General features: G+C 32.8%; 3 protein-coding genes, 1 long non-coding RNA gene, 3 other non-coding genes and 1 pseudogene across 7 annotated transcripts in view; 6 read left to right on the top strand and 2 right to left on the bottom strand.

Moving 5' to 3' along the window:
• Positions 1-4,882: 4,882 nt before the first annotated feature.
• LOC107867012 lies at positions 4,883-8,819 on the bottom strand. Its single transcript, XR_001673083.2, has 4 exons — positions 8,257-8,819; positions 7,951-8,160; positions 5,563-7,847; positions 4,883-5,400 (listed from the first exon to the last, which is right to left on the bottom strand). It is a non-coding gene; the product is annotated as an uncharacterized LOC107867012 (long non-coding RNA).
• Positions 8,820-32,536: 23,717 nt separating this feature from the next.
• On the top strand, positions 32,537-38,217 carry LOC107867013. The gene is made up of 6 exons (XM_016713094.2): positions 32,537-32,980; positions 34,116-34,177; positions 34,262-36,535; positions 36,661-36,757; positions 37,034-37,111; positions 37,405-38,217. Exons 1-6 carry the CDS (start codon positions 32,821-32,823, stop codon positions 38,031-38,033), a joined length of 3,300 nt encoding a protein of 1,099 aa, XP_016568580.1. The 5' UTR covers positions 32,537-32,820; the 3' UTR covers positions 38,034-38,217.
• A 1,076-nt stretch (positions 38,218-39,293) lies between these two features.
• Positions 39,294-39,367, top strand: TRNAK-UUU. Its single transcript has one exon. It is a non-coding gene; the product is annotated as a tRNA-Lys (tRNA).
• Positions 39,368-42,680: 3,313 nt separating this feature from the next.
• On the top strand, positions 42,681-43,225 carry LOC107868554 (annotated as a pseudogene).
• A 6,611-nt stretch (positions 43,226-49,836) lies between these two features.
• Positions 49,837-54,970, top strand: LOC107867015 (glucan endo-1,3-beta-glucosidase 7). The gene is made up of 4 exons (XM_016713095.2): positions 49,837-50,202; positions 51,862-52,526; positions 53,440-53,766; positions 54,273-54,970. Exons 1-4 carry the CDS (start codon positions 50,133-50,135, stop codon positions 54,567-54,569), a joined length of 1,359 nt encoding a protein of 452 aa, XP_016568581.2. The 5' UTR covers positions 49,837-50,132; the 3' UTR covers positions 54,570-54,970.
• Positions 54,971-55,469: 499 nt separating this feature from the next.
• On the top strand, positions 55,470-55,665 carry LOC124898353. The gene has a single exon (XR_007055323.1). It is a non-coding gene; the product is annotated as a U2 spliceosomal RNA (small nuclear RNA).
• Positions 55,666-60,417: 4,752 nt separating this feature from the next.
• TRNAE-UUC lies at positions 60,418-60,489 on the top strand. The gene has a single exon. It is a non-coding gene; the product is annotated as a tRNA-Glu (tRNA).
• Positions 60,490-63,713: 3,224 nt separating this feature from the next.
• Positions 63,714-66,075, bottom strand: part of LOC107867016 (deoxyuridine 5'-triphosphate nucleotidohydrolase) — a 6,682-nt gene continuing 4,320 nt past the window's right edge. The window contains exons 2-3 of the mRNA XM_016713096.2: positions 64,202-64,293; positions 63,714-64,111 (exon numbers count right to left, since the gene is read on the bottom strand). Of these exons, the coding sequence (XP_016568582.1) occupies positions 63,918-64,111; positions 64,202-64,293 (286 nt within the window). The 3' untranslated portion in view covers positions 63,714-63,917. The remainder of the gene's footprint in view (positions 64,112-64,201; positions 64,294-66,075) is intronic.

The following is a 66,075-nucleotide window of genomic DNA, read 5'->3' on the forward strand; positions in this document are numbered from 1 at the left end:
CGTTGGATTGGCCTAATTCGATCTGAGCTTTTTAGTTCGATTCGAATAAGTTCGTGATTTATGGGGTTTGAGTAATGTGGGTTGAGCTAATTCGTAGATCAATCAATAAGTCAAATATATGTAACTATTTAGATTGTTTAACAGTATTTTTATTTGATTTAAAGAATATTGTGTCAAAAGTTATTTAATTTTACTATTCTGAGTATTTTTTTAGAGTGTTAGAGACTTCATTAACAAGTATTAACACTATGTAATATTATCTGGTAATATTTATGTTTACTAGTTTAGTATACGTGTTTTGCACGTGTATTTAGTGGTTATTATTAAATTTAAATTTAAAAATAATAAATTAAAATTTAAAAGAACTCCACAAAGTGAGATATATTGCATACAAAAAGAATGAAGTATATAATATTGTATAAAAATATTTTTAGAAAAAAATATTATTGAGAATTAATTAGTGTCCGACGAAACTTTTAAAATCAACTTATTTTGAAAAGGGTTCTTTCAATAGTATTTTTTTTTTTTCAAAAATAAAAAAAGTAGTTCTTTTTGTGCGAAAAACTTTTGTTTGACCAATGATTTTTTAAAAAAATAAATTAATAAGTAATTAATTTTTTATCAAATTTTTCAAAATGCTTTTAATGTGTTTGGCTCAAAAGTGGGTCTTCAAAAATAATGCTTTTATGAAAATCTATTTTTAAACTTTTGAAAAAGAACTTTTTATACTTTCTTTCTCCAAAAAATTTAGTTAAACATCTCACTTTTTAAAATAAGCACTTTCGACCTTTCAAAACTTATCAAACATTATAAAAAAAGTTGAAAGTGTTCGAAAATTTGATCTAATATAAAAGACACCATGAGAACTCACACCCCCTTTTCTTTTTTTTTCTTTTAAAAATTTTGAATTACTATATGTTTTAGGACCCCTTAACTTTTGAAAATAATTTTTTTCTTTACTATATATTTTGCGACTCCCAAAATAAAAAATTATCTATTATTCACGGGCCATCTACATCTATTTGTGGATAAAAGAATTATTTAAATTGATTAAAAAAGTTAAATACCTCTTAAAAATTGTTGAATATATTTTATTGCATTTGAAATGCACATAAAAAAAAAACTAAACGTAATTGTTGTCATGCTCATGCCTTGTAAAGCTGCTTCACGATATCTATAAGCAATATCTAAATCCTTAATATCCCAAATTCTTCTAACTTTTCTTGTATCCTACAATCTCCAATAAGTTGCCAATTTTAATTTTGATCTATATTCTCCTCCATGACTTTTTGATACTCCTCAAATAACCCTCCACAGTAATATCAAATACTACATCTTAATTGCCATATATTCCTTCACTGAATTTAGCACACACTATCTTTTATATATTTTCTATCATTTTTTTTCTTTCATTGACTTCCCTATGCTAGGTTGAAGCTTAAATTTCAAAAACTATTTTAATGGGAGTCGTTTTTCACCTATGTCGATTTATAAAGACCTTTTTCTCATATATTTATTTTATATTATAAAGCTTTTTTCATATATTTTAGGACTTTTTTTTTTTTACGTTCCACCAGGAAAAAAAATATCATATTTATTCTCCAATAATATTTCTTATCATATATTTTAGGAGTCATATTTTAGTACTCTTGTCACGTACGCTAAGAAAAATAACATAAAGCGAGAGTCTAATGCTCGATTATATCCTTCGTTTGTATGGTGAGTTTCCTATCTATAGGCACTTGATCTTGTCAAGGCCAAGCTTGGGATCTCTATTTAGAAAAAGCCGGTGTTATATGACCATTGTCATGTCGGAAAACATGTATAGTGTAGTCCCATACAGTGGGTTTAGGAAGGATAGAATGTATGCAGATCTTATCCCTACCTCAAAGATAGAGGAGTTGTTTTCGATAGACCCTTGGATCAATATGCTAAATCATGCCTTGAAAAGGTACCTCAAGAACAATCAACATGTGTAGAGAACTACATGGCGGAACTATCCACTTAGAGGGACCAACGTAACGCTTATTTGCATCAGCTTAACACAACCATATGATTTGAAATTACATCAATAGATATATTTTTGAAATTTCCATCATAAAGTCATGGAAAACTGACAAAGATGTATTTAGAAGAAGGTTAGTCCTAAAGACTTTTTGTAAAAGAGGTTAGTAAAGAAACACAAGTTTAGACTCTTAACACTTGTGATTTATGAAACTTTCCACACTGCAGACTTGTAAAATGTTTTAAGGCCTAGAAAGAAATGTAAAAAGGTCCAAACATTTGAAGATATATGGAGATTTCAAGTTGAAATACCATAACAGAAGTAACATACCCGGTATAACCTCGACAAATTTGATCTGGGAATCAGGTCTAGTGTATGCAGCCCTTACCGTACCCTATTTTATCGGATAGAGAGGCTATTTTTGATATATCCTCGACTCAAAAAGAGATTCACATTTAAGGAAGCTAATCATCAAACTTGTTTCCAGAAAGTGAATAAAAAATATTTTCAAGCCACATGAGCTATACAGGTCAGAAAATTAATGATTCATCGAACTCTTATAGAGGATTATACACCAAATATTTGTTTAATGGGGAGATCCAAAGAAAATTTGATTTTTTGTATTAGCAATCAAAACCAAAAAAATCGGAATAAAAATGAGCAATGCATATATATTATTCCCAAAGTTGCCAAGCAATCAAACAAAACCAAGCTTTTTCTTTTGACGCAAACTCAACTTCATTTGAGTCGAGATTTTTCAGAAACAACCTCCTTATCTCCGTGAACTGGGTAACATGCGTATGCACTTTAATTTGCCCCCTACTTGCCCTCCGATAACTTGAATAATATGAAATTTTAAACAATATTATCGCAACCTCATACAAAAAATTATTAAAAAAGAAATAATGAAAGATACATATTCTAATTTTTAATAACTAAATACTACAAACAAAGATAATTGCTTTGCTGATGAGACTACATATGTAACGTATTTGTTCAACAAGAGATAAAACACACAGCCAGCTACAACATATCACACAACCATCTAAAGGGGCACCAAAGTCTATACCCGAACCACACCAATCTCTTCCTTGCCGTCTTCTGTACACATCCTTTTGAGGAACTACTTCAGTTCCTTGACTCAAACCTCCTCTTCTAATATCACCGACGTCTGAACATGAACGACTTTTATGTAATCATAAATAATAAATAATAAATCTAATCTTTTGAAGATGAAGAGAAGAGAATAAAAGAGAGAGCTTAGCTAAAAAAAATTCCAAAGAAAAAAAAGAAAGAGATAAATCTTGAATTTTTCCGCCACTTCATTTAGCGGCAACACACTTATTTCGTTCAATTTTTCTTCAAAATTTTTCAATTGAAAGAGAAACACGACAAACAAATGCTAACGCATGATAAGCAAATCCTGACGCATGATACACTCTAAAATTAAATATGTTCAAAACTCTAATGTGCATGTAACTTCTTGTTTCTACAAGGAAATAAGATTCGAAAAGGACAACTACTCCTTTAAATATGGGAGAATTTATATTAGTTAAACTTTAACGAAATAGGACACGAATTTGATTGGAAATTTGTCTCATAAATCAAACAGGACATGAATTTTAAAAGTTAATTTTTCAACGGAAATAATTTATTTTTGAGAAGTTTTATGGTGGAAAAAGGGTAAAAAAACGATTTTGTCTATAACAAAATATTTTAATAAAAAACAAAAAATTCAAATCACTTTTCTAAGATCGTCACACATAAATTATAGATTATAGATATAAATTAACATTCTAAAGTTAAATTATAAAAATATTATTTTTTAAAAAGTGAGTTGGCCCATAAGGCCTTCAACCTACAGAATAGTGTGGGTTAAGTATTTTTTGACCAAACATTTAGATGAGTCAGTCCGGCCTGGCCCATCAAACTCAAAGCCCGTGTCAGTCTGGCCTGTCCCATCAAACTCAAAGCCCGTGTAGACTAGTTTGGACTAAACCAATCCGTATTGGCAGCTCCATAGAGAGTTCAAATTTTCAAAAACATATAGTATCTACACATAATTAAAATTATTTTTTTATACAAATATAATAAATATCAAATTCCTTCGACTAGTTCTTGTATACTTTTAAACTTCCAGAAAATAATTTTTATAATATATAAGGAGTCTAACGTAACAAGTACAAATTTCATGTTAACTATATTTTATATTGGACTAAAAAGTAAATATGTCCCTACAGTTAACCAAAAATTAAATTGAGCGCAATCAGCGCATTAAGGGCATTGTAAGAAGTTCACATTAGTGGGAACTATAATGTTCTCCATCTCTATGTACAGTTCCAACATAAAATCTTACAACCTTTAATACCATCTCTGTACAGTCCCAAAGAATTCCTATTGTTCACGAAAATGTCAGAATGCTGCCGTCTTCATCGCATTAAGACGGCATAGACCCATAAGTGGTTGCAGTAACCTATCAACTCTCTAAAGTTGGGCATGTAATTTATGAAAATAGCAAACTGCAAGAATAAACATGTTTTGACAAAACAAATATGACCTTAAACTTAACTAAGCATAAGAAACACTAAGATAATCAAATCTTATATCATAAAAAACCGTTTGGAGTGAAGTTTCTCAAATCAAATAACATTTAGCTATCAGAAAAACACACCATCTAAATAAGGATCCAGGTGGATTCGAACCACCGACCTCTCGACTGCTTATAAACATCGAGCGCTCCTCCATAAACCGAGCTCTTGGACCCATTCAGCAGCGAATTGAGAAAAACAATACTGTACAGTAACTCGTTCGTTGTTATTAAAGGGCATCACATTTGTGTAAAAAGAGCTCTTTTGTAACACAGTAATTTCTGAAATCTCAGGTAAAAATACGAATTCATTTGTAAAGGAAGTTTCAAAATATTAGTAAAGCTATCATGACATCTTCACACCGAAGACACAAAAAAATTATTTACCTAAAATAACCACTAGATAAGTAAATTAATACAGTACGACATTAATCAACACAACCATAACATCCAAACGCTAATGTTTGATATGAACGCTCAACTGCAACAACATTCCCACTTGGCAGTACTTAATAATTAGTATTAAGTACACACGGCCATTTGAGATGAATGCATCCCAATATAATTTCACCACTTGCCAATACTACTTGAGAGTAGCAAGTACACGACCAATTTAAAATATTACCAGGCAGGGGAATTAACAGTGTAATGTATTTTCCATAGGCTAGTAAATAAAACTGAAAATATCTGTCCAATAAACAAGGCCGAGAGCGGAACTGATGCAGTAGAAAATTAAACGCACCATCAGCCTTCGTAAAACTGTTATTAATTGTAATGTACAATCCACTCAGTTGATAAACAGCAAGTCCTGGCAAAGCATAGGAAAAGATGATTTCACCAATGACCAAAGAAGATGAATAATAGAAACAAAACAAGACACGATAAGTTGACATTTTTACTGTGAAAAATGTTCGAATTAACTTAAAAACTCATTAAAACAAAAACTGAGGCAGTTAAGTCAGATGATTACCAAGAGGGGATACCATAAACCATAACAAAGCCTCGGTCAGGAGATCCAACTATCCACGGCAATTTTTATCGATGAGAGTAACAAATACAAGACCTCATCCATTAAAAGGAGCTGGCGCACAATGAAATACTGGAAAATCCTCAAACAACATGACGGTAACGGATCATCGGAAAGTAATCGCATGTATAACCCAATCACTGTAGAGATGTTGGTTAACATTGAGGAGGCTATCAATTCTCCTCTGTGTGAGGAGATATACTCAAAGCAGTGAAAAATGAGTGCGCGTCCATTTCGCACACAAACAAGGCAGCACCTGTTAAGGCTATCCAACCCTCATTTACAACAGATGAGAGGGAAACCATGAGCCTACTAAATCTTTAACTTGAATGACAGCAGGAACCTTATAGAACCACTCCAACAGCAGCAGCAAACAACAGAAGCTAAACCATGTCCATAGCAGCAGCAGTTAACCATGAGGCTATCAAATCTTCAACTCCAGCAGCAGCAAACCACGAGGTTACAGATATTCAACCTCAACAGCAGCAGCAAAGCATATGGTAATGAAATCCATATCGCTATCAAGTCTCCAGCAGCAGCAGCAGCAGCAGCAGCAGCAGAAGAGCTACAAAAGCTTCAACATCGGCAAGGACTTAAACTAACCATTTGCAAAAATGCTCCTCCGAGGTTTTGTAAAGCAGAACCCTTCATCATCAGCTACATGACAGATCTAGCTGGTACATTGAATGGTTTTCTAGACCAAATCCAACCTGACTAAAACAAGTACCCTCCCAAAAGGGCTACAAAATAAGGGGGCTATAACAATTCCAACTTGGTGGAAGAATTACATTTAACTGAATAGAGAGCAAGGCTCTTCAGCACACTTAAACATCCTTACCACAAGTCCGATTAAAACATCATACCCATGTACAACTAAGAACTGTACTAATTGCAAAATATATCAACGCGAATTTATATATATATACACACACACACACACACACCCCAAGAGGAGAAACTGCATGTCCAAACTAATAGAAAACATATATATATATAAAACAGAAGCCGCATCGTCTATTCATTCATATTATAAAGCTAAGTGACGATGTTCTGGAAAGAGCCGAAGTTGTGAGAAGAGTCTTAGAATTAGAACCAATTTTACAAAAGCCACAGCTCACAATTACCCTACTTACTAGATTAATTAAACAATTTTTTCACAATTAGTCTCACCACAAATTTTAATATTCTGGATAAACAGGTTAAAATTCATGACAAATCTCGTAAGAGGCTTAATTTTCCAGCAAATATATATGCCAAATTATTTTTCCAATAGTTTGGAGCATCTTCCATTGGATGGTGTAGGCTCTTTGAGATGAAGAAAAAATATATCTTTTAGCAATTCATAGTTGAGACGATCATAAAATTTTTATCAATTAGTCTGATTCAAATTTGAGATGAGAAAAAAATGTAAAGTACCTTTTAGCAATTCATAGTTGAGAAAGAATAATAAAATTTCGTTACAAGAATTTTGTATCAGTGAAGGTATAACTGAAAAGTTAAGGTCTAAATAGTGCCTAATTGAAATTAAATTTAGTCAGAAGAATTTTGTATCAGTTAAGGTCAATTAGTGCCTAATTGAAATTTAGAGCAAGTAATTCATATATGGTAGCTGTTTATGAAAATTGAGTAAATTTTGTCAACTAAATTAAATTAGTACCTTTAGTGGAGTGCTGCAGACGATACGTTGCATTGTCCATCGCCGTGTTAAGCAAATTAACGTGGGTTAATTGCCTTGACCAATTCATAACAAGTAACCCCCGTATCGATGCAGTTTTTTGGATGCAGGAACAATGAAAAAGCAGGAAAATAAAAAGGACAGAGACCCCACACAGAGAGAGGAGAGCCGGGTAAAAAATAAACCCCCGTGCCTCTCCCCTCCAAACACCAAAAAATCATATTTTTATTAGGTACTTTTGACCTGCCATGCGAGCGCACCCAACATGGCAAAGGCCTGCTAACATGAACAATAAATCTCAATTTTTCCCCTCATACCCCTCACATCGCTCAAATCTTTTATCCTCTCGTACATATGCATGCATAAATAAAATTTAACGCAATTGAGACATTCAATTAATTATAGACATCAAATAAAAACTAATATAACCTTAGATACACCATAAGATGGCTGATCTCGATCATCAAACGACTTGAATAAATACCGGTTCAAACTGTTCCATCATAAAACGAGACGGTACAATTGAGAATAGCCCTTCAATTTGCGTCAAAACCTGCAGCACGTAAAAATTATTAGCACTTCCTCAACAAAATTAAAATTGGTTCAATTCTATCTTTTTTCTAGCAAACAAAACACAACAAACAAATTTAGCTCACCGTTCTACGCAAACATCAGCTGAATCTTCACAAAGACAACACCTTGATTGCTGAAGATATAGCTCCAACCTCCATGAATCTAATCTCAGAAAACTACACAGATCTAACGCCAACCTCCATGAATCTAATCTCTGAAGACTTCACAGATCTGACGCTCAATGACAACGAGACATCAATTGAACAATCCGTGCAACTCGGCTCCATTCAGATCTGCAAAGGGATTAGCATGTTTTCAGCATACACAAGCTTGCTCAATTCAGCTTTTCCAGCTGAATTCAACAGACAAAAAAAGATAATTCAACTCACAAGTAAAGCGCTCCTGCAAACAAACAGCCGAATCCTCACGAATTCAACACCTTCGGTTAGCCTCATCTCCATCAAACCAGGCCCAGAATCACCAGATCTACCATCTCTTAATCAACCAGCACCTCTTTCAACGGACATCGAACCGCTGCACCGTTCAGCTGGCCAACCACCAAGCCTTCACAGAAGCACAGCAAATCCATACTCAAAACGTAGATCGTGCTCCGATCTACAGAGATCTGAACACGAAAATTGAAGAAGAAAAACCAGCTAGACGAGATCTGGAGAAAGATTGAGGCTAACCTCGGAAGGAATTGGTATGCATAAAGAAAAAGCGGAGGTCATTATTTATTGATAATTTTGAAGGATCGGACGGTTGAGATTGATTTAAGATAAGATATTTAACGGTAAGATGAGTTATAACCGAATGAGGCGGCAAAGAAGTTGACGGGGAATAGGGTACGCAAAATAACAGCTGTTATGGAAATTTATTTTTTTTAATCAAAAAGGGGAAGGTTCTGGATGTACATTTTGACTAGGACATCTCAACTTTTGTAACGTGTTATAATATGCTTCTCACGTCTAACACTATAATTTCAAAATTTTCGCCTCTTCTTCAATTAATTAAATAATACTAATAAATAAAATCTATGTTTTGCCAAAAAGAAAAAATATCTCTAATTTTCGTCACATAAGCTTGCTATTGACATAAATTATGCAGGCCCTTGGCCTTGTTTTGAGCCAGTATTAAAAAAAAAAAATATTTAAATGTAGGGTTCCAAAAATTTTTACTAAATTTAAATTTTATTTTATCAAATTTAAGTGTCATTTTTCTTAAAAATCAAAAAAAAAAATAACATAATTACTTTACTTTTTCTAAAAGAAAAAAATATAAAAAAAAAATCATATTTGGCTAACCTCTTTCCTCTTAGAAAGAGGTTAGTGGGGAACATATATGTTAAATAGAAGTGGTTTAGTGGTTCAATGGTTGAGACCGAAACATGTATAAATCAAAGTTGAAACCAATTTGATAATAATGAAGATATACGATAAAAACTGCATCTGGGGAACAAATTTTAATTATATTTTCAACATTATTGTTGTTGCACCTTTAAAAATAAAAATAAAATATTAATTTTTAGCCCATTTTTAATCATAATATTTTAAACTTTATTTTTAACCATGACAAGCAGTAGTTATGAAGATTATATCAAGAACAAAGTTTATGCATGTGATTTGAAGAGGGCGGATCAAGTGAAGAAAATCTTGTTTTAACTATCTATACAGCCAAAAAGTTGTTTTAACCAATTTTCGTGAAGAAGGCGGATCAAGTGAAGAAAATTAAGTCAAAAATGAGAGATTTGTTAGGATTTTTATCCTGATTTTCTTACCAAATTGAAGTTTTATTTTTATTAGATGAGAAATAAAAGTAATATCAGAATTGCTTTTACTTTTCCTAAAAAAAAATATACAACTTTTTCATATTTGGCTAACTTCTTTCTAAGAGAAAAGATTTTGAAATTTATAAATAGAAGTGCTTTGATGGTTCGATGGTTCAGACTGAAGACATATATAAATCAAATTTGAAACCAATTTGATGATAATGAAGATATATGTTAAAAATTACACGTGAAGAACAAATTTCAATCATATTTTCAATATTCTTGTTGCACCTTTAAAAATAAAAATAAAATATTAATTTTTAGCCCATTTTTAATCATAATATTTTAAACTTTATTTTTAATCATGGCAAACGGCAGTTATGAAGATTATATCAAGAATAAAGTTTATGCATGTGATTTGAAGAAGGCGGATCAAGTGAAGAAAATCTTGTTTTAACCATCTATGCAACCGAAAAGTTGTTTTAACTAACTTTCGTGAAGAAGGCGGATCAAGTGAAGAAAATCAAGCCAAAAATAAGAGATTTGTTAGGATTTTTATCCTGATTTTCTTACCAAATTGAAGTTTTATTTTTCTTAGAAGAGAAATAAAAGTAATATCAGAATTGTTTTTACTTTTCCTGAAAGAAAATATGCAACTTTTTCATATTTGGCTAACCTCTTTCAGGGAAAAGGATTGACACTTTATAAATAGAACGCTCTCTCTTTTCATATCATAACACAATAGAATACACAATATAGTCGTTAAAAGAGTCTTGTTTAGGGAAAGATTTTCTTTCAATAGGTTTTTAAGTTTTTCAATATTATTTTAATATGTAGGTCGTTTGACCATACCATATTAATAACATGTTTTAAGTATTTAGTTTTCGTTGTCGTCTGAATTATCACCGTCTTGCTTTGCAAACTTTAAGCTTCCGCGTGACACCACGAAGAAGAAACTTCAGACACAAATAAAGAACGCTCCCTTGCAATTACCGACACACTCCCACCCCCCTAATGATACAAGATCGACAAGGAAGACACTAACACATACCAAAACAGTCCATGATTTGAAGAGCCGAGGACCCTTTTAGTGACCCATCTCGGATTCACTACACAATAACAATACAAGCACGATAACAACAAGATTCTAAGGTGTTCAACATCTATAATCAGCGATCCACAAACTAAGATTACAACATAATAACAAGAACAAAAATGACACAACAAGGTCTCGGATTTGGACACCCAAAATCGAGATGAACACAACAACAATAATAAGATAGAATGATAGATAACTTGACACACCATGCACAAACACTATGAACCAAAGTGTACATTAAACACTAAAACCCAAGAATTCATACAAATAACATAAAGGTCTTACGATGACCTCAAGGGAACAGAATCCCCAAGCAACCAATGTTTCAAAACAAGCAACCAACACAAGTGATTCCACACTTGTCACAAGTGATATCCACACTTGTATGAACACTCTCAAAGAGCTCTCAAAATATCATCTAAGTTATGACAAAATGACCTAACATGTTCTATTTATAGCCTAGGTTTCAACTTAATATAAAATGACTAGAATGCCCTTAATGAGCCAAGACAAAAGGGAGGCCTTGGAGTGTGAATATTGGATGGCTTTGGAGTGTTGGGACTTGTTCTCTACACTTCAAAGCTTGTTTCATTGGTTGGGCAGCCACTCGAGCTCGAGTCTTTACGTATTGATCCACAATCATGATCGTACTTGCATCACCTAACCCTCTACCTTAATCCATGTCCTTCACATCTTCCTATGGGTCATGTCCTCCGTAAACTGTAATTGCTCCATATCATGTCTAATTACCTTCCTTCAATATTTTTTCGGCCTATCTCTATCCCGCCTAAAATCATTCATAATCAGTGTCTCACACCTCCGTAGTGGAGCATTAGAGTCCTTGCTCATCAGGTGCCCGAACCAATGTAATCTCACTTCTCTCATCTTGTTCTCCACCGAAGTCACTCTCACCTTCTCCCGAATAATCTCATTCTTCACCCTATCTTTTTTAGTATGGCCAGACATCCATCGCAACATCCCTAAATTCACCGCCTTCAACTTATATGACACTGTTTAATCATAAGAACTTCGTTCGCTTGATGGTTTGACGCGTCGCTTGTGTGGTCGAGCTCGTATGTTCGAGCCTTTGTTTGGGTATGTTTTGTTCTTGATTTTTGGCCTTTTTCTAACTTTTGCTTTGTGTGATAAAAGATCTGTTAAGGAGTTTTGAATCGGTTTTGAACCTCCCACTTCCATTTTTTAATCAAATTAAAATATGATAAACCAATTGAACTAGAATTCAATTTAATTAGTGCTACAAGAATTAAGTTACTTGTTCAAAAGATGTTGAGCATAATAATTAAACTTAAAGCTAGACCTAAATTGAAAAGTAATTATTTTAATTTACAATTTCTATGTGTTTGTATCGATAAAGTCTGTTTTTTGGCTTGTTAAATTTGCTTTACTTATATCAGTTGCTACTTCTACGTACAACACTTTCCCGATGATGAAGTTGATTAAGATTAATTTACGAAATTAAATGGATGATGAGCTTTTTAAATAGTTGTTGGTGCCTTAAATGGAGAAAGAAGTATTTGGTATTATCTCCTATGAGGCTATTAGGAATACATTTCGAAATATGAAAACTCGTTAAGGAGTTGTTCTAGTTTAATTGATCTATATTTTAATTTATTAATGCGCTTTAAATAGTTTTTATTAATATAATGTTATTTTATCAATTCTTCATTTATTTTTTTAGCGGCCGCCCTACCTAAACCAATCATCATATCGGGTAACTGGACATATTGCTTCTTTGCTAGTTCCCTTGAGTAGGTATAAAACTTCCTTATTCTAGGTTATTTGGTACTGCCTTCTTTTGTGGACTCCTAGGAATTCCGTATAGAGAAAAAGAGAGTCTTCAAGTTGAACTAGCTCTAGGGTTGCTGAAAACTTCTTTGCCTTCGACAGAGTACATGTTTTTGAAGTGGGCAAAACCTCTTCCTTAAGGAAAAGTGTATAACCCAAGGCTACGAACCCAGTGCCGTAGTCAGCCAGGTGAGTAACGAACAGGCCGTAGGCAGAGGAGGCCCCTTTCCCAATCAAAGTCTTTCCCCCTTAATCTGCAATGGAATCTGCTCTGACCCACAACCCCTTGCCAGATTGACAGTGAATGAATCCTTGTCAGACAAGTGCGATTTCCGGGTGGGAAGAAAGTGATTGCCAGCTCTTTGAAAAGACATACTGACCTGACGAGGTAAGAGAGGACTAGTTGTCCCTTATGTTCCTCTTGTTAACAGCGAGGATCTTTCCCTTGAATTGGGAAATGTTAATATGCCTCAAGATGAAGAGAGTGAAACTAACCCGATTTTAACTGACTCGGAATCCGCCACAAAGGATTGCCTAATTGCAGTTTGTCGGAAAAGAGTGCTTCGCTAGGTCGAGGTAAGTAAGGTATACGAAGGAAAAACCTATTTGATAATGAAAGTGACCAAAGATATTCGTTTTTCAAAAAACTTTAGCTTGTACACAAATACAGCAGTCCCTTCCTAAATGCTGGGAATTCCGGATCGAAGAAGAGGCAGATCAAAATATGGCTTTAGTCGATATGAAGTTCATTTCACTACGTATAAAGTTGTGAAAAAGCAAAGAAAGAATGGCTATAAACATCATCGACCTTTCATTGATCTTTTGCGCCTCGGGCGTTTGCCAGTCGATCAACCAAGAAATGAGTTGGTCGAAAGCAAGCCTACACTGGCCACCGTCACCATCCTTTCTTTATTAGTTAGTGCCAGCTCTAGCTCTCCCGACGAAGAAATCTCGCTTTCGAACTAACCAACCATGGAGCTACCTGCCAACAAGCAAAACGAGTTCTCATTCACGGATAACTAAGCTTTGACAAGGGAGAGGGGGACCCTTCTCTCATACCCGCCCTGACTCTACTCTTTCTATACTCTCTTTGTCTGCTCCTCCCGGTCCCCGTCGCGGCCTTAGATTCATTGGTGATTCCGCGGTACATCTACGGTATAGATGCCTTGCCAGCAGAAAGAAATCCAGAGTCCCTATCGCCCTCCCAATGCAACCTCTCGAGTCCTAGCGAGGGAATAATTAAGTCATAATTCATTTGTTGATTGTATCATTAACCATTTCTTTTTTTTGGTACGAGGAACGTCATCATGAATCCACTGATTTCTGCCGCTTCCCTTATTGCTGCTGGATTGGCCGTAGGGCTTGCTTCTATTGGACCTGGAGTTGGTCATCTCTATTTGTGTTTTCATCTAGGTCGGCTGACCCTGCCTGCAATGTCCGATAACGGCGCTGAAGTAGTGAATCTATCGGCACCATAGCATTGGTATACAACGAAAGAGGAGGAAAGAGCGTAAACTCGACTCTAAAAGTTTCAGTTGCCTCCCTCTCTCCGCCCTATAACTGAAAAAAAGGAGCACGGCGAAAAGCCAACCTTTTTTTTTTTTATTCGTTTGACGAGGGATTAAGTACGAATCTCTTTCTTCCCGAAAAGGGAATACCTTCTTTCTCTATTTCAATCTGACAAGTTCAAACTTCTTAGGCAGTCTAGGAGTCTGAGTTCGCGGTTCATGGGAACCATCTCAGTCTTTTGTGGACGTAGTTCAGAAGTCGCTCCTTGTCCGGTAAGCAAAAGCAAGCAAGGGAGCCTCTGGCTTCGTCCCTTCGTCTCGCCACAACACAAGCTGTGGTATAATCTGTCTATACCTCACTCGGTTCAGTAAGATAAAGAAGTTCTCTTAAAGAAGACCGCCAACTCCTATCCCGAAGATACAAAGCGCCCGGTCCTCTTCTCTTGTGTCGAAGTGCAGTGTAGTGTGGTGAGGTTTTGCCTCACAGAACTCACGCTTTTTCCATCACGATTTTCTCTTCGAGAACACTCGCCTCGTCGATTCTTCCCCTCGTTCCTTTTATCTTGGACATTGAGATGTTCATGCAAAGCATAGGCGTCACAAGCGGTACACTGAACACCAACCCAGCGCGAGATGTACCTTGTGGGGGGGGGGGGGCGTATCGATATTGCTTTAAAAAAAAAAAAATTGCGTACACCACTCTAATCGAGCCAAGCTATGAGATGATAGCTAAGTCATGGTTAAACAACTAAGTGGGTGAGAATGTGATGCATAATATCTTAAATATATTTAATATATCGTCACACCTAATATTTCCCCTCATGACATAAATAACGTGGATTTACGATGAGGTAGTATGTCACTACGAGCCGATTTTGCCTTGTTTTGGGCCAATGTACTAGTTAGAGTCAAGCTATTAGAACATGACTTAGAACAAATGGATAAGAATGTGACGCATAAGTTTTAACATTAAACATTGAGTGAAGGTACAAACAATCTAAAGGCATATTCCCCTTCCCGAATTTGTCGTCAAAATTTACTTTAACACTTTAATTTTATTGATAATTATTTATTTTTCTAAATAAATTTTGCATAAATTATATACCATTCCAAATATATAACTTAACTCTCACAATGGAGAGTGTAATACACTCGTCTCCAAGTCAGCGTGACGTTGCCACGCAAATAGGCAAAAAAAAAATATATGTAAATTAAAAAAAAAAAATCTTTTTCACCCCCTTCCCCAAGCTTTATTCTTCATCCTGCACCCCATTTTCTCTCTTGTTCAGCCCCCCCCCCTCCCCAGCCCCCCATAACCCCTTCATACAATCTGCAAACACTCATTCTGTCGCCCCTCACCTCTCTCCGTTTGGCTGAATCTACAACCCCTAACCCCACCCCGCCTCATCCCCCGGTCCCCCCCTCCACACACCATCTCAATATTATTATTTTTTGTATTTGAGGGTCATTTTTTAAAACAAAGCATGGATATACAATAACAAGAACAAAACATTCAATCCCACATCCACCTCATTCTTTTCTTGTTATGTAAATTCAAATTGTTGGAATTTGATTTTTGTTTTAATTTGTTCAATCAAAATAAGAATGCGACAGCTATGAAGTTAATTTAGATATTGAGGAAAACTAATTTTGATGAAATAAATTATATTTTTTTTGAAGATTTCTGTGTAAGAAGATGATGTTATTATAAAAATTCAGATGAAAATATTTTGATATGTATTGAAAATGGTTGATAGAAGTGGGAAAAAAAATAGAGGAATTAGAAGAGAGGGGGTGGTGGGGTTTGAGGAATAAGAAGATAGGGGGTGGTGCGTGTGAGGAAGAAGAAATATAGTGGGCCCAATTTATTTTTTTTACTTTTTTTTTTAATTCAAAACGTGCTTTAATTTCTTCCACATCAGCCCTTAAGGGGTAATATAATTCAAGCAAAAAATATTTAGGGGATAAATAGTTATCGATAAAGTTAAAGTGTTAAAGTAAATTTTGACGACAAGTTCAAGGGAGTATTTATGCCTTTCCCATATGCAATTCATAATTTTTTAACTAAAAATTACACAAATACACAACTTATGTTTCTAATATTAATTACAAAAAAATCCAACTTTCTAAACATATTACAAAAATCCCAACACATACACAAAATGCTATGTATATGTCGGCTATGTTATGTATATTAATAGGGAGAGAGAATAAAGTAATTTAAAAAGTGGGAGAGAGAGTAATTCTTCCAAATGGTTGGTATTTATATTATTTATACTTTTTTTATCCCATGAGTTATTTTGTAGTTTAAGTGAAAGCTTGATAAAAAAAGGGCAAAATATATGAAGTAACATATCTATGTATTCAATTATAAAAAATAACACTAGTTTTATGAAATTACATTTCATAGCATTTATGGCATATTTTTGTTGTGTTCCGCTTTTTTTTACCTTATTGGAAAAGTAACCTTCAGTTACCCCTCTTTTCACGCCACTATTCCTTCTCTCTTCATTTTTGAAAGCTATTTTTCCGTTTTTTCCGCCATTAACAAAAACTTTCAGCTTCACTTTTACTTTCTTTTGCAAGATTTTAGCTATATCAAATCTTCATATATTTCAGGTAACACTTAATTTAGCTATTGCATGTTTTTTTGTTTTTTTGGAGATTTTTCGACTCTAACACATCTCAAAATCAGATTTTTTTGTTTTTTTTTTTGTTTTAATGAATGAACAAACACTAGAATCACAAAATAAAACTACTGGCATACGAAATTTAAATTTGGTTTCAGATTGTGGACCGTCTTTTAGTATCGGCTTAACTCAAGAAGAAGTTGTTAAAGTTGTTTCATCTTCTTTACAGTTTAAGAAATTTCACAGATCGAAGGAGATTAGATTAAAATTTTGCAACGATCCGGTTAAGATGACAGAAATTATGGGAAAAAAAAGGTTGCAGAAAAAGCATTCTCCAAAGAAAATAAAAATTTAAAAAGGGACAGAGAAGAAAAGAAAAGCTCAAGAAATTGAAGTTTTGAGTAATAAGGTTAATGAGGAAGTGCAGAATTCTTTTGCTGACGATTCTCAAGAAAATAGTGATGAAGAGGCATTTTTTTTGTGTGTAAATGTATTTTTTTAAGTAAATGTATTTTGCTATAAGTTTAGATGTTACTAAAGTTGTAAGTTATATGTATTTTTCGAAATACTGAATATGTATTTTATGTTTTTGATGATATGTGGAGGGCAAATTTAGTAGAAAACATATTTGTAAAGATGATAGGATAATTGTGAAAATATACTGTTAATAAATAGGTTAATACTTATGAACAAGTTTTTTTTGCTATATGTATTTTTATATATTTAATATGTATTTTTTTAAGAATTTATTATATTTTGCACTGATAAAATACATATGTATGTTACTTTTAGTTTAACTACCATATCAGTATATTCGCTATAGGGTATGCCATTGGATATATGTATTTTTGGCTTATTTGATATATTTTTTTCAGTCTTGGTTGTATTTTTACAATAATTGATTTATATTTTTCAGTGTTGGTTGTATTTTTAGCATACTTGATGTGTATTTTTTAGTGTTGCTTATAATTTTGATTATATTTGATATATTTTTTTCAGTGTTGGTTGCATGTTATATTTTTTTTTTTTTGTATGCTTGAATTTTGTTTACAGATTAAGAAGTGGTAGTTTTACTTTGTATAGGTTATGCGGGATGAAATATTCATAGTCAGAAAACTTTCAAGATTTGCACCACACATGTACTCGTACAGTGACAAAGATATTTATGAAAGCATACGCACAATTTTAAACAAGGAACAGTTTAAAAACTTTTGCTACAATAATATTTTTGGTTATTTTATGAAGAAGCAGCAATGTGTAGTGCAAACACAGTTGTGCAGATGCGTTATGACACTTGAGGTGAAGGGTAGTTCTTCTTCTGGGATTCTGATTTGTGCTAATGACACCTTTCTTAATTTTACTCCCAGAAAATTTGCTACCATAACTGGATTGAATTGTGTGTTAAATAAATATGACTTTATTTTTTACGAGGGTATACCAAATAGGATGGTTGAGAAGTATTTCAATGGGGTAGAAATTATACAAAAAAGATAACAATTTCTAGCATTCACGGAGATAGTATGGGGGAGAACAATGATGAGGATGCTGAGAAATTTGCAATCCTGTATTTCCTGCATTCATTGGTGTTATCTGATGTTGAAACTGTGGTTATACCTCGTCTTCATTTTGATTTGGTCGATAGTGGAAGATATAAGGATTTTCCATGGGGTTCTTTATCTTTTGAAGATCTGGCCAGAAGTTTGAATAACCAGTTGAAAGCTGGTGGTCAATTTTATTTGATTCAGGGAATGCCACTGGCTATTCAAGTGTGGCTTTACGAGTGTTGTTCTAATGTCCTACCAAAGATTGCATTGAAGGTTGATAATCGGATTTCCTGATTATTAAAATGGAAGACGATTGCACCTCGTCCACGCTTTGAGTTTTTGATGAATGCTATGTTCAATGACAATGGCAAGGTTTATTGTTACTAAATACATATGTATTCATATGTAATTTACAGTATAAATATATACATTTTCATTTACAATTGTTTAACTGATTTTTTAATATGTATTATTTACCTTTTATTCTAGATTGTCTTTAAGAACATACAGCCAATGAAAAAAGAGCTGACAAAATTACAAATACCAAAGAAGGATACAATACAACATGAACGTTCCGTTGATTCTGATGACGACTTCCAGGATCCACCACCAAGAAAGATCAACGAACATTCAAAGAAGAAACAGAAGGTTGATTCATCAACACCAGTAGCGAAGAAACCTTTAATGAGAAAGCAAGTAAACGAGCATACCCAAACGAGGACACCAACTTCCCGTGCTGCAAAGGGTAATGGAATGAAGACACCAGTTTTCAAACCAATTCCAATACGACAGGCATCTTCTTCAAAACCGAAAAAAGGAAAGCAAACAACTGGGGTTATTTTTCCTCAGGCACAGTCAAAGCCAGATATTCATGTAGAGGAAGTAGCCGTCTCAAGCCTGAGAGTCATGTTGAGAAAGAAGCCTTTATTTTTAAGAAAGATTTTGATGCATTCCGTGATGAGGTAATTGTTTTTTGGCAATTATTTATTTTACATAGAAAAAATTTTGTTTATTGATTTTGTATCAAAACAGGTTCGTCGCGGGTTTAAAGGAATCCGTGGACTAATGAGAAAAAAAATCAAAAAGATGAAGAAAGCATTTGCTCAAAGCAAGGTAAATTTTTTCTTTGAAAATCTTAGTTGATTTGAATATGTATACTTATTAGATTGTCTTATACAAATACAACATAATAACTCATTATGTTATTGGACTTTATTTTTTCAGGATCAGGTTGTAGATATAGAAGCTAATAAATCAAATATTGATGAGGGAGGGTTAGAGCAATCTGGACAACATTTCAGTTCTGATGTTGTTCAATCTTCGGATAATATTTCTGACGGTACAAAGATAAATATTAAAGTTCAAATACAGATTTTGTTGTACTTTTAAAGTTTATAGAACTTTCAAATTTGAAATTGAATTGAAGATTGACTTTAGTATGATATGCAAGTTTTATTTTTTATGTGTTGTTTACTTATTAAATACATATGCATTGTTCATTAAATATAATTATTTTTTACATCACATGTAGTGTATATATACATTTTTGATGATGCTCACATAACAATACATATAATTTCATTTATTAAAAATATTATAACATGCAACACAGTGTGTTTTTAGTTTTGTTCAAATATATACATTTTTCAATTTGATGTTATATATCAATATGTATTTTTAATGTGTTTTACACACTACAGATGTATTTTTTAGTTCTACTCATATGTATTTTTTTAACACTACATATATATGTATTTTTAACACTGAGTGTTTTTTTTGTTATGTTAATAAATATGTATTTTTATTGTGTTTTATACACTGCATATATATTTTTATTTTACTCGTATTTATTTTTTAACACTTCATATGTATTTTAACAAAGAGTGATTTTTATTGTTATGTTTTTTAATATGTATTTTTGAGTTTGATGTTATATATCAATATGTATTTAACTGTATTTGTATATACATATATTTATTTTCATAAAAAAAAAATATTTTGTTTGACTCAAATATTAATATGTTATTTGAATTTGTATATGTATTTGTAGCAACAACATGCAGATAAAGATCCTGACCTCCAAAATATGGATTATGTTGGTACCGAAAGATCACCAAAACGATTAAGTTCGGAGGTTGATCAGGAATTGGAGGCAAATTTGTAGCAACAACATGCAGATAAAGATCCTGACCTCCAAAATATGGATTATGTTGGTACCGAAAGATCACCAAAACGATTAAGTTCGGAGGTTGATCAGGAATTGAAGGCAAATTTGTTTGGTAAAAAGGTAAATAATTATGTTTCATATATATATTCATTTGAATTCACATGTATAAACAGATACAAGTACATGTTTGTTTGATGTTTTGATTTTTTTACTTGTTTTCAAGGGGTGCACTGATTTGCATTCCGAAAAAATGAATGTTGAAATTGATTCTCAACAATTAATCCCTGATGAGCTTCTCCAAAGTATAAATTTGGATTACTTACATTCAGAGAAGGTTGTTCAACATGATTGTCGAGTACGTATAGTGATGTTAACTTTGTCTTCATGTCATGTAATAATTCAGAGGACAATTAAATTTTTTCTTTTATTTTTTTGCAGACCAGCGATGAGAAAATTGATGAAACAATTTTGTCTGATTAGCAATTCATAATCCCTGATGAGATGTTATCGATTCTAAATGCCTATCAAATACAAAGCATCATCATACATCCATCGGCAAACCGTCCAGAAGAACATGAAATTTTGGATGCAAAAACTTCTGAGATTGTTACTGAAGATCGTGCTCAAGTATGTATCTTACTATAATATATTTAGAGTTTATTTAGGTTCAATTTGATTGAAAAAAAGTAATATTCTTTTTTCAATTTTTTTGTTAGATGAACAGAGGGATCACCGATTTGAGTTCAAATTCACTGGTGAATTAAGAGGTCGAACTTGCTATAGAGGAGCAAGTTAGGACACCTCCTAATACACAGAAAGTAACCAATGATGAACAGAGGGATGGACGATTGTGGCCTGATTCACAAAACACAATCCTGGATGAGTTTCTACCTAGCTTGAATGTCTATGATAAAAAAGCATCATGAATCATCCATCCGCTAATCGTGAAGTTAACACTCCCAGAACAAAGTTAAGAATTAGACGACCATCAAAATTCAAGGAATCGCCACACACCAAAAAATTTGGTTCAGCAGCTGGTAAGTACAATAAGATATATATAATTTTTTATGTAATATGTCTTGCAAATACGTTTGTATTTATTAAGTTTTTGTATTCTATAATTACTTAGGGAGCTCAGCAAGGCTAATACGCATATTCTCCCAGAAACATCCATTTTATATCACCCGATTGATGGGATAATAGATACGAAGATTGTTAAGAACTTCAACGACTGAATTTCTGCCGACCTATTAAAAGCTACCGCCAAGAGGTAGTTTTTTTGAATTGCTTCAAATTATTTTTTTGTATCAATAGATGTTTTCATGGTTTACCATCTCCTTAAAATACCTAGGAAAGGAAAAGTGGATCATTACAAGAGGGAAAAATCAGAAATTCAAAAGATTCATTTCGGTGTTGAGACTGTTGAAGACAAAAATTGGTTCTATACGATAGGGTTTGCAGATCAGACATGGACAGACTCGATTAGTATATTATTTTTAAAAAATTTCCATTTCATTCGTAATAATGCTTAAAAATACATATTAGGTTACATTGAAAATACATATGGTTTAACATATATGTATTTTTAAGTATTCAAAGTATGATATAGTATACTACATCACATATTGTTGTATATGCTATTAGATAACATTGTCTGCATGTAACTGAACTTTAAGAATGCAATTTTAGATACACAAGTCTTCTACATTAATATAAAAAAATGCATATGTATTTTTTCTTGCATACACTTTAATATTTAGAATATAATTTTTTTGAATGCTCTAAATTTTGTGGTATTCACTAATGCAGCATATTGATGTCTGCTTATACTAATTGAGGAAGAAGTCGAAGTATGGTCCGCACAGTTCATATAAAAATGAGCCAAATAAATCATACAAATACAGTACAGTTGACTGTAACTTTATGAACGTAATTAGATCTTTGAATGATGTATATTCTATGGATCATCAAAACCTTAATGCGGAGGATAGGAGCACCATCTTATTGAATATATCAACGGGTTCCGTATGCATGCTGCAGTGCCATGGCATAAGTGGAAGACATTTTTATTTCGGTCAATATAAAGGAAAAACATCACTAGGTTCTCGCAGTTTTATCATTTTCAGAGAGGTGTATATTCTTGTATGATTCATATGAATCTAGTGGTCATTATGCGGTTGTTCTTGCTGAGATCGAGAAAATAGCAACGATTATTCCATTGTATCTCCAAGCTTATGATTTCTATGTTAAGAAAGGAATTGATCTTCAAAACCATCCAAGATACAAAGACAAAAAATCCTCAGATAGGTTTGATGTTTTATTTGAAGATGATTTGCCTCAACAACCGAGTAGAAGCTTGTAAGTTTTCAATTTACATTTACCAAAATTGTATGTTTGTACAAAATATATTTCACTATTTAATCAGATTTTTTTTTTGTAGGGATTGTGATGTTTTTATGATTATGTATGCAGAGTGCCTTTCTTATGGTCACAAAGTTATTGCGACTGAGTTCGACCCCGACGCACTACGTACAAGATATGCTGCACTTTTGTGGAACTATGGGATCCGAAAACAAGAAGCAAATGTCATTAGTAATATCAAAGCACCATTGAGGCCTGCAAGGCAAAGTAGAATAACTAGTGTCACTGAAGTTGTTGATGTATGATGATTGATGGATTTTTGACTTTTTGTATTTTAAAAACTAGTTTATGGATGTAGGTTTTGATTGTACAGATTAATTTTTATGTTTTGATTTGGTTCTATTTCATGGAGTTCTACCATTTACTGTGAGATATTGTTAAAAAAAGCTTACGGAGTTTTTATATTATGTTTAAAAATACATATCGTATAAATCAATTGTATTTAGCCTAAAAACACATATGCAATGTTAAAATCAAATATTGCAAAAATACATATAGAACATTCATAATATGTGTTTTACTATGTTGTTGTTGTTCTTTAAAGTTTTTCACCACCTTCCTATATTGTTAAATGTAATATGTAGTGTGAGATTTATGGAGTTCTACCTTTTACTGTGAAATTTAGTTAAAAAATACATATGTAGTTTTCATATTATGCAGAAAAATACATACGTTATATAAATCAATTATTTTTCAGCATAAAAATACATATGAAATGTTAGAATCAAACATTACAAAAATACAACTGCAGCATACCTTATATGCATTTTGAGGATGTTTTCACTACCTATAATTATAAATTAGGATTTAAATTAAAGTAAAATTTCAAAAATTATTACAGTTATTTACAAAATAAATATACAGTGTTGATATTTTGCTACAAAATACACATGGATTATACATTAAAAATATTTGTCAAAAAAATACATATGCCGTGTTAATATAAAGCTAATGAAAAATACATATAGATCAAATCTAATATGTAATTTTGATATGTGTTCATTTTAAATCATTATACAAGAGAATTTGAATTACAGATAAATTTGACTTTTTAATGCAGTTATAGATTTGATTTTAGTTACAAAATACATATGCAGTGATGATATTTTTATTAAAAATACATATGGATTATACATCAAATGTATTTTTACAATGTAAATACATATGCAGTAATAACATTATGCAATTCAAACATATATTTGCAGAATATATCACATATATTTAAACATTTGAACAATTAAGAATCATATACTTGTTTGGTTAATTAAAGTTACCACCTTGAACCTAAAATATATTTACTATGTCAAAACTACATATTAACTACTGCTAGAAAATACATGTGTAACGTACAGCTTTTGAAACATATATAACTAAACTGAATTAGTTCATCATTATAAAAAATGAAAAAAAAAATATTTTAAGAAATAATACAGAAGAAGAAATGTATCATTTGTGATATTTCCTACAAGAACGCCTATTGTGATCCTTAGCCCCACAACCATCGCATGAGTTGATATTCTTCTTTCCAAACATATCCCGACCTGATTTTCCACGATCCTTCTTTACAGGTCTTCCTGGAGGTCTTTTGAATTTTAGAGGCAGTACTATTTCATCACATATGCCCTTCGAAATTATTCAATCATCGCTGTGTGGCAACGGGTAGATTGAAACATCATATGTCTTCAAAACAGTTTTTGATTTAAACAAATCTGAACAGTATGGCCCCTTCTTAATTTTTTTTTCATACACCGCACAAGCATGTGCACACGGTATCTCATCTATTTGAAAAGCATTACATGAGCACTTTTTTTCCTTGATACAAACAATGAAGTGCTTTTATTTATCGTGTACCGAATACACATATTCTGTGGCTGGTACAATCTGACATAAAAAAAATTAAATGCACTGATACAAAAATATGAATTCCATATTTCATGATATGTTGTAAGAACACTAGCATTTTAAAAAAAATACTTATGCAAATAAAAATACATATGTAGAGTACTTTTTTACAGAGCAGCCAAACACACATGCAGTTGTTAATAATTTTCAATACAACAAAATTCATCTGTAAAATATATATTATGTTTTTAAATTTTCATATTTTTTATGTTGTATATCTTTTCATTAATTTAAAACTGCATGGAAAGTATTTTCATATTTATGTTTCCATAATTATAATTTTCACAAATCTAAAAGGTCATACCGTCATACGGGTACACAAAGTCTCGTTCTTACTAAGTATGTCATTAAACTTTCCAATGAGTGTTGCGAAGGTATATGAAGTCTCCTGCCTATTTGTACAATTTCATTTTGCAAACAGTATTCGAACTTCCTCAAGAAAGTCATAAATTGACAATTCTCTAGCTGATACAAGCACTCCATTTATTGACTCCGCAATATTTGAAGTTAAAGTTCATCCTCGGTGAACTGTTGCGTACGACCTAGCCTACTTTTCGTAATCCGCCAATTCCAAATATTTCTTCACCCTCATATCAGCTGCCTTAATTTTTTCCATTAACATGTGGAATTCTAACTTTGAATATGATTTGACCATTGTATAAAAGATCTCCGACAATGCATCGTGTGACTTTCTATAAAGTTTTTTCACATTTTTTCATAGATGCCACATACATGCATAATGTGGAACATCTTCGTACACATCACCAACAGCCTTTATGATGCTTGGATTTCTATCAGACACAACACATATGTTTTGTCTTACCCTGTACACTTCTTTTAGATTCTCGAAGAACCACATTCAGGATGCATCATTTTCAGAATCAAGCACAACATATGTCAAAGGAAATATATGACCTGTATACACAATTCATCATTTTCAGAATCAAGCACACCATATGCCAAAGAAAAAATATAAACTGCACAATGCAGGCCGATTTAAATACAGTTAGGAACTGCATATGTATTTATTACAAATATAGGTCAATTAAAATATATATTTTATCTACCAGAAATGATATCAATTACATATAATAAAATATAATTGCACCTAACTATCAAACATAATCAATTTTACATGTTTCATTCAGGAAACTTTGAAAATATATGTAATTACATACAGATATGTATATATGAATTTGATCTATGTATTTTTCAAGTCAACAGCAGAAATACAAAAAAATACAACCAGTTATACAATGTAATTATTATTAAGTGATACTAACCTACTCTGTCCGTTGTACATGCTGTTACAAATACCCCAGTGTACATTCCTCTCAGATGACTAGTATCAATAACTACGACTGGTCTACAATGATCGAATCCTTTAATGAATGCATGTAGAGCGATAAATACATACAAGAATGCATTATCATCTGTCTTCTTCATTCTTATATGTGACTCCGGATAAGTAGTATTAGCACATATAAGTATGATGACAGTTTCCCATAAGATGCTAATGGCTTACCCCTCAACTCTTCTAACGCTCTTTACCCCTCAACTCTTCTAACGCTCTTTCCCTGGCCCTCCAACATAAAGTGTATGTCAAATCCATACCAAAATCTTTCTTCATGTCATTTTTTTTCCGTCGCACTGTATTTTCGTTTGTGGTTTTTGAATTTTTGTTTAACCATACTAGCTATCAACATACTAGTTGTATGCACCTTTGGATAGATCTTGTCTTTCACTGGACAAGTATATTCAGGTATGAATCTTCTAATTCTAAACATTTCAGTGTCTCCTATGCCTGATGCACTCATTAAGAACTCGCAATTTCTTGATTTGCAAAACAATGTATAACTGCATCAAACATGATTAAATATATTCAAAATACATATCCCAAGTAATATTTAACAAAATCAGAGTGATATAGAATGTACGTACGTTTTCTTGCTAGACCTTTTACTGCGCGTTTGAAACTTTTTCCTAATTGCATAGTCCTTCATGACTGACTTTAAAAATTTTTTTGTCAAGTAAACCTGATCATCCTCAACATGCTTGTGATGTGGGTCTGAGATAATCACCTCAATAGTATCCATCTCAAAAAAATCTAATGCTTGTGTATCTTCACAAACCACCAAAGCTCCTTCATTTGTTGTATTTATCAATGTTTGCAAGTTGTTACAGTTGATTCCTCTTTCAGCAACACATATAGATGAACTTGCTAAGTTGTTCCCTACAACTTTATCCAAAATGCTTACATATAAAGAAAGACAATTCATGCCTTGTATCAGCTTTTTCTGTAATATAAACACCTTCAAACCCATATTGTTATGTATTTTTATATGCCCTGCATTAGCAGTGATTTGATATTCCACTAAAATATATTTTCTGGTTAAATCCACACTTAAGAGAGATGCCAAAACATCGTGCAGCTCAACGAATGTTGCTGATGTGCTCAATAGTATAGCATCAGTGACATATTTTTCAAAGTTCTTTTCGTATATCCATCGGCCAGAGTGCTTCACAAGGACTGGTATGCTTCCCATTTCTACTTGATCTAACCAATAAATAAACAAATATACATATTTGTCAGATATCACTTATTTTAACACACCATTTACAACTTTAAGTGCAGACAAAGTTACCCAGCCAACATCTCAATTTATAAAATACATTTAAACAATATTTGTTTAAAGTTACATACAAATACAACAAAAGTTTTCAATCAAATACATAAAATACTCCATCAAACGGATGTAAAACAGGTACGAAATATATTTTCACATATACACTTATATTCTCAAATTTCAAAAAGCAAAACAAAAATGCATATGCAATGTTAACATAAATCATATCAAAAATACATATGCAGTGTTAACATTAAGCATATCAAAAAAATACATCTGCGACATACATAATCTGTAATTTGATATGTTTTATACATATTTGTCAAATGTCAATTGCTATAACACGCACTTTTCAGATTTAAGTGCAAACAAAGTTACACAGCCAACAACTTAATTTAAAAAATACATTTACACTACATTTCCTTAAAGTAAAATATCTTTTCAAATATACATTTATACTATAGAATTCCGACAATAAAGCAAAAATACATATGCAGTGTTAACATTAAGCAAATCAAAAATACATATGCAGCAGATATTTTATACTTTTGTATGAGTTCATAGAATATCATCAAATTCAACAGATACATTCGGTCATTCATTTATCTAGTATTTCAGAAAATGATTGAATCAACTTCAATTCGAAAGTTGTTTACGATTTGTTCTACTGTTAAAACAATCAAAATAACAACAAACGATCCTCAAAACAATATTTGAATACTGACTTTTTTCCCATTAAAACAACTTTAAAGCTGAAATTTTGCAACAGATACTTGAATTTCAATTTTACTGCTGCCTTGAATCTAACTCAAATTTATTTTTAAATTTTTTCACATACAAATTAAAGTCGACAATCAAAACTTGATAGGCACATCAGTAATGGTTAAAAAAAACGAACTGAATAACAATAATGATTATGTACCTTAAACAGCAGTAATGGTTGAATTTTCAACTGACAGTTGAATTCAAACAAATGGAATAGATGAATCAACAATTGAATTCGATTCAATCAAATTACTGCATCGTTTTGCAATTGTTGTTGATTTCGAAGAAGAATCAGTCCAATTTGATTCAGCAACACCAATGCTTGAATTTTCAAAACAGGGTAAGTTTAGAAAAAATTGCTAAGAAAAGATTTAGCTGTTAATGGGGAAAAACTAAAATTTGAATTCTCAAGTTATAATGGATGTCACATTTTTTAAGAGTTTTAAATGGAAAAGGAATCTACATAATTACTTGATTGATAATTATACCATATATAGCTCAACTAATTTCAGTTAATTAAGTGCAATAATTTTCTTGTACATGTATTTTTTCAGCAACATTTTAAAAAAATACAAAATATAAGTTGCTATAAAATGTAATTATCAAACTGTTGCTATAAAACTAATAATTAGGCTCTTAAGTATGATATATCTGAATTTTCCCCTATAAAAAAATGGCTCATAATTGAAAAGGTGGACAACCTTAGCCAGTCGGCCTAATTTAATTTTTCTTTTTAGTCATTTGGCCCAACTGGGCACATGCAGTCTCTATACTCAATTGATACACTTTTATTGCACATTGATACACTTTTATATTATATTGATACACTTTTTAAAAAAGAGAAAGGAAATTCTATGCAAGTACATGCAGTTCCTATACCCAATTGATACTCTTTTATACCATATCGATACACTTTTATACTACATTGATACACTTTGATACCGCATTGATACACTTTTATACTAGATTGATACACATTTATACCACGTTGATACAGTATATATACCACATAAATACACCTTTTACAGAGAAAATTTGTGTAAGCATAAATAGTAATTCGTTATTGGTGAATTTGTTAACTTCATCTAAAATTTTGTGAAAATTTGTGCAAGCATATACAAAATTTATTAAAGTTTGTACCCATACTGTCCAAACATTCCTTAATTTTTTTTTAATTAAAAAGAGAGAGATATCATAATAAAAAAAAAAGTCACAATGTCGCTATAGTGTTAACTCATATGAAAAGAGATAGAACAATTATGGGTGGACTTGTATTTCATGTTTTTATTACCGTGATCACATCTGAACAAATAAATAGGTGGATAGAGTGAATTTTTCTCAAAATAAAAATAAAAATTAACAACATTAAAAGAAAAAAGAGAAAAAAAAAATGTGAAAAACAAACCACAAAAAAAAATAGGAAGAAAGAGAATGTAACCTGTAAAATAATTAGCATTAAAAATTAAATAATAAATAAGGAAAAGACAAAAAAAAAAAAAAAGGGATAGTAGCGACGACAGAAAAGCCTAAATGACTATCTATTGAAATTGCCAAATTAATGACTATATTAATGAAAATATTTTAGGCGAGTGTTATCCTTTGACCTTACTTATTTGAAATGTGCAGTGTTAAATTTAAAAGGGCTCTTATGAAAGTGCATCTAATTTATAATAACATTGTATTCTCGAAAGAGATGATAAAGTGTGTATCCAACACCACGATCTCATTGATATAAGTGAGATATCTAATCTAGGTGGAGGTTACATCGACGACGAATATAAGAAAAAAAAATTACGTTATGGGGTATTTTATATATATATATATATATTTTCATGTATGAGCTATATAAGCTAAGTTTATAGTTGATTCTTCAAGCCTTACTATAGAATTGTGGAGTATTAAACAAGTGCTAAAAGTCGTCGCAAATCTAATGGAGTATGAAGCTGTAGAAATGGAAATCGATAAGTTACTTATTGTCAAAGTTTATTTATCAGACATTTAGCATCACCCACTTCCTATCACAATCTGATTGTTGAATGCAAGTCACTATTGCTACAGACGCAGGCAGCAGCACCAGCCAAGATCTTTCGGAGCAAAACGCGGTGGCGAATATGCTAGCAAAGGAAGGAGCTAGAAGTCCGGTCTTGGCGTCACCGAAACTGTTTTGACAAATGCCTCATTTTGTAACTGCTTGTGTGCAATCGGATTGTAACGGATCACTAACTCGTCGTACAATTAAAAATAACTCGAACCACCTACAGGGCCGTGGCCCCGAACAACATATTTTTGGCTCCTTCACCTGTAAGGAGCACAACGATCCTCCCTTCTTAATTTCCAATGAATGAACTGTTATTGTCCTTCTACGGGTACAAGAATCCGTATACTAGAAACAATCACTTCAACTAGTTCAAGTTTATAAATCAAGAACACAATGAAGTGCAGAAAATACTCTCAACACAAGATCAAAGTGATCTTTTCAAGAGGTGTATTTTATTTTTAGAAATAAAGATGAAACAGATATGGCCAAGTCGTCTGAATTCACGGACTTTCCTTAGGGAAATAATTCCCCTCACTGTACCCGAGGTTGCAGAATTTTTCTCCCAGGATAAAATGGCCAAACAAACCAATTGTAGCGGTACCTCAAACAACTGGAATATCTTCGAACTCACTGAACGTTTTGAGTGATCACACAGAATATTTTTAAGGCAAGAAGAATGTTTTTTATTCTGAAATTTTCGTACCAAAACCTGTGGATGAAAGCAGGTTTATATAGCCACAAGATGCCTCTTCTGAAAAGTGGCAATGGTTCATTTAAAAAGTCAGATTTCGTCAAATAAAGTTTGTCCAAAAAGATAAATCTCATTATCGTTCATTTTCCAAATCCAAAGCCAAGTCAAGCCGAGCGACGACAACAGCGCGAGGCATCTCTTATTTCTTGTTTCACTTACCATGTGGAGTAAGTGTTCTTGATTATAAACACTTCCAAGTTTTTTCCTTCCACCAATGTGGAAGAAAGAGTAAACTTTTTAATTTGGGAGTACATTTTTCATTTTATTGTCTCCTTCCCTCCACCATTTTACTCTCTATTTTTTCATTCACACTTCTTTCACGTACTATGAACCAACATAAACTTCCTTTTAACCAAAAATAAATAAAATGGAGGATAGTGGATAGCGATAGCGAGAAAGTAATTGTTGAAGCCACCGTTTATATTTGACACATTTTTTTTTTCTTTTTGGGAGCTTTGTTAGGTTTGTAAAGTCACGGACTAAAGGATAAGCATTTAGCATAGATAAATGACCAAGGACCAAGTGAGTCTAATTCCAAGACTAATTTGATCATTTTCTCAAAAAAAGTTATTAATGATTTCCTACAGTAATTGTCAGTGATGGCCTAGTGGTGACAACTGACATAAGTTATCGGTAAAAATTATTCATGGTGAACAAAAAAAATAAATCAATTAGGTTCATAACTTTCTAAAGAGGAAAGATAATCTCTTATTTGAATATTTGGATTTAGATCATCTCCCATTCCAGGATAATTAACTGAAGTAGCTTTCGTAAAAGGTAGCCAACCCATATTGAAAGCTATAAATTCTCTAACATTTCAAGTGTCACAAAGCAAAAAAAGAGCCATTGTACCCTTCTAGCCAAGGTATCACGCCACAAACCATGTTACCCCATACAAGAGATCAACTTTAAGAACATATATCATATATATTCTTATATAAAGTTCAAGTTTTATACAGTATAAGTAAATTTTTACATCATTTGAGTCATCCAATGTAGATTTGCAGTGAATCTTCTTAAAAGAGTGAGATCTGAAATCTTGAAAATAAAATATGTTACCTACTACATCAGGCAAAGATGAGTTGATGGTGTAAAAGTTGTTTACACTGATCATGTATTGTACTAAAACTCATTTTTTATAATGTTGGTATTGATGCTAATTTGTGTGCATCTCAATTATTTTAATGAGTACCTTCTATCTCCTACCGTCACACAATCTCAAGTAATGTGTAACTTTGTTCATTAACATTGTGGCAAATTAAAAGAAATCACCTACCTTCTCGTGTCTATAATTCTCATCGCTTTTCATTAACCACTAGGCAACAACAAATACTAAAACACAAGAGGAGATCAACAACAATAATAACAACATACCCAGTGTATTCCACAAAGTGGTGTCTGAGGAGGGCAAAGCGTACGCAATCCATACCACTACCTCAGGTGAAGTAGAGCGGTTGTTTCCGATAGACCCCCGGCTCAGGACAAATAACAAATATAACAAACAAAAAACATAAAAGAAAACAACAAGAAATATCACACCTACTGTCAATAAAGAAAACTTTTTTGTGAAGCTATTTGGTGCCCATACAATACATTGCTTGGATTAGAATGCATGAAAGCCAAGCAACCACTGTGTTTCTGATAGAGAAAAAACACTGAGTGAGAGCTAAGCTAACTTTCAAGTCAATCTTTTCTAAGTGGTGTGTTACAACAATATATTCTTTTTCCAACTTCAAATGTTAATGATTACTTTTTGCCAACTTACCCAACACTGAAAAACCCATCTCACCAAAAGTGACATAACAACTTCACACACATTACATTTCCCATACCTTACCAAATTAACCTACAACACAATCTAAGAATATTTCTTCTTTTTTCACATTTAGTATTTGCTTTTATTGAATTTTTGAGTTCCCTCTTATGGATGTGTAGTCCAAAAAATCTCTGTTCCATAGTAAGACAGAAAAAGCAAAATATGTCAGGCAAGTCGGATTTCGCGCAGAAGTTGCTGTATGATCTTAAGCTTCGTAAGGAACGAGTTGCTGCTGCTCAAAATACAGGCTATTCATACTCCACACCCAGAGGTAAATTAATGAAATGCTAATGCATGATTTTCTAATACTACATCTTTAAGATATCATGGTTAGATTATGCATGAGATTGAACGTCGAACTAGTGATTTTTTCAGATTGAAATGAGCAAAACTCTATGATAATTAGACTGGAACGCAGAATTAGTATGTTCTTAGAGTGTTAAGGATCATGTTGATGATAGTTGCAAGCTATATTGCATGTTGCATATACTCAAAAGAATATCGGTGTGCATGTATCTAATCCTCCAAAAGCAGTACATTTTTGGAGAGTCCGAGCAATATTATAGGCTACAAGTATACATACTTAGAAACAGTCTCTCATATCAGGGAATTGCAAATAGAGAGGCTTTTGTAATGTAAATTACTGATTATTTACACTTCATTGCACTACATGATCTTCTATTATTATAACTCTATGATTTCACAAATCTTTAGTTTCTTATGAGAAGTGAAAAGAGAATCACATGACTTGGTATATGTTTAAAGAAACCATAATTGGAGTGTATGTACAATTCACAAAAATAATATTAATAATCAATAGGAAATCCATTGTTTCCACATAGATGGAGCATTATTTCTTTGGGCCAGAATTTTGAGTTTATGAGTTCTGAATCTATAAAAAAAGTCAGTTTCCTGGATTCTTGATAAATTATCTATGCATATTGAGTGAATCTCTCGACACACATACAAGGTTTTGACCAAAGTTACTGAGTTCTGTCAAATCCGTAACTTTCTCTCTAGATCCGAACCTGACCTCCTCATAGTGTAACATAAGATGTTAAGAGGCAGTAAAATTCTACAAGGAAAAACTCAACAAAAGAAGTGTCAACTATTTTTGATTGCTCAAACTTTTTCTGGTTTTCATGGTTGTAAAGCTTGGAGTAACCGGTAAAGTTACTACCATGTGACCTGGAGGTCACAGGTTCAAGCCTTGGAAACAGCCTCTGGCAGAAATGCAAGGTAAGGCTGCGTACAATACACCCTTGTGGTAGGGCCTTTCCCCGGACCTGCGCATAGCAGGAGCTTTAGTGCACCAGGTTGCCCTTTTTTTATGGTTGTAAAGCTTGTCAAAGCATATGTTACAGATGATAGAGCTAACTAAACTTATGATATGTCTGAACTGACAGATGGTCGTGCTAATCCGGGACAAACTTACAGAGGATCTCGACAGACAAAAACTCTAGAATACGTAAGTTCATTTGACAATATCAGGACATCCTGAAAATTGTTTGTAACAATAAATCTCATTCAGGTTACATGTTATACCTTGCAGGTTAATTTAAAAGTAGGTAGCACCAGCAACAGATCATTTCGCGTTGAAGAATCATCAGGACAGATTGTTACATATGGTACTGGGAGAGTCCGGAACTCTGAGAGAGTGGGAGATCTTTCCATGGCCCTCGCTTTTGCTATTGAAAACGGAGGAAAGTTCACTAAAATGGACTCAGGCTCAAGCAGAAATCCTGTGCTAAAGTTTCTCCAGCAATTCGGTCAGAGATCAATAGACATAAGTAAGGCTGAAAGGAGAACATATCATCTTCCGAATGGCCAGTTCCCTTCGATCTCTCATGTTCACATCAATGAAGTATCGAAAGGGATACAGAAACTGAACCAGATTCTAAGAGCATGTTCCAATGGCCTAAATTTCAATAGGAACTCGATTGAAGTTGGGCAGGAACTGTTGAAAGGAGCTATGGATTTGGAAGAGTCCCTGAGGATGCTCGTAAACCTCCAGGAAGCTTCGGATCATATGATCAAGCCTCAAAACAAAAACCGGATCAAATTACTCGATGAGGATGAGGATGAGGATGAGGATGATGATGTCAAGATAGTTGATCAGAAGCAACTAGACCTGCCAAGATTTTCATTCGATAAGCCCTCTAGAAACTCATATATCACCAAAGGGACAACAAAAAACAACATCAAACAGCAGCTCATGGCCCTGACTTACCCTGACCAAACTCCTAAACTGCACGAAAAGCAACCTCTCAGCACTAACAAGCCGGTGTCCCATAAAAGGTCAGCTAGTTGTGCCCCCGACTTCAAAAATCTGGACCAGAAGAACCAGTCAAGTGGACCAAAATCTGGATCAGAGAAAGGGAGAATTTCGAATGTCATTGCAAAACTAATGGGACTCGATGAAATCCCGCAAAAGGAAGATAAAAAGGCATCTAGGAAAGGGTCAGATCCCAAAAAGAAGCAAGAGCCAGTGCTAAAGAGACGTTCAGATCCTACTGGCACCAGGGACGCTGAGAATATGCCATCTCTTAGTGTTGACAAAAACATGATAAGTAATATGCTATCAGTTCAGGATGCAAAACACGTGCGTAGGGCTGATAATGCCCGCGCTTCTCCAAGGAGGAACAGTGACATGGTTTCTTCTGGTAGACCTCAACAACAGGAGGAGCGGAGCATAGCGGTTAACAAAGATACAGGTCCAGTATCTTCAGGCTTGCAAACGATCAACAACGTGATGGATAAGCAACATAGCAAAGACATCCAACTAAATCAAGTACCAGGACATCAAGTTAACTTCCAGCAGAAACAGACAGAAAAAAATCAGACGAGTGTTAAGGGGAAAATCACAAAAACAATCGAAATCAAGGAGACTATCTCACAGTTGAAAAAACCACAAACATCGAGGGTGCCTCTAATCAATATTGTGTTACAAGAAGATACAATTCAGAAAGAAAAGAAAGAGATTGACAAATTTCCTTTGAGCAATGAACAGAAGGCCTTACATAAGGATGAAGTGCGTCAAGTGCAGAAGCTTAAAAAACCCGAGGGACAAGATGAGAAGCATCAAGCAGGTAAGAAAGAACAGTTACCCTCAAACAAAACTATGCAAGTAAGGACGCACAAAGCAAATCAAGTGGAAACCATAACTTCACCAAAAGCAAGGAATGGTGCAGCAAGTTCAAAGACAAAGCAGTCTTCTCTGAAACAGTCCATACTTGGTACAAAAAATTCTACCAAATCCAAAAATGGTGCACCTTCAAAAGATTCTTTGGATAAAATAAAGCAAGTAGCTCTTGTCAAGCATCGGCACTCTTCTACCTCCGCAGCTATCATGCAAAGCAGCGAGAACAAAAATGCCAATCAAAATATATCGCCTGGAGCAGAGAATCTAAACAGTATCGATCAGTCATCCAAGCGAGAGAAGCCAATCAATCTGCCATCTACGGATAGGAAGGGACATCATACCAAAATTCATATAACTGAGACCTTTCCAAAAATAGAAAAGTTACCGAGAAAAAGGGAAGACATTCTCCAAGAGGAGAGTGCACCACCGAAACATTTGTCCCCAACTCTGCAAGACATGAAGCTGCAAAAGGATGACAAAAGCTGCTCACAGTTAACTAAAAACCAGGCAAGAGAAGCAAAAGCAGACAACATAGGATCTAATGACTCAGAAATGAGCACGGAGAGACTCAATTTGCAAACGGAGCTACATTGCAAAATAGAAAACAGTACCTCCTGCAACACAACTATGGAAAAGGAACGTGAGGTCCTGATAGGTTCAGAAACTATGATTTCAAATGAAAATGTAAGTTCATCTGTTAGGCGAAAGCTTAATCTAATTTGGTTTTTAAAGATTTGGAGTACTTTCATATCTAGAAAACTAAAACTAAATGTGAAATATATCTCCATAACATTGTTGGATTTCTGCAGCATCAAGAGAAAACACTGCAAGAAGTTGATATATCCATGGACCAGAAACTCGGAGAAGATAGGCCAAAAATATCACAAGCAATGGACCAATTTAATGGTATGTCACATCTTCTTACAAATTAAGAAATGTAGTATTGCTGACTTACAAGTATATATAGTGGTCCTATTATCTCTACACTGCAATGGTTAGCGCTTTTCAAACTCCAACCACGATAATCATATATCATTGAATTTATATGAAAAATCATTCTGTATTCAGCCTTCACTATATGTTTAGATGTTTTTGCTTAATGTAACCCTTTTAGATATAGAATCACATTAGATGAAACATAGCTCATATACTGCAAGCTGATTCTTACAATCGATGTTGCAGGTATACATCAAGAAGCCTCACTGAACAGTAAGCTTTTTAATGATGAACAAAATCAATGCTTTCCTGCCAAATTTACAGGTACTGATATAAAATCTTACTTCCATTCATTTACATGTAATTAGATAGATAAACATTGAAGGGGAGCCTTGGAGTAACTAGTAATGTTGCTGCCATGTGACCAGGAGGTCACGGGTTCAAGGCATGGAAATAGCCTCTGGTAGAATTGTAGGGTAAGGTTGCGTATGATACACCCTTGTGGTGGGGTCCTTCCCTGGACACCGCGCAGAGCGGTAGCTTTAGTGACCGGGCTGCCCTTTTTAAGATAGATAAACATTATAGAAGAAGTTCCTCACCCTCCGATCATATTGCAGGAAAAGGAGGCACAAAATTAGCCAATGTTGTTAGACATGATCAAGAAACAACTCTCCCATTAGTGGCACAAGAACCATTGACAGAACCGGAAAAGCACTTCAAGGAATCAGTAATCAAAAATCATCTATTTCTAAACACAGCAGAGGCACTTTTCAAGCTCAATATACCAATCAGCATTCTCCATGCCAGTGATCAAAACAACCAAGGGGAAGACGTTAAACTTATGATAGACTGCGGCTATGAGATAATGAAACGGAAAGCGATAAGACAGGAGCTGGCACTCCATCCTTATGCCACAATATCCATCGGATATACAAAGACAAGGTCTTTGGATGGTCTTATCAAGCAACTCTGCAAAGATTTCGACACTTTAAAGTCCTATGGAGGCAATGGAAATGTGAGTGCTGAATGTGATGAGGCAGACTACTTGCATAAGATGATCGGTAAAGATATGCAAAACGGAAATCCAGATGTGAACTCCATGTGGGATTTTGGCTGGAGTACTGAACAATTAATGTTTGGATTCCTTGAAAAGGATGACATTGTAAAGGATGTGGAAAAGCATTTGCTCAATGGACTCATCGATGAGATCACGATGGATTTATTACGAATAGCCATTTCAGTTTGAGATTGTTTGATAGTGTAAGAAAGTCATTTCAGATAAGATTGTTGACCTTATAATTATTGTGTAGTCTAAGTAGATTGTGGAAATTTTATGAAGAAAGTCTTGTAAGTAGTACATCAAAGAGGCAAAGTTTGTAAGTAACACATTTTTGGATTTCGAGTGATCTATACTAATTCATTTTCAATCATCTTATTTATTTAATCAGCAGCTTTGGCAATACAACTACATTTTTTCATATTTCTCGACAAATATAAGACGATCAATATGATAATATTGTAGTCATAAATTTTGGTAGGCAAGTCTACCTTGAGGTTAGAGACAAATCCAAGATTTGAAATTCATGTGTTCGGCCTCCGACGTTCACAGTACGTTATTGAAAATTTAAAGTTTGCCACATACATATCGACATTTCGTGTCAGAAATACAGTGTTGGATTAACATCGGTTGAAGCCACAAGATGATTCTTAAGATTGGTTGACCAACCGAGCCCACGATCAACTAGTCAGTGACAAACCTACATCCTCAGCACAATCGATCCACTTAGGATCATCTCAGGTTCAACGGTTACAACTCTACATTATCCCTCAACATATTCTGATAATCTAACCACCATTCCTCGCGATTCAAGAGATAAGACATATGAAGTACATATACATATGAAACATACTATACATATGACATTATATTAGACATATCAAGAATACATAAGGGACCCAATACATGTACATTTTCTATTAATTAAAACCATAGATGCGAACTCCAATTATTTCAAATCTTAGCTACACCATGTAATTACGTATGAATATTTTCTATGTCATGTCATTTTTCCTTAATATTTACAATTCTTTTTGTTTGCTTAGATACAATTTCCTGATAGAACGGTACTCACTTAAGAGAAAAGGAACATATGTACATACGTCCATCACATAACCACAAGTCTCAAGTTTGAACTGTGAATTTAACCATTGTTATAGTATTAACTCCAGGTCAATATAAAACTCATAAAATTTAAATCGTGAATCTACTTCAGTTCGAATTTTGAGAATAATATCGTCTTTTAGATAATGAATGTATTATCCCTGTAAAGTGGACCTTCATGTGAAACCAAAAAAGTCAATTATGCTATGAAATTACGTGAATAATGTAAAGTAGATTTGATTTAAGAAGAATTTTTCACATAGATTCATCTGCTATAAAAGTTTTGATATGTTAGTCGTATCTTTCCATTTAATTATTGCTTGAATACACAAACAAATGTGTAATGCCGTCTTAGCTTAGTGGTACAGCGCGTGGCTTTTAACCACGTGGTCGTGGGTTCTCGATCCCCACAGACGGCGATTACACCTCAATTATGGTTCCAATTTTTTTTAAGTCTCAATTTGCCAAGTTTTTAGTATTATTATTTTGTCTAATATTTAAGTTATCTCAATTATGGTTCCAACTTTTATTAGTCTCAATTTGCAAAGTTTTTAGTATTAATATTTTGTCTAATAGTTAAGTTTTTGATTTAAACTACTGAAATTTTCTCATTAGTAATAATGTTTTAAACAATCAAATCCAAGGAAATGTATTGATAATGCATGACCAATATCTTATTAGCTTAAAAAAATCCTTAACAATCTCTAATTTATATGTATATCTAAATCTATAATCTATTATTTTATAGCCTATATCTATCATCTATCATCTATAATATATTAAATGTGTAAAGGGTTTAGAAGCATTGTTTGAAATTCTTATGCTTCATTAAAATTTTCGTAATAGATAAAATTATTTTTTCACTTTTCTTTAATATTAAATATTAAATATAATAAAAAAATTAGCAAACAATCTTTTCTTAGAATTACAAAGATGATGAATATGTCAGGAATGTCTTCAGCGACTTCAGTGTTTTAGGCATATCTCTCAATGACTGCTTCTATTACCATTTTTAAGACAATGCTGAATCAACTTGTTCCTCAGCAACTCCTGATGTATATTGTCACAAAAATTTGAAGTTATTTTTGCCAAAATTTATCAGATGTAATTGTTGTTATCGACGAAAAAGATGGCATGGACATCAACGAGACACGTTGCTGAAATCTATTTGTCTGCCCGAAACAGTCCTGAATTCCAACGTTTCAGAATTAGCAAACGGCCAAGACACAGAAATTATTTTATGTTGTTCTCTTGAGCTTTTAAGTTTTTGAGATTTAGCAACATACGAATTAGTATTTTATTAGATTTATATTGATGCTCTTGATTTTATTTCTCACTGCCGAAGAATTCATAAAATTTTACTACCCACAATAAAGTTGAAGTCGAATTGAATTGAAGTATAACGTCTGTTTTTGTTAATTTTAGGTTGATTTGTGATTAACTAGTACTTCATGATTGTTTTCGTACTTCATGATTGTTTTTTTAAAGATGATAGAATTTTACCAAATAAGTTGCTTTATTTATGCTTCGTTTGAATGTATAACAGAATAAGTTGCTTTATTTTTTTTCAAATTATGAATTTTGTTTTCAGTGCTTACTTATACATAGGAGAATCATGATTTTCTTCGTGGCAGAAGCTTTTTTCTAAATTCAAGTATCCACTAAATATGTTTCTATATTTTTGCAACACCTTTTTTTCTTCGTGATTTTTGTCTTAATACCTGTTACAAAATTAGTGATTGCTTGCAATATTTATTTCACAGGTTGTCATAAGTTTCGTTGATCCATCCACCGACATCATATTTGGTAATGTTCTGATAAAGGCAAAAAAACTACGAAAAATACGTAATTACCTGAGCTCAAAACTCACAAGTATTTTTTTTTTTTTGTTCCTTCTTAATTTATTAAGTTTTTTTTTTTCTTTTAGTATTGTAGTAATTGAATCTTTTATAAGTTTAATTTTAATGGGGAAAAATTGATCTTTTGGTCGCTGATAATGGACAAGGAGTAGTATTGACTGTGATGTATTATGAGTTTCTAAATTTTGCGCTGATAAATTACATGAAAACTTATCATTGCCAATAATTACATGCCCTCCACTCAAGAAGTCTAAGATACATTATTATGCTATGTTGGCAAAGTTGGAAGTCCAAGACTACAGTGGAAGTAATTAGATCCCTCTTTGCGTATGAACAATACGATTTTAGATGTCTTAATTTTATTCGTTACTATGCTATGTTGGCAAATTTGGGAGTCCAAAACTACAGTGGAAGTAATTAGATACCTCTTTGCGTATGAACAATACGATTTTAGATGTCTTAATTTTATTCGTGTGCTTTTAAAATGTTGTTAAATATGATTTGTTGTTTCGACAGTGTGAATATCAATAAACTTCTCTCTTTTTGTCAGAATCTGAATTATGTAACTTTAGTTTTTTCAGTACCATTTATTTGTTCAATTTTCTTTCAAAGTTTCCTTTGGTAGGTTTAGCCCGATCGGATAGGTAAGGGTCAATCAGAAACAACCTTTCTACCTTTAAGGTAAGGATAAAATTGTACAAACTTTATTCTTTTTGAGCTACACTTTGTAAAATTATATCAAATATGTTGCTATTGCGATATTCGTAAGAAAATTGCTTTTTAAAATATATACCAATTATTATGCCTTTGAATGTCCTTTGCAATTTGTTTAGTTTTGATTAATTGCATCAACATTTTTTATTTGTTCTATATTATATTAGTATGAGTTTTACTTAGAGCAATAATTATGGAGTCCATCTTAAGATCTAACATTAAAACTTAAGAATATAGAAGTTATTGAATATGTTCGTATAGCAGCTAAATCTTATCCCAGCAGAAAAGTCAAGTACATACCTTAGATTGAAGTAGCTTGACAAGAAACAGGAACAAGAAGATGAAGATTCTATTATTTTTCTCTGCACTTTTAATTAATAAATAACTAAAAGAGGATGTTTCTATATTTTATTATTGTTGATACTATTAAAAGTGGGAGCTTATACTTGACCGAATATTTTCTTAATTAATTTATTAAATTTTAGTGTAGTTTAGAAAAATTACACAACAGATCGATAAAGAGAAAAATATCATCTTGATAGGAAAAGAGTAAAAATATAAACCCAAGCTTTCATGAATTTATATGCTTAAAGAATAATTTACTATTGAACATAATTATTATCATAAAGATTGTGATATTAGATGATTAGAAGTTAAGAATTTTTTTCTATTCTTATAATTTATTGGACATATTATCGGAAGGGTTATAATATTGACTTTTAAACTATATGAGTAGAATTGTGATAAAATAAGAACTTTTAAATCACGAAAAGTTAGAGACTCCTAAAATATACTATAAGAGAAGAAAAATATATGATAAGAGATGCATGAGAAAAATGAGTGTTATATATTAATTTATTTAAATAAACATTACAAGGTTCTTAGAAATATTGATTAAACTTTTTAACTTATTAAAAGACTATACTAGAGAGTATTGTTATTTACTGTTTTCTTTATATTTGATATTTGAAATTAACTATTAATACAATTGATTAAGCAAGAGAAAATGAAGATAGAGCAGAAGGAAAAAAATATATGTGAAGAGGATAAAAGTAACGTATGAGAGAAGGTAAAAGTTTTATTTCGTTGTGACAGTTTGATGATATTTAAGGAGCAGTCTCAAATTTCCACACGTTGAATCTGTCATTGCTGCTTCAAGATGTTTGTCGATAATCTCTTTCAGAAATATGCTAATAAGTTGCTAGGCATGATTCATGTTCTCGAGGAGATTCAAAAACTATGTTCGGATCTTGAAATAGGTCATACAAATATTAAAATTTTGATGTTCGCTTAGAGCCTTGAAAAATGAAAGCTGAAAAGCAAAAATATATTTACTAAGGATAAATAGAGAAAAGGCTTAAAAAATCTCCAAGTAGATACTCTTCACAAATTAGGAAAAGCCCAGCCAAAATTAAAAGCGGAGGGTCATAATTCATGTGAATTATTTGAAGGATTTTCATTGCTATGCTGCTCGTCACTGCCTTATCGAGGATAAGAAGAAGTGAGTGGACTTCGAGAACGATTGTCTACTGATTGATCGTATTTTGCAATCCCAATTTCGTGCTCAGATTGACTTATTTAGTGAATTTTTTAAGAACTAGTCTAATTATAAGGTGATCAAGATGGATTAAGATGAATCAATGGTCGGATTTTCTTTGATTTTGTCTAAAGATTGTATATGAATTACACATAATCAATAATTGATAATTTTAATCGATAAATGCATGAAACAAGTATTGTTGCCATCGAATGAATTATTCAAAAAAAAAATCAAAAGATTATCACTTTTAAGTTATTTTTTTTTAAATGTACTTTATAATTTAACGTACACATAAAAAAAAAATTGTTCTTATTCTATACATTGAGTATTAATTAATGCAAATGCGTACAAATTGTTTCAATGAAAATTACATTTTATATAGACTATAAATATATAACACATCTATATTTGAATTAAGTATTAATCGTCAATATATCAATAATTTATTTCCTATGCACCTATCAAACGTTGTATGGTTGAAATACATGAATAACTCTACTCTTATCAATAATCAAACACCCCCAACATGTTAAGATGTACTTCCTCCATTCTATTTTAGTTAGGCAGATTCTATTTTACACGGTAATTAAAAAATCATAAATTGAATGATAAATTTTACTATTTTACTATTTTATATTTTTTCAATATTAATGATAGTCATTATTGAGCATAGAAATGGACATTGAAATTGTAGTTTCTCGCATCATGTACACTATTAATTGTAGGGATAAAATGAGAAAAAAAATAATTAATTCTATCTTGATTTAGTAAGTGATCAACTAATTTGAAACATTTATATTTATTAAAATAACCAACTAAAATGGGACGAGGGAGTATAATCATCTAAAACGCCCTCAATTTTGATAAAAATGTAGAATTCTGAAAATAAAAATAATTCATCGTAAAAAGGAAGTACTTTTAAAATTAGAAAATAATGACTAAATTTTTCTTTAATTAACTAAACTTTATATTTTTCAAAATTTTACGTAATATTTTTAAAGTTTTTTACGTTTATTCTTAATTAACGTTTGATATTCGTGCAATGCACGTATCCTAAACTAATAAAAATAAATTTATCAGGCATAGTTTCTATTGGAAATCCTTCTGATTCAAATGATATTGTTTAATATTTTTGGCCTTAATATATGTTTTCAATTGAAATAAAAAGCGATGACCGAGGAGAGTTTTCGATAACAAACTAAGCAAGGATGTCTACCTTAACAACCAACATTGGAAGGGGGTCAGAGATCAGATACAAGAGTAAATTTCATTCATAGTCATTTATCTCTGTATCTATTACTCAAAAGTTACTTTTCTTTCATTAATTTAATTCATGGTCACTTAACTTTATATTTATTACCCAAAAGGAAAATTGGATTGTACACATATAAAAAAGGTCAAGATATGAGTAATACATTATATATTCACTTAAAATTAAGAATTAATTAAGGTTGTCACATTATTTTTCTGATGGAATTATTGTAAAATTCGGTCAGAGCAACTTTTGTGATGGTTAGAGTAAAGTTTAATGACCATGGATTAAATGAATGGAAGAAAAATGATTTTGCGTAATAGATACAAAGTTAAGTGACCATTGATGAAATGAATGAAAGAAAAGTGATTTTTGCGCAATAAATACAAAGTTAAGTGACCATGGATGAAATTTACCCTCAGATACAAGAACGAATAAACTACATTAAAAATTTAACGAGGTGCAAGAAAATTATGATATCAATACGAGTAAAGGAAAATTTGAAGCCACAATTCAAGTCAGAAATTTGAAGCTTGAAGACAAATTTTATTATTATGGTTGTCTATTTCTATTTATAATCGTTAGTAAATCATAATTTTTTATTTATGACAATTTTTAGACCCATATGCAGAAGAAAAATAAGAAACAAAATGAAATAATATGATTATGGTTATCTATTGCTACATTACTTTTGTGCGCAAATGGATTGGCTAGCTAGTGTTCTCAGTCTCCTTTTCGAACTTTACATGATAGTTAGGCATTCTCCCCCAAACTTTACTAATCCTTCTTTTGGTTTCAAAGCATTACAACAAATATTGTGTATTGTAGTGGTAGTACTAAGATTTTCACCGAGGGCTTTCTTAATATAAAGAAGTAAACACAAGTGAAAGTAGTCAATAAAATTCATGTATATAATAAAATATTTTTAAAATTGTAATCCATCACACTAGGACTGAGACATGGCTCGGACTCCCACGAGGACAGCAGTGGGGAGTCTTGGACAATGGGCAAAAGTCCGATCCAGCAATATCGCGTGAGTTACTATAATGTTATTTTTAGAGGGGAAGGATTGAGAAGAACACCTTTACATCTATATATAGACTCCTACCTCCGTCCCCAATTATGTACATATAGTCAATTTAAATCAACTTTCACTTTTCTTTCTCTACATAGTTAAGTTAATGGATGGAATACAGACTAAAGGTCTAACTCGGCCTACTAAAAAGAAAAAAAGAGAAAAAAATGCTTCCAAAGTTTAAAAGTTAGTCTAGTACACTAAAGCTTTCGCTGTATACGGGGTTCGCAGAAGGGTGAACCACAAGGGTTTATTGTACATAATCCTACCTTCCATTTCCATCAGAGGCTATTTTCACGATTTGAACTCGTAACCTCTTGATCACATAACAATCGTATTAGTTACTTCTAGGCTCTCCTTCAATGCTTAGAAAGCTTAGCAGCGAATAATGTTTGAATGTTTTAACTTTTACTTTTTTTCTTTTTGGAGGGTGGAGGGGGTGAGGGGAAAGAAGATACATAGAAATTTGAACCTCCACCACCGGGGTGAACAGGGGCGGATCTATTAAGGCCCGTGGGGGTGGCACGCCACCCGCAAACTTCGACGGAAACTCTATATATATAGTTGTATATATATACAGATATAGTTAAAAATTAATTCTGCCATCCACAATAACAAGACATTGTCTAGTACGGGTGGCAAAGAGCTGGTTTTGTAGCTCCAAGATCTTTTGTTCGAAACCTGTTGGTGACAAAGAGCTGATTTTGTAGCTCCAAGGTCTTGTGTTCGAAACCTGTTGGCAGCATTTGTTTTTTAAAACCATTTTTGTTAATAATTTTTCATTAAAAAAGTAAGGCAACAGCTGACTTTGTTAATAATTGCAAGGCGTACTTGATACCAAGTAAAGCCAAATTCCTATTTCCAAATTAAAAAAAAAAAAACTATTTTCAAATTCCAAATCAAAACATCGACTGAGACTCTTGTTCTTGAGGTTTCCTGCTCTGCTGCTTGCTCTCTCTTTGTTTGCTCTCCGTAAGTTATATTGAAAAATTATTTTGTTTCTCTTTCTTGAGCCTAGAAACCCAAATTTGGAATTATCTATGTATCTTGATAACTTGATTTAGGAGAAAATGTTCTAGTTTTGTGATTGAAAATTTGAGATGGAGAATTTTTTCAAAAAGGTTAATTATTTACAATCAAGTTCTAGTAATGTCAATGTCAATCGTTCTTGTCTTATAACTGACCTCGATTTGGGTTCACTTAAAGCCGATCCGGGAGAAAGAAGACCTATTTCTGATTATAATCCTCGAATACGAGATGAAGTGAGGAAATATTATATTTAAAAAGGGTCTTGTCAGCCTGTCTTGAAACATTAGTTGAGGCAAATATGATTTGGCAAACGCATTAGTTGAGGCAAATATGATTAGGCAAACGCATTAGTTGAGACAAATCTTGTAGAGACTTATTCACTTGTTTATTTACTTGTGAAGTTGACTTTGATTTTACCCATCGTTACGGTAACTGTTGAGAGAACATTCTCTTCTATGAAGCACATAAAAAATGAAGTGCGAAATAGTATTAGTGATCAATATTTAAATGATTATTTAGTATGTTACATAGAGCGTGATGTATTTAAAAATGTAAGTAATGATGTCATCGTTGATCGTTTTCAAAATATGAAAACTCGTTGTGGGCAATTGTAATGAATTATGGATATTATGATATTAGTAATATTATTAAAAGTTTAAGTTTGGTCATTATATTATTGTTTTTTTATTATTAATTGATTTGTTAATTATCCTGTAGATCAAAAAGATGAATAATTCGATTGAATTACTTGGCACCCGGTGAGTTCGGATCCTAGATCCACCTCTGGGAGTGAAGGTGCAGGCAACTCTCAAACTGAGCTACACCCTTATTCGTGAGGAGATTATAATTATTTGTCAACAAATTAAATCAGGCCCTCTACCAAAACATCAACTTACTAATCCTTCCTTTCGTTTCAAAGTTCTCATGAATTTTTCATCTGATGTTCGATGTAGACATTGAGATTTGACAAAATTTAAATTCACGCCTGAAAATCTTATAGTGGAAGGAAAGTGATTCCTAACAAAGATGATTCCATGTTCTTAGGTTGAACCTCAAAAGTCAAACCCTCTAATTAAGAATAAATAAGTACTACTTACTACTTCGCTCACAACACTTGTTGATCCCTTTGGTTTCATACTTTACAAAAGGAAAATATACCTATTTTGAGTCGAGTGTCTATCTAAGGATAAGGTCTATAATGTATATATCTTACCATCTCTAGATCCTATTTGTGAGACTCAATTTCACACTTTCACTTTTCTTTCTCCACATAGTTAAGTTAATGGATCTATAGGAAAGGTCCTACTAGATAACCTTAAAAGAAGTTGAACCTTAGAAAGCTTAGCAATGAAATGTTTGAATCTTGATCTTTTACTTTCTCTTATTGCCAAAAGATTACTTAGCTACAAATTATACCAACTCCCCTCCTTCCTAAAGTTGGATTTTACTTTAACTTTATGCATACATTTGTCCTAATATATAATTCCTAAAGTAGAAGTTCACTTTATTATTTTGTGTAGGGTGTTTGCTGTCCACAAACACAAATTCTAAATCTTCTCTTTAATTTATCTTTTACTTGGAGTTAGGAAAATAAATATAGTGTAGGGACTTGTTGTCACGTTCAAATTAAAGATGCATGCAAAAGTGATTCCTTAGCATAGAAGGATAAGCTATTCAAAGCACTTAGATTTTAAATATCCTAAAAGAATTATATAATTAATGATCACCTTTTCCCCTTCCTCGAGACACTGGACGAATTAATTCACTCGAAATTTACATCAAATTATATTTATTTAATATGATTAGCGCGCGATATAACTAATACGAGTGGGTGTATGTGCATGTATTAATCGATTATGATTAAGTGATAGTTATATTTTTTTGTACGAATACATGTCATCATGTGTATATCGAATTAGTGTAAGCAACGGGTGTGAACAATTTTTTTAAAAAATTAAACTATTTTATTTTATATTGCTTTGATATAACGAATTAGTGTAAGCAACGGGTGTGAACAATTTTTTTAAAAAATTAAACTATTTTATTTTATATTGCTTTGATATAAGAGGGTCTTCCCCAAATTATTTTTAGACTGATCAAAAGAAGACTTTACCCTAATATGAGAGTGATGAGCATGATTATTTACACTTTGTGGTGTGATAATTGACCAAAACCTATCTTCTGCTTTTAGAGTGATTGAAAAAGTAACCACATTTTTCTTAAAAAAAAATAAGTAATCACTTTTTTTAGAATATTGTTGAAGTGGAGAAATTTTGAAGGGATCAACAACGATAGTGAAATTAATAATTTTTTCTAGAAAAATTTAAGTTGATAAGAGAATAAATTATCAAGTACTTTACTTTTGTCTCTATGTACCTCAATTATTGTTGTACATCTCGTACGTAGAACTTAAACACCCTTATCCTCCTACTTTAGAGTAGATATGTTATGTTGTTTCTGCTAGGTCATCGGATTAAGAAAATTAATCTATAAAATATATTAAAAAGAAATAATAGATGTGAAGGAATCCTAATAAAATATTATACTTTTTTGTTTTAATTTATGCAATATTTTGTGATCAAACGTGAAGCTTAAGAAATAAGAGAAGATTTTATTATGTTTACTAATATTCCTTATTAAAGTTATTTTTGTGCTAGTTTTTGATTGAATTTTCTTATTAAATGAGACCTAATGAGAATTGTGCCATTAAATAATTATCAAATTAGAAAAAATAATTTCTTTTAAAATTGATTTAAAAAAATATATCACATAAATTAAGACGAAGAACATAAAAAACATGATAAATCATTCCATATATTAATTATAATAAAATAATATAATAACCAAATATGAAAAACAGCAATTAACCACTAAAAGAAAAAAACAATAAACGTGTAATACTACTTCTAGGTTCGAAAGGAAATAGTGGGTATATTCTTTTGAGCTGTCAATACGGGTCGGCCCAGTCTATTCGGGCTAGCCCATACGAGTTTTGAGTTTGACAGGTCAAGTCGGATTGATCCATCAAAATGATGGGTCAAAAAACACCAAACCCATACCACTACTCTTCGGGCATTATGGGTCAGCCCATTGTTTAAAAAATAATATTTATAATTTAATTTTAGAATATAAATAAATATAACTATTACCAGATAATATTACATAGTGTTAATACTTGTTAATCAAGTTTTCAACACTCCAAAAAATACTCCTAACAACGAAATTAAATAACTTTTGACATGATATACTTTGAATCAAATAAAAATACTAATGAACAATCTAAATAGTTACATATATTTGACTTACGGACCGACCCACGGATTAGTCCAACTCATATTATTCAAGTCCCACAGATCACGAGCTTATAGAGATCGAATTAAAAAATCACTTAAATAGGCTGTAACAATTGAAGCCCAACTCCGGACCGACCCCATATGGACGGCTCTAGTATTCTTGCACCCTTTAATTTAGAATCTTTATATTGCCCTTATTATTTATGACAATTATTTCACATGATGGTTTCGTCTATAAATGTAGAATTTCAAACTTGTTTCTCTCTAACGGTAGAAGAATCTATTAACACTTTGCAGCGGTTTCTTTTCTATGCTCTTTCTTTCTATTCCAAAGAAGGCCAACTCTATTTATACTTGTTCTCCATCAATCATTTTTTCTCCCAAAAAAGAACACAAATATTCAAAGCAAAGCATCCTCATCCATGGCTAATTTACTTCATATTTCTTCCTTATTCCATCTTTTCTGCCTCTTTCATCTCGTATGCGTCGCAAGTAAGCTCTCATACTCTTTAAATATGTCTTCTTGTTGTTGTAAATCAATCGAATTACATGTATTGATCTTAAATTGGTTAGAGTTAACTATATGATTTGCTTACATATAACAAATACTTGTCTTATTGATGATACACAGAGGCAGAGTCAAAATTTTTATTATTAATATTACAAAAACTGGTCAAAAGCATCCCAACTTTTATCTCAAATCACAACTATATTAAAGGTCCCTGTTATCTGAATTATTTTAAAATAAAATTATTACCTGAATTATTTTAAAATGAATTTATTAACTTTCAAAAACTGACAATCAGTCATTTGAAATGTGGTGTGATGCATGCAGTGCTACATCATTTGTTCATTTTTTTACTCTAAAAAAATTAATTATTTAACTTTATTATTTCCTTTTTTTCTTCCCCATTTTTCATTTTCCTCTATTTTCTTCATTTTCTTCTTTAATCAATTTCATTTTCTTGGGTCGAAAATAAAATTCTTGGGAAAAAAATAATGAAGTTCTTGAATGACGGGTTAATGAAAGTTCTTCAACCCAATTTCATCTCTTTTTACTCAAGATCACCATTAATGGCGAATTCTTTCCCATTGTGAAAATTTAAAGCTTTGAACTCGCCATTAATGGCGGATTTTGAGAAAAATAGAGAAAATTGAAGAATTGGGTTGAAAATTATACGTGGGTTATGTTGAAAATTATATATGGCATTATGGAAATTTGAAGCTTTGAGCTCACCATTAATAGCGATCTTGAGCAACAAGAGAGGAAATCGAAGATCTTTAATTTTTTCAAGTTTTTTGAATCGGAGTTCCCCAACTTCTTCATTCAAGAATTCATGAATCGGAGAAATCTTATTGTTTCCTTAGTTCAAGTGTTTCTTGATTTCGGTTTCGGAGTAAAAAGAATTTCTTGATTTCGGAGAAATCCATTAGTGAGGAAGATGAGGAAATGCATTAATGAGTTCTTGAATTTTTGTTTTGAAAAAGAGAAGAAGACATGACGTGGCAATTAGAATTCATCAAGAAAAAGTAATAATTAAAATATTTATTATATTATTAAAAATAATGATGTGGCAATCAGATTTAAAGTGAATGGGGTCAACTGACGCCCCATGGGCGGGTGTAGTCACATCCAGTGACAGGTCAGCAACTGGGGGTAATAAATTCGGTAAAAATAAGTTTAGGGGGTAATAGGTCACCTTTAAAGGTTAAGTGTGTAGTTGAGATTTCGACTAAAGGTTTGGGGTAATAGATTATTTTCTCTTGATAGTATGATACATAGATATGATTGTCTATACCAGATACTTGCTTATTGATACATAATGACAGAGACAGAATTTTCATCAAGCATGTCTAAAATATTAAGAATTAATTAACCACACGAAGAATTGAACATCTACTAGTATATATATATATATGTAGATATACAGTGTAATTTTATGTGAAGAGCGTTCGGATGAAACCCCTAGCACCTACATGGCTCCACCCTATACATAAAATCTAGATAAAGCAAGTTTTGCTTATAACAACATGATTTTTTTCATTTCAAGTTTCATGTAAATGTGTCTAAAAATCCTAACTCCGTCACTATTTTAAAAGTATAATGTTTTTCATACAAGTATGTTTACTAATTATATGCAAATATTGCAGAATCACAGTCATTTATCGGTATAAACTATGGCCAAGTTGCTGATAATCTACCAGCACCAGAAGCAACAGCAAAGCTACTGCAATCAACTTCTATTCAAAAAGTCCGTTTATACGGTTCTGACCCTGCTATAATTAAAGCTTTAGCGAATACAGGCATCGGAATCATGATTGGAGTAGCCAACGGTGATATACCAGCAATGGCCTCTGATCAAAATTTCGCGAATGGATGGTTAACTACTAATGTACTTCCATTTTATCCGGCGAGTAAAATCATTGTAATCAATGTAGGAAATGAAGTTATGTCGACAAATGATCAGAATTTGATGGCTAACTTGTTGCCCGCGATGCAAAATATGCAAAATGCGTTGAATGAAGTTTCGATTGGAGGGAAAATTAAGGTTTCTACGGTTCATTCTATGGCGGTTATGAAGCAATCGGATCCTCCATCTTCGGGGAGTTTTGACCCGAATATTGGTGATTTGTTGAAAGGATTATTGGAGTTTAATAAAGCTACTGGTTCTCCTTTTGCAATTAATCCTTATCCTTTTTTCGCTTATCGGGATGATCCTAGACCTGATACTTTAGCATTTTGCTTGTTTCAACCTAATGCTGGTCGAGTTGATGCTGGTTCCAAGATCAAGTACACCAACATGTTCGATGCTCAGGTAATGAATTTTTATACTATGCAATTTAACTGATTATTAGCAAGTTGAGTCGAGGGTTGGTCGGAGGTAGTCTCTCTGCCTCCATTACGTAGGGGTAAGGTTTATATACGCTCTATTATCCCCTGACCCACTGTGGATTACACGGGATATGTTCGTTGTTGTTGTTGTTGTATATCAGGCTTGATATGTTTACTTGTTGTACATCAACGTAACCACACATGTGACGCTGTAAAGATTTTTTCCAAGCGATAAGTGAGATAAACATGTGCATTTTTTGAAAGGAGAGTGCTTGGAATCTTTTTGTTTTATGTTTAGCGTACGGTACCTGCATTAGGACCAACTAAATTTGGATTTGCACCGAGAAGTCTCACATTGAGGGTAAAAAGTTCCCTAAAAAAGATGACTTTCAGAGTGCTTGGAATCTGTGTGAATTTAGATAAGAGAATAAAACATAATGAATGAAAACGATGCATATAAATGCAACAAACTAGTGTATTCTGGAAAGTTCTCTTCTTGTTCTTGTTACTCTTAAATCAGATCGTTTATTTTATAGAAGTCTCGTCAGAACTCCTAATTTATCTTACAGACAGCTTATTTAGTATTAGAATGAAGTAGACCGTCCAGTAAAGTAGAATTGATTTAAGTTATTCACATATAACTAGTTGATTTCTTGAGCCAAGGGTCTACTGGAAATAGCGTCCCTACCTCTGAGGTAGAGGTAAGGTCTGTATACACTCTACCCTCTCAGATCCTCCCACTTTGTGAGACTACACTGTTGTTGTTGTAGTAATTCATTGACCGACTACCTATCCTCTTAGATCTAATTTGTAGTAAAACTTAGATGATTAACTTGTTGTAGTATTTTGTAGGTGTTTTTGAGATTCAATAACCTAATTAAGTTGGATGTATGCAGGTGGATGCTATAAGATCGGCGCTTAACGCTATGGGATTCAAGGAAGTAGAAATTGTAATTGCTGAAACAGGGTGGCCTTATAAGGGAGACAGCAATGAAGTTGGCCCAAGCATTGAGAATGCAAAGGCTTATAATGGCAATTTGATTGCTCACTTGAGGTCAATGGTCGGTACTCCTTTGATGCCTGGAACATCAGTAGATACCTATCTCTTTGCCATGTACGACGAGGATCTGAAACCAGGACCAACTTCTGAGAGATCCTTCGGACTTTTCAAGCCTGATTTAACCATGACTTATGATATCGGACTTTCTAAAGCTAACAATCAGGTAAAAAGAATCACTACAAGAACTCAATTTTCTCGTTTTTCAACGTTCTTATAAAATATGCATTGCACTGGTCTATAGGCGTGAAGTTAGACACGGACAAGGTAGACCTAAAATCACATGAAATGTAGTTGTCTAGAAAGACGTACAATCTCATGGAATCTATACAGACTTAGCTAAAGATACAGTATAGTCGAATTACAGAAGATATTTATAAGCTATACCAATTAGTTGTGGATTAAGTTTCCTGCTAGTACATTATTCTAGGTTCAATGCTTTCTAGGAGTCTCGTAGTCATCGTGTCAATAGAAGATATAAAGAACTTCTAGTAATTTTATTTTATATGATATATAATATTGGACTGAGATGAGCTATATATAGAGTGACACGGATAGTGAAGATTTATGTGGCTACCTGAACTATGTTTCAATTGAGGCGTAACTGTTATAGTTTCTTGTTAACTTTGTGATTATTAAGGTAGGTCTGAGATGAGTTTTTGTTTTCTCAAGGTTCCAACACCAAAAACTCCGATGACTCCCTCGCCAGAACAAGCTCCAAAAGCTCCAACGACCCCCTCGTCAGGTCAAATGCCAAGAACTCCAGTCACTCCCTCGTCAAATTCAACAGGAACTCCGGCGACTCCGGTGCTGGTTCCAACTCCAAACACCACGGTGACTCCCGTGTCACCAAAGACAGAGAAAAGTGTTAAGGCAGGTGTATCAGATGCTCAATTGCAAGCAAATATCAACCTGGGGATACTTGTTTTGAGCCAAATATTGTGGTACCCCATGCTGCTGCATATGTGATGAATCTCTTCACCAAATTCAGTAAGGAATCCTTTGAACTGACAGCTTCCTTATCATCAACAAATCCTAATAAGCTGTTGATCAGTTGTCGTCTGTTGGGGAATCTTTGTAGCTCAGTTGGTTGTCTGGCTACCTGCATTTTCGCCTTATTGGTGAGGGTTCGATTTCTCATCTTGTAATCCCTTTATATCCCCTTCCCCTGCCCACAATTTTGCGTGATATTATCAGGCAAAATACGGAGTCTAGTAAAGGAATTTATTTGATTCCTTACCTATATGTCAAAAAAAATTGTTATGTTTAGCCACCTTTGTATGGTTTGTTGCTTAGTGAGATGTTTTGTACTTTGTAGTACTATTTTGTCAACTGTTCATATATGTCAAGTTGCAGTACATATTTATTGATCCTTTTCCTAATTGTATCTGCTTTATAGATTTTTTGAGAGTACTTATTGTTGTTATTATATCTTGAAACTTGTTGTCCCAAACTAATGAGTCCATGACAATGATATGAATATACATGCAGTTATCACTTAATCATGAGTAATTTATGTATATATTCACTCGATTAAATCATGTAGTATCATAAATTACATCCGTTTAGTGTAAATATCAGGTGCAGATAAGTATCTACCATCTTGATATTTATATATCTACCAGAAATACATATCGTAAAACATATAATTTTTAATAACTGTTCGTTAGTTCTTTTTTATCCAATCTTAATTTTGACATGTTCAGATAAGAACATAAATTGTTCATAAAATGTGGTTGAGCATGGAGTTTTGTTCCTTTAGTTTTGCAGGTGTTTCTTGATTGACACTTGTTCCCACATCATGGAAGAAACAAATATGCGGACAGCATAGGATGGTATTAAAGGAAAGGCCCATTCATTTTGCTAAGCATACCTTTCTCGGCCTTTTGGCTAAGATCAAGTGTAATATCTATTCTTATCAGTTTAATATCTGATATGTGAGCTATTGGTTCACACGATATTAACTCTATTTTTGGCTGGGGAGAGTCCTTCAAGGTAGCTTGCTACCTGGGCTCTCAAGCGTCGTCCTTGCGTTGCACTGCTGCATGGACTTGGCGCACCCCACCAATCTAAGTTTAAATCTTCTGGCGTCAATCCTTTGTGGGCTCTTTTGGTGTCTGGCCCAGTACTATTTACGCTTTTGTAGTTTAATGCCATTTTGTTTGTGTAATAATCTTTGCTCCAATAATTAGTAATGGGAATTAGTTTGCTTCAAGCTTTAAAAGGAATGGTGTGTGAAACTTATGTAGAAAGTAACCCATGTTATACAGAGGTGAACTCAAGATTTGTAAGGGTGGATTGTGTAAGCGATGTCACAAGTTCCTCAAGATTTGTAAGGGTGGATTGTGTAAGCGATGTCACAAGTTTCTCAGGATTTGTTAAGGGTGGATTGTGTAAACCTCTCAAGATTTGTAAGGGTGGATTGTGTAAGCGATGTCACAAGTTCCTCATGATGATTGTGTAAGCAAAGATGATGTCACAAGTTCCTCAGGATTTGTTAAGGGTGGATTGTGTAAGCAAAGATGTTGCAAGTCCAATGCCTCACTACTACTTTTATTGTTAAATAACACAGAAAAAGAAAACTTGACCCTGGGATTCTATCCCGAGTTACATCTACGAGAAACAACGTTTAGAACCAACGCACCTAAAGTGTTATTGTGTTGTTTAGGGTGCACATAATTTATATAACAGTTTTTTAAGGTATATACATGTACGTATACACAACTTCTTCCGAACTTAAGGGATAAAGAAAATACCATGAGCCAATGCTTGAATACCAAGGAACCGTGCTATACTCTCAGAAAAGCTTGAACGACTTCGAGCAAGAGGATAACATGTAACCCAAAACAAACACAGGTGAGTTGGTAGAGGATACCTAGAGGCGCGAGACAAAACTCTAGGTATTAGTAGTAAAAGTTCTAAAGTATCATTTAAAAATTAGTTTAGTAAGATACACAATGATTAAAATATCATTTAAAAATTAGTTTAGTAAAATATACAATGATTTAAAATTTGAACACACATGTTTACTGTTTACAATTTGATACCACGTCCAAAATAAATTCATCAAGTCTTGATTTGCCAAATTGATTTCTTGTTGGCAGGAGAAAGTGTTTTAGCAGATATATAGAGAAATATCCTGAGAAATGACAGCATTGTTTTGGTAATAGTTTTTCATGTATATCAACTAACAAAGTTTTGAGGTTGCTAAATATTGTTTTCAATAGTAATCTCCTCGGATGAATTGATTCAGTTGCTTCACTTCTCCAGTTTGTTGATCCACCACTGCTTTTACAATATCCGAAACAAACTAAACCCACATTTTATATGGTTTATCGAAAATAATTTCTCTACTCTTTTTCAGATTTTAATTTGTGAGAGGATACTAGGTATGTTGTTGTTTTTCTATTTGAATAGAGGAATTTTGTTGGCAATGAAATCCAAGTCATATATAGGCTAATATCTGAGTTTGGGGCCTAAAAGGCAAGTTTTTTTAGTCAAAATTTCGAAAGGACACCTAATATTGAAAAATATTAAAAGGGACAAGGTAAACACGGATATTTACCTTGTCTATTACAAAGTTAACACCGTCAGTTTAAATATTAGAATATAAGATAAAATGATAAGTTTACCTTATAAGATTAAGTGGTGAGTTTACCTTATAAGGTAAAATGGTAAGTTAACCTTATAAGGTAAAATGATGAGTTAATCGTATAAGATAAAATAGTGAGTTTACCTTATATGGTAAAATAGTGAGTTTACACTATCTATTATCTATATGAAAGTATCTGCAAAGCTACAAGGTAAATGGAGTCGTTAACCCTGTAAGAGAGGATGTCATGTTTACCTTATAACAACTTCTCGATGCTATATAAAGAGAGTGTGAGCTGAGGTTTATTTCTTGCATCAACTCAAAAAAATTATTAAACTTCATAACTAAAAAATTGTTGAACCTTATTCACTTTTTACTTTAAAATGGATAAGGTAAGAGTAAATTTACATTGGAGTGGTGAAATTTTGCATGATGGAGATTCGGTGCGATATAGTCGGCGTCCTATAATAGTTCAATTATTTCCTTTATCTCTCAAATATGATCGTTTGAAAAGGTTATTTAGGAGTAAAATGGGTATTACTAATCCAGAAGATGATGTGGTTATTTCTGGACATATCCGAATTATTTTACGTCCAACGGGCAATCAATATTTGGTGAAATGCCTATTTGGAATGATGATTCTTTATCTTTATTTTTCCACACCATTGAAATTTTTGTTAATCGCCTTAATTTACAAACGCTTGACATGTATGCGTATGTGGAACATTCTCCTATTGTTAAATAACCCACGGACAGTGAGTTTGATGTGCGAGTAAGTCAAAATTCTTTGAATTTGAATATTGATTCTTCAAGAATGGCAATGGAACAACAATTTGATGGTGGGTTTGAAACACATTACCAAAATTCACCCGGACTTGTGAATAATTTTAATATGGGAGGACCTAGCAATGCGACTGTGAATTTGCAAAATTTTAATTCAAGTGGTCCACAATATCCTTCTTCGGTGGAGGCAATTGATAGGTAATGAAAAATCCATTTTATTTAATTAAGTAGTTTTTTTTCCTTATAATTAATGAGATGATTTATCCATTTTGCAGATTTAATGATTGTGGATTTATGCTCACTCAACTCACAGAAATTGTGAACAACAATGACGACGTACAAGGAGAGTTGGATAGTGATGAACCTTCCCAATATGAATCGTCAGATGATGATGATGATAATAATGAAAATGTTAATGGAGAGTCTACATCTGTTGGTGTCTATACTGGCAATCATTCTTCCATAACAATTTCATATTTGGATCATACTGAAGAAAGTCTAGAAGAGTTAAGGTGCATGGTCAATGAAATTGTTTTTGAACTCCACTTTAAAATTAAAATAATCCTGAACATATTAAGTCAGGTTAGTTTTTTAATACATAAACTAGTAAACTAAAAATTTTTAGTCATTCGATATTATTATTAATATATATTTTGTATCTGCATTTAGGTATGTTATTCAATAACAAAAAGCAAATAAAATCGACTGTGAAAAAGTATAATCTAATCAAGGATACAGAATTTCTTTGTGATAGATCTAAAAGAGACAGTTGGAAGGTTATTTGCAAGCAACATTTATCGGGGTGTGAATGGATGATACGCTTTAGAGCAGTTTCTTGTGGTATGTGGAAGGCGAGAAAAATGATTGAGCATACTTGTAATCCGGATAAATATAAGGAGGATAATTTAGATTTCATTTAGATTTTCCATATATTTCTCTAATCTTATTAAAAAAATTCTATTTCCTTGAAAAAAGTTTAGGCCAGGTATCCATCCTGTTAATTCAGCAAACATTTGTTGCCTGTTAATAGGCAACATCTGAGCAACACCTGAATGAAGAATGAGAGTTACATCTACGATCATTCCAAACATGAGTTTCATATCTTGTAAGGTCATAGTCGCCTCACCCGTTCTCAAGTGAAAGGTATGTGTTTCTGGTCGCCACCTTTCAACAAGTGCAGTAATAAGGGAAAAATTGCAGGGAATGAATCCAACATCAATAACGCCTCTAAAACCACAAATATTAAAATAATTAAGAAGATGAAGATGAAATGAATGATTTCTAACATGTTGCCAAAAACCATTATCATCACGCCGCACTATCAAACATGCCTTTTCTCCTTTTAATGTGTCTTTCCAAATAGCCTCAGACCGATGCTTATTTTGCATGGCATATACGTCATACTGTGATGGTCTTGGATGCACAAAGTGTTGATATTCCATATCTATACAGAAAGAAGATTAAAATTAGTTCTGAGCATACAACTAATGGGCAAACTTTTTACACATGCATGACAATACTAACTTAACGTAGGTTTAGGCTTAATAAGTTGATATGATAACAACAATATTTGACAAATTAGTAAGCTACAAAAGTAATTAATAATATTATACTGCATACTTGCTTGTTAGGTATTGAAAAATATTAAATAAAAAAGTGATTCAAGTAGTATACCTAAAGTGAAAATTTATTGAGAAAGTAGACTTTGAGAAAAAATAAACACATCTAATATAGATGAAACTAGTGAAGTGAAAAATGAATGAAATGAGCGGTATATTAAAGAAAATTAATAAGGTAAGGAACACGGTTTACCTGGTAAGGTAAGAGACACAGCTTACCTTGTAAGGTAAGGGACACAGTTTACCTTATAAGGTAAACTCACTACTTTACCTTATAAGGTAAACTCACCATTTTATCTTACATTCTAACATTTGAACTAACGGTGTTAACTTTGTAATAGACAAGGTAAACATCCTTTTGGAATTTGTCAGTATTGGGGTGCCGTTTTGGAATTTTGACTGAAAAAACTTATTTTTAAGCTCCAGACTCCTAATATCTTCATTTTAACTCCATTTATAAAGGCACTAAGGTACTCCAAGTAAAACAATTACCTTCGGAGGAAAATAGGGTGTATGACCATATATTATATTATCAGTATATAATCTGAATATTGTCCCAACAATATTTCTTTGATTAGTAGACCTTTTCTATTTCACATTAGTTACCTCACGTAAAAACAAATATAGTAATAACAATTAGTATGTTTCACTTAGCCTAATTATTTAACATGATGAGTGAATGTGTGAATCAATTCCAAACTCGATCTTAACTAGCATCTATTTTTCACCATTTGTTTCAAAAATATCAATTATCTCGTTGTAAATTACACGAATAACAATATAGAATTGAAATAAAATTCAAGTATCAGATGTGTCAACAACTTCCGTTATCGTCCAGCGGTTAGGATATCTGGCTTTCACCCAGGAGACCCGGGTTCGATTCCCGGTAACGGAATTATTTTTATTAATTTTATTTTGCTTTCACTGAACTAAACAGCATACTTTTTTAAAAAAAAAAATGACATCTTTATATTAGTTTTTATAACAATACTCAAAACTATGTTTTAGGTGTCAAAAATTATAACTCACCCAAAAGTCAAAACGTTGCTCCAAAAAATGAAATGTCATATAACATATCATTTTAGCATGACATACGTCTTACAATTTTTTATATCGTTGGTATAAATAATTTCTGGCACTCTCAAATATTCAAATGCCATCAATTTTCTACATGTTAGTCTCCTTAAACAGTAAATTTAAAATCATAAAAGTAAAATATATTACCTGCTATAACAAATAAATATCAATAATGCCAACAATTATTTTTTATAATAATGTAAATTATTTAAATTCAAAAAAGAGACTTCTTGAAAATAAACAAAGATTAATGAGGAGACAACATACTTAAATGCTCTATCCAAAATAGAAAAAAGAAGTATTATCTCTTAAGGCAGCCGTCTATTCCGATAGATTATTTTTTACATGTTGGTAGCTTTGCTTTTAATGTCAAATCATATTATTTGTCATTCATCACAAGTTTTCCTTGTCATTAATACTTTTTTTCTTTTACTTTTTCTACTTTCTTATATTTTGATTTTAGTATTATTAGTTTATTCTTTTGCTTCGGCTATTATAGTTATTGGTAATCTTTACTGCATTTTTTTTTTCTAGTATTTTCCTATGTTTTATCCATATGGATAAAGTTGCATACGTACCACCCTCCTTAAACCTCACTCAAAAAAATTCATTGTGGTATGTTGTTGTCATAGTCACCACAAGTTATCTCTCTAATTTTCTTTTACGATATGTGAAATAGATTTTGTACATTAGAAGGAAGAAACATGTGTGAGCAAAGTCAAAATCTAATATTCAAGAACAATCAAAAGAAAAGCACAAGCATCTTTCATTTTTTCTAATTTTAAAATTTCAAAATCAAATTTAATTGATATACGCAAGAGATAACTATACAGCATGTCATATTCAACCAATGGCATATGAATATTTTTTTGTTGGTCTTCTTTGCAAAGATCCCATTTTATCAGAGCAATATGAGCTTTTCTGCAGCTGAATTCCCTCCCCTTCTCTCTTTGATCGTCATTTTTGCGATCATAATCGTGTATATTGTGTTCTGTTACCTTGTACTTGAGCTAATGGATCGACATGACAATCTCAATGATGATATTTCTCGAATGGATACTGCTCGTGGCTCAGGATTATCTATCTCAGAATTGCAAGAAATCAGTTGTTTTTACCTTAAAGAACAACAAGTAAATTACTCGACGTGTGCAATTTGTTTGGATGGTCTTGTTGATGCAGATTTGTGCAGAAGTTTTCCAGCTTGTAACCATGTGTTTCATGCTCAATGTATTGATCCTTGGTTAGCCAAGAAAACAACTTGTCCTACTGGTCGAACGCCTTTTAGACCACGATTTTCATTCTTAAAGTAAGAAAGTAAGTTCATATACAGGACCTTCAAAGTATACAGTATAGTGGTATCGATGAGAGTATTTCATACACATCTTCCTTATTATATATATATATATATATATATTTTATATTTTTAGAAAGAACATTCATATACGTGTAATATTTCAATTCACAAGATAAATTAATGAAAATTATTATCGGAATGGCCTTGCAATTTTTCATGATGAAAATGTAGAGTACACAATTATTTTGAAGGGGTAACATATTCAAATATAGATGTATATAACTGATGGTTACCACATCAAAGGGCACAAGTACACATAGATATGGACTAAAAAATGAGTGTGACCATCTTGATTTTTCCATATATGCATGCATAGAACTCGTTTTAAATCCACCTCTGAGTGTGTAATTGTATGCATAAACGCGAGGTTATATTTCCTGTTTCAATTTCCGGGAGTGAATATAGTAAGTGTAAACAGTGGACCAGACGTGAACGTTATTATTATTGATGTTACTCAGCAGTCAACAACCAAAGGTATGGCATGGAGCTCAATGACTTTTTTTTATTAGTATTATTTTCTTACTCCTATTTATTATAAGAGCATGGAGCTCAATGATAATCTGTGCCATGTAAAGCTTCACAGAAAATCTTATCTATCCAAATGAGTTCCTCTGCTGCTGAACTCCCATCCCCTCTTTTTTTGGTTGCCATCATCGCGATTGTCGTGGTATATATGGTAATTTGTTACCTTGTTCTTGATATGATCGATCAACAAGTGGATTCCAACGATGAGACTTCTCGGATGGATGCTTATGGCTCGGGATTATCTGTCGAAGAGTTGCAAGGAATCACATGTTTCTACCTCGAGGGACAAGCAAACTCATCGATGTGCGTCATTTGTTTGGATAGTCTGTGTGAAGCAGAATTGTGCAGAAGTTTTCCACCTTGTAACCATGTGTTCCATGCTCAGTGTCTTGATCCTTGGTTAGCCAAAAGACCAACTTGTCCAACTTGTCGATCGCCATTAAGACCATAATTTTCACTCTCAGAGTAAGAAATTAACTGTTTCTTCAACATTCATATACTGTTACTTGTATCATGTCAATTTCATACATATTAGACTGAATTCTCCGGCCTTTGTCACTACTAAACTGGCTTGTTTCATAATGTAAATGAAGAATGTACATTGTTTTCTACTACAAATATGCTTTAAAGAGATGAATCGTTTCAATTGCTTCACTTTTCTGCTTCTTATATAGTCGATGAAACATGAACAGATAAAATGGATAGTTACCGGATGAAAAGGCACAAACACATTAAGCCGGGGGGCATAAAGGCGTTTGCAACGACTACTATTGCAACATATAACAGCATGAACATGGGCACATCCAGAATGTAGAGTCAGATGATTCAAAAATGAGCATGGCCGCTTTATATGTATACATAATTCGAGCCAAAAGCAATGGAACACACAGAAAACAACAAGCAACTGCATTATGGACACAGATTTAAAGCTGCTCAATCAAACCTAGGACTTGGATTTGCCAATTCAAAAGCTACATTATAATTATTGATAATCCTCAACAACTTCTGGTGTAGCATGTAGCATATGAACGGATAACATAGATGGCTACCGGAATAAAATGGCAGAAAAACATTCAGTCCGGGGGCATAAAAGTTGCTTCCAACAACCACTTTTACAACATTCAACAGCATGAACATAGGCAAAGGCAAATCGAGTGAGAGAATTCGAAAATGAGTGATGCTTGTATATGCATACATTTTTTATTTTGTTCTGGCAAATGTATAGATAGTTCGAGCGATGAGCTCAGTTGAAACCAAAGAACCCGTTCTACATCAGCCTCTGAGCATGAGAGTGAAATTAAACAATAAACATAATAACTGCGTAACATCCATAGACATAGAGTTGCTCCGGCAAATCTTGAACATAATTACTGATAAACCTCAACAACCTCAGGTATAGCATGGAGCTCAATGACTAGCTGTGCTATGTTATCGCCAACCTTCACCTCGAAATCAATATCAGAATGATTGAACAGTATCACGAAAACATGATTTTTGTCTGCATCAACCACTCCACCGCCAACATCGATGGAATGACGCCAAGCTACACTTGATCTTGCAGCTACACATATGAAACAAAAGCATAATCCTTACAGACAGATTATGTCATTGTAAAAGAAAAATGTATTCACATAAGAACCTTGCAGCATACCAACACGACCGTAGGTTCCTGGAGGTAAGTCTATGCTTAAGTCAGTGGCAATTTTCGCCTTGCCTCGAGCTGGCACCACAGTGTCCCTTGCACTACAAACAAATTAACAATCGTGAATACAAAACAAATTTGCTCAACAATTTTCAAAAATTCTGCAACAGTCTGACTCAAAAAGAGGCGGATCCATGATTTGAACTTTATGGTTCCAAGACTCAAAATTCTATTGCTTCATGTGTTTCCGAAACTATTATTTGTACTTATTTAGCGAGTTTTTAACAAATATACTCTAGCTTCTTCACTAGATCCGCGTCAGTGATCAAACAGTTTTGTTACAGCTTGAGACCATAAAAATCTTATCCGTGATAACAATTTCTGTTCATGATAATACTTTTTAGCAGTGTTCAAACCTAATATATTTATATATCATAGAGCACATGGAGCCATTTCTTATCCTTTTTTCTGTCAAGAGGAGAAAATGACAGACTGATGGAAATTTAGATCAGTTAATGTAAAAAAAAAAAACATAATAGATCTCGCCCCATGTCCAGTCGCGTACCGAGATATTGGGTGCTTAAAAAATTTAAAAACTGAAAAAAGGTAAAAAAACACCTCTTCAAAAATTTAAAAACTGAAAAAAAGTAAAGATTTAAGCATACTGGGTGCTTAAAAAATTTAAGCGTACCGAGAATTTAAGCATACTAGGTGCTTAAAAAATTTAAAAACTAAAAAAAAGTAAAAAAAAACACCTCTTAAAAAATTTAAAAACCGAAAAAAATAAAGATTTAAGCATACTGGGTGCTTAAAAAATTAAAAACTGCAAAAAAGTAACAAAAAACACCTCTTAAAGAATTTAAAAATAAAAAATTTAAAAACCGAAAAAAGTAAAGATTTAAGCATACTGGGTGCTTAAAAAATTTAAAAACTGGAAAAAATAGCTCAATGAGGTTCAAACCTGGGGCCTCCATCCAATGAAGTACCTTAAAATCAAGCTAAATGTCAATGCACCCAACAAACTTTTTGTTATAATAGGTATTTTTATATGTTTTATACCTATTTTCATATATTTTTTATGTAATTATACCTATTTCGGATCGATTTTAGTGGGTGTCGGAGCACCCCAAACTTCAACGTAGGTACGCCCCTGCCCATGTCCCTGAACCACCTTCCATCTCCGTGGGAGGGGAGAGACTAGCCTCAAGTTATGAGTTTCTACATCGACCTCAAGTTAATATGCAATGATAACTAAGTTCACAATCAAATAAGGGATAATACCACGAAAATACCTGAACTTTAATCAAATTTTCAGTGGAGCATATTGAACTTTGCGGGGTCCTATTACCACCTATACTTTTTAAAGTGGAATTAATTCCCCCGGACTTTTTAAAAGTGGAATTAATCCTCCAAAATGTTATACCCAGTTTTTTCGGTGGGAAGTGTGGTACACGCGCTGTTTCTTCTCCGTTTTATCAGTTTTTAACATTTTTTCACCATTACAACCATATTAAAGATTCCACAACTCAAATTCCTCCTACAAATCAAATTCCAAATGATTTCATTGAGTCAATTTCAAATTTAAGTCCATTCTTATCACTCCAAAAGTTTTCAAATTCAATTATGAAGAAAGTTTCTTCATACTTGAATTTCAAATTTCAGATTTCAATTACTCCAACTCAATGGAATCTTTGATTGAGTTTCAATTACACCAACTCAATGGAATGGAATTTCAATTTCAATTTCAAGTTCCAAGTTCCAATTACGCCAAATTTCAATTTCAATTGAATGAAATCTTCCATTAATCCTCAAGAATGAAAACTGAAATGGAATCTTCAAGAATTCAATTTCAATTAATAATGGAGCAACCATTGTTGAAGAAA

The sequence above is a fragment of the Capsicum annuum genome, chromosome 4 (assembly GCF_002878395.1).
Source record: "Capsicum annuum cultivar UCD-10X-F1 chromosome 4, UCD10Xv1.1, whole genome shotgun sequence".
Taxonomy (NCBI): domain Eukaryota; kingdom Viridiplantae; phylum Streptophyta; class Magnoliopsida; order Solanales; family Solanaceae; genus Capsicum; species Capsicum annuum.

What these genes read in the sequence shown, in the direction of transcription:
- LOC107867015 (XM_016713095.2), top strand. Translation starts at nt 50,133, where the DNA reads ATGGCTAATTTACTTCATATTTCTTCCTTATTCCATCTTTTCTGCCTC. An exon ending in CCAACATGTTCGATGCTCAG is followed by an intron (nt 52,527 to 53,439) that starts GTAATGAATTTT and finishes GGATGTATGCAG; the next exon opens with GTGGATGCTATAAGATCGGC. An exon ending in TTTCTAAAGCTAACAATCAG is followed by an intron (nt 53,767 to 54,272) that starts GTAAAAAGAATC and finishes TGTTTTCTCAAG; the next exon opens with GTTCCAACACCAAAAACTCC.
- LOC107867013 (XM_016713094.2), top strand. Translation starts at nt 32,821, where the DNA reads ATGTGTAGTCCAAAAAATCTCTGTTCCATAGTAAGACAGAAAAAGCAA. An exon ending in AGACAAAAACTCTAGAATAC is followed by an intron (nt 34,178 to 34,261) that starts GTAAGTTCATTT and finishes TATACCTTGCAG; the next exon opens with GTTAATTTAAAAGTAGGTAG. An exon ending in CTATGATTTCAAATGAAAAT is followed by an intron (nt 36,536 to 36,660) that starts GTAAGTTCATCT and finishes GGATTTCTGCAG; the next exon opens with CATCAAGAGAAAACACTGCA.